Raw genomic sequence first — 72089 nt, 5'->3', positions numbered from 1 at the left:
TTAATTTTGGCTTTACAATTTATTTTGGAATTTTTGGTAATTAGAAATTAAAAAGAAAATATAAGGAAAAAAAGAAACAAGAGAAGAAGGGTAAAAATCGGACTGGGCCAGTTTTAAAAAGGAAAAGTTCAGGCCCAATGTCACACCCCATGTCCAGGCCCAACCGACCGGTCCAAAAGACCATACCAAACGACGCCGTTTCATCGCCAAATCAATCTCGACCGTTCAATCATCCAATCCAACGGTCCAAGATTCCCCTCCCATAACCCGTCTCCAGCCCGACCCGCTCACTCCAATACCTGGACCGCCCCAGTACTACTCCAAACGACACCGTTCCTCCTTAGTGAAGTGATCAAGGCCGTTGATAGTGAATGATCCAACGGCCAAGATCAAATCCCCACCCCACTATATATTCCTAAACTATACCCCGACCCCTAAGCCATACCCCCTTTCACCTTCGTCTCTAACCTAGAGACAGGCCCCAACACCCGCCGCCTTCAACCACCGCCCTCCGCCCACCGGAAATCGCCTCACGGCGGTTCCTGTGGTCCAAACAACCCCAAAATTACACCATAGAACCCCCTCACCATCCTCTTTCCGAATCCCCACTCCATCGCCTTTGAATCATCCCCGAGTTCTTCGAATCTTAGATCGAAGAACTGACCCCTAACCCTAGTTCACCCAAACGCCTCCAGCTTCACACCACAGCTCCGCCCTGATCTCTTCTCTCCAAATCCACCCTCCCCTTCCTTCGAATCTAGTCCCAGTCACTCGAATATCGATTTTGAGCCAAGAACCCTAGCGCCGCCACAAGATCCCCTAGTGGAGGCGCCAAACCTAAGTTGTCCCAAACCTACACCCATTGGCCACTAGACCCCCTCGTCCCAAATCCCATGTTAGTCTTGCTCAAATTAAGCCGGAACTGGACGAATCCTAAATTCGACTGAACGAGCCCTAGAAGAACAAAATCTAGGAATCGATCCAAAAGAAAATTGAGGTCATAGCCGATCTTAGTCGTGTGTTCTCAGTCGAGAACACTCGATTAAGGTCCGTTTCGGCTTCAAACCTCAAGTCAAAGTTTTGATTGGAACGGATTGGATTTTAGCCTGTAGTTTCTGAGGTATTTTCCCTTTTTACTTTTTCCTTTTTGATTGTTGTTTGTGTTTGCCTAATTTCATTGCTGTGATTGTCAATTACTTCTTCCCCCTCTTTCGGACTTTTTTCCAGTCCAAATTTTCATCACTGTATTAATTGGATTTTATAGTTAATTGGATTTGGTTGGAACCGCTCGAACCCCTGTCTGTTTGTTTTCCCTCTGGATTAGTTTTCTTCTTTACATTGTTGAGTATCTCGGTTTAGGCAAGTTCAGTGAGTGATTGTACGATCGTTTGATATTACTGTTGGTTCAAATTGTCTTATTATGTTATGTTTGATTCTTTCCTCTCCGTTGTCAATCAGTTTGTTGCATATGAATTTGTGATATTACAATATTTCATTCATTTTTGTCTAAGTTTGGTTTGGAATTGTGAATGCAGTCAGTTGTTCCCATATACCTGTGCATCTTAGTAGTTTTACATCAGTCTGCTAATTGATCTAATCTGAGTTCTAAGTTCGAACTGCTAGGTGAATTTGAATTAAATTAGTTATAGCTGCTGTAGTTTGATGATCAATTAGGAATCAACTTAGTTATTTGATTAAGGAGATTAGTTATATATGAGGTACAAGGGATTGGACTAGGACAGTAAATCACAGTAATTTCAGGGGTAGTTTTGGGAATTAAAAGTTTGGCAAAATGGTCTTGCTAAGTGGGCTGTTAGTAAAGCACTTAATTAACATTAAACTAATGCATTTGTTTAGTGCTAATGGGGAACAAAATATAATGGTAGGGGAAGGCTTAAAAAGGATTGATTATAATATGTGGCCCATGCCTGTTTAAACATTAAATAAGGAAAAGACATACTCTATTGAAATTAAAAGAAGATCATGGGCAGAATTAGTGGGAGGATTCTGCCTGAGTGCTTTTGAGAGAGGGGCAAGGTCAGTGTTTGGTATAAAATAGGGGTCTGGACAGAGTTAAGGGCTGGGGTTTTTTTGGAGAAGAGAAATCAGTTTTCTTTCAGTTATTTTTCCAGAGAGTCTAGGCTGGATTTTTAACATTTAAGAGTTCAGTGTTTGAGAGCTAAGAAACTGAAAAGTGAGGTCTTTTCTTTTACTGCTGAATAACAGAATTAGTACTATTACTGTTTCATTGGTGTTGCTGGTTGGTATTTCTGGGGTTTCAATTGGTTTTTCCTGAGTTTGCTATTGGTTATTTGCTACTGTTTCATTGGGTGTTGCTGGAATTCTGCTGTTTTTTTTTAAATCTGTTACTGGGTTGTTCTGTTACTGTGTTGCTGGTTATTGCTGTTGCTGTTTGCTACTGCTCTGCTGATCCTCCTCTTCTTCTTCTATTGTCTATTACCAGGTACACTTTCGAATCACACTGTGATGTAGCTGTGAGATGTAAAAGTGAAAAGAAAATGCTCGAGTAGTGGAGTACTTAGTGCATCTGTAATTTAGTAGATAAATGATAAGTTGTATAGTCTATCTTTATAACTCAATGAAGAATGTGGACTGTGGAGTTTGTATCTGATAAGGACTGTATTGGACCATTAATTTACCTTTCTTAGTTGTAAATTTAGTAGTTTAATACCAACTTTAGTAGCATAGAATTAAAAATCAAACTTCCAAGTTAACTGTGCTTTTCTCGAATAGTTAAGCATGCCCATTATTGTCAAACTGTTTAGTTAAATAAGTGGGATAAGATGAAGATAGCATGAGTTTGTTCTATTGAACCTGCCTGTTTAAACTTGTTAGTTTCACTAGCTATGAAGGTTTTAATATTGTCAACAGTAGGTAGATAATGATTGTTGGCAGCCCATTTGTTCAAAAAGTTGAAATATTGGGTTTGACTTCATCATGTAAAGCAATTGGCAATAGCATGTGTATGTTAAATGAGACTCGAATCCACTTCTGTGAGTCGAACGCTGAACTTGGCCCGAATAACGCATGAAATCTGGTCATAGGAAACGGGCTCGATCACAAGACCATCCTTAAAAATCATACAATAGAGTTAAGTAACAATTGGTTGGGACCTTCATTTTGTGTTTAGAGACGAACTTAATAGAAAAAATGTAGTCACTTTAGGATCGTCCTTTTAAAATAAACGAGATGAGCCTCGCCAAATAAAATGCATAGATTGCGGGGCCCTCACAAATGTATGTATTAATTACTTAGAACTCGGGATCGGCCGCTTAGAGAACTTCACGGCCATTTCCCAAAATAACCACGCGTTAGTCTCTTTAGGCTCGTACTTTAAATAACATTACCTTCTTAAACTCGGGTGCACATTTATGTGACCCAAACCCAAATCTCAACGAAGTCGAAATGTGTCAATAACCACGGGTACATTGATGTGATATGGTTGGAGATACGTTCTCACAACATTGCAATTCTCTGTTAAAATAATAATAATAATAAAAATCGGTAAAGAGTTAAAACTTGCATATAAGCTCACAATTATTAAAATCAGATAAATAAGCCGAATGTGACAGTTGAGCGACCGTGCTAGAACCACGAAACTCGGGAATGCCTAACACTTTCTCCCAGGTTAACAGAATTCCTTATCCGGATTTCTGGTTCATGGACTTTTATACAGAGTCATTCTTTTCCTCGATTTGGGATTAAACTGGTGACTTGGGACACCCTAAATCTCCCAAGTGGTGACTCTAAAATAAATAAACAAATCCCATTTTGATTGTCCTTTAATTGGAAAAACTTCCTATGCGCCCCTGCGGGCGCGGGTAAAAAGGAGGTGTGACAGGTACGGGCATTTTGAGTTCTTAGTGATGTCATTCGGGTTGACAAATGCCCCAACAACTTTTATGGATTCGATGAACCGAGTGTTCAAGCCTTACTTGGATTCATTGGTGATAGTCTTCATTGATGACATTTTGATCTATTCCTACAGCCGGGAGGAGCATGAGCAGCATCTGAGAGTTATCCTCCAGACTTTGAGAGATAGTCAGTTGTATGCTAAGTTTTCGAAGTGTGAGTTCTGGTTGAGTTCAGTTGCATTCTTAGGTCATGTTGTATCAGCAGAGGGTATCCAGGTAGATCCGAAGAAGATTGAGGCAGCCAAGAACTGGCCTAGACTAGTATCAGCTACAGAGATCCGGAGTTTCTTGGGTTTGGCAGGCTACTATCGTCGGATTGTGGAGGGCCATATACAATTTATTGTGATGCATCTCGTATTAGATTTGGTGCGGTGTTGATGTAGGATGGCAAAGTCATTGCCTATGCTTCGCGGAAGTTGAAGATTTATGAGAAGAACTATCCGGTTCATGATTTGGAGTTAGCAGCCATTGTTCATGCGTTGAAGATTTGGAGGCATTATCTATATGGCGTGTCATGTGAGGTTTATGGATCACAAGAGACTGCAGTACTTTTTCAAGCAGAAGGAGCTAAATTTGAGGCATAGAAGGTGGTTGGAGCTATTAAAAGACAATGATATCACCATTTTATATCATCCGGGATAGGCCAATGCGGTGGCCGATGCTTTGAGTAGAAAGTCAACTAGTATGGGTAGTCTTGTATATATTCCGATCGGTCAGAGGCCGCTTGCTTTGGATGTTCAAACTTTGGCCAATCAGTTCGTGAGATTGGATGTTTCGGAGCCCAGTCGTGTGTTAGCTTGCACAGTCGCTCGTTCTTCTTTATTGGAGCGTATCCTAGATCGACAGTATGATGATCCTCATTTGTGTGTCCTCAAAGACACGGTGCAGCACGGTGGTGCCAAGCAGGTTACATTAGGAGACGATGGAGTTTTGAGGATATAGGGTCGTATTTGTGTGCCTAATGTGGATGGACTTTGGGAGTTGATTTTAGAGGAGGCCCATAGTTCCCGGTACTCTATTCATCCGGACGCCGCTAAGATGTATCAGGATTTGCAGTAGCATTATTGGTGGAGAAGGATGAAAAAGGATATTGTTGCATATGTGGCTCAGTGTTTGAACTGTCAGTAGGTAAAGTATGAGCATCAGAGACCTGGTGGTTTGTTTAAGAGGATTGAGCTTCCCGAGTGGAAGTGGGAGCGTATCACTATGGACTTTGTTGTTGGACTCCCACGGACTCAGAGGAAGTTCGATGCAGTGTGGGTCATTGTTGATAGTTTGACCAAGTCAGCGCATTTCCTTCCTGTGGCAGTCTCCTATTCTTCTGAGAGGTTAGCCGAGATCTATATCCGGAAGATTGTTCGTCTTCATGGTGTGCCTGTGTCTATCATTTTTGATCAAGGCACACAGTTTACCTCGCATTTCTGGAGAGCAATTCAACGTGAGTTTGGCACACAGGTCAAGTTGAGCACAACATTCCATCCTCAGACGGACGGGCAGTCCGAGCGTACTATTCAGATTTTGGAGGATATGCTTCGAGCGTGTGTCATTAACTTTGGAGGCTCGTGGGATCAGTTTTTGCCTTTAGTAGAGTTTGCCTACAATAACAGCTACCAGTCGAGTATCTAGATGGCTCCTTATTAGGCTTTGTATGGTAGGCGGTGTCGGTCACCGGTTGGATGGTTTGAGCCGGGAGAGGCTCAGTTGTTGGGTATGGATCTAGTGCAGGATGCATTGGACAAGGTTAGGATTATTCAGGATATGCTCTATACAGCTCAGTCCAGGCAAAAGAGTTATGCCGACCGTAAGGTTCGTGATTTAGCATTCATGGTCGATGAGCGAGTATTACTTCGAGTGTCGCCTATGAAGGGCATGATGAGATTTGGAAAGAAGGGCAAGCTTAGCCCTAGGTTTATTGGCCCGTTTGAGATTCTTGATCGAGTAGGAGAGGTGGCTTACAGACTTGCGTTGCCGTCGAGCTTATCAGCCGTGCATCTAGTGTTTCATGTGTCCATGCTTCGAAAGTATCACGACGATCCATCCCACATGTTAGATTTTAGCACTATCCAGTTGGACAAGGACTTGTCCTATGAGGAGGAGCCGATACCTATTCTAGACCAGCAGGTTCGTCAGTTGAGATCGAAGAGTTTTCCTTTTCCTTCTATTCATGTTCAGTGGAGAGGTCAGCCTGCTGAGGCATCGACCTGGGAGTCCATGTCCGATATGCGGAGCCGTTATCCCCATGTTTTCCCCGACTCAGGTACTTCCTTCTTATGTCCGTTCGAGAACGAACAATTATTTTAGAGGTGGAGGATGTGATGACCCGAAAGGTCATCACTTGTTTTAGAAACGAATCCTATGTTTTGAGGCCTTTAAACCTTCTTTTTACCTCACCTTGATTTGCGTGCGTAGTCCGGGCGCATATCCGGAAAGCCATTATGTGAAAATCTGTGAAAAATAATAATATTTGCCTTTAAAATGAATTTAGGTTGACTTTGGTCAACATTTGGGGTAAACGAGACCGGACCCATGATTTGACGCTCTCAGAGGGTTCATAGGAAAATATGGGACTTGGGCATATGCGCGGAATCGAATTTCGAGGTCCCAAGCCCGAGAAATGAATTTTTAAAGAAATTTTTTTTTGGAATATTTATAAGTTTTTGGAAATGAACTGTGTTTGAAATTTGATGGTATCGGACCCGTATTCTGGTTTCGGAGCCCGGTACAAGTCTTATATGTGATTTAAGTTGAGTCTGTGAAATCTGGTAAGAAACGGACTTGAAATGACGTGAATCATACCTTATTTGAGAAAATTAGAAAATTTGATGTTCTTAAGTGATTTCATGATTTTGATGCTAAATTCATAGTTGTTGATGTTATTTTGGTGATTTGAATGCACGAGCTAGTTCGTATGATATTTTTAGGTTGGTGTGCATGTTTGGTTTGGAGCCCCAAGGGCTCGGGTGAGTTTTGGATAGGCCACGGAGTGAAATTTGGACTTAGGAAGTTGCAGGTTTTTAACTAGTATATTGCAGGCCTGCAGGCTTCGCATTTGCGAAGCCTGGCTCGCAAATGCGAAAAAGCCCAGGGCCAGCATTACCTCGTAAATGCGAGGTACACATCGCAAATGCGATGCCTTCAGTAGTAGCCAGTAGTCGCAAATGCGAGTTCGCAATTGCGAACATATGATTGCAAATGCGAAGGTAGCAGGTTCCTTAAGGGTTCACAATTATAACTTAGCTGAAAATCTCCCATTTTTCAAACCCTTTCAAAACCAAAACACACTTAGGCGATTTTTCAAAGACAACTTCTCTTCCAAATCGATTGTAAGTCATTTCTAACTCGTTTTCTTTAATATTAAACATCTTTTCACATGATTTCAACTCAAAATTAATGATTTCCATGGGAAAAATTGGGTATTTTGGGTAGAACCTAGGTTTTTCAAATTTTGGGGATTTAAACCTCGATTTGAGATCCGATTTCAAAACAAATTATATATTTGGGTTCGTGGGAGAATGGATAATCAGGTTTTGGTTCGAACCTCGGGTTTTGACCATGTGGGCCTAGGGGCGATTTTTGACTTTTTGAAAAAAAAACTTTAGAAAACCTATTTTCATGCATTAGAATTGATTCATTTAGCATTTATTGATATAGTTAAGTAACTTGTGGCTAGATACGAGCGGATTGGTGGTAGAATCAAGAGGCAAAGTGATAGTTGAGGCTTGTGTTCGTGGCATTGAGGTAAGTGTTTGGTCTAACCTTAGCTTGAAGGATTAGGAGTTGTGTCCTATTTGCTTTGTGTTATTTGTTGAGTACGACGTATAGGCGTGATAACGAGTATCTATACGTTGGTGTCAAGCATACCCGTGTGTCTTAAATTGAAATCGTTGTGTTCTTAATAGGTACTACAAATGCCTAATTTGTTGATTCTCTGTGTTGGAAAAGAATTTTGATTATTCTCGTGGAAATTGCCTATGATGGAGTATTGGTGCTAGTTGAGGTTTCTTTGTGAAGATAAATGTTGGAACAAGTTTGGTTATAACTGATTCCCTTGCCAAGACGTATTTACTTATACTGTGGATTCCCTTGCCGGAAAGTTGTTGTTCCCTTATTGTTCCCTTATCGGGACTCTTTTGTGATTGGTGTTGAATTGTATATTGGGACTGGGTTGTACGCTGTAACAATATTATATTTGGATCGGGTTGCACGCCACAACAATACTATATTTGGATCAGGTTGCACGCCGCAACAATACTATGGATCGGATTGCACGCCGTAACAATATTATATTTAGATCGGGTTGCACGCCGCAACATTGTTTATTTATGATTTAGATTAGGTTGCGCACCGCAACAATAAAGGATAAAAGTGGTTATTGATTTGGCACGGTTTCCTTATTCTTTCTGCTGCAATTTTAAATTGTTCTTTTTGCTATTCTCCTGAGTTACTATTGGTAAATGATATTCCCCTGCAGCCTGTTCCCTCTTCCCATTCTTAACTGTACATTTCTGCTTTATTTTCCGCTGAATATGATATAATTGCACAGGTTTATTTGGTAATCTGGTCCTAGCCTCGTCACTACTTCGCCGGGGTTAGGCTAGGCACTTACCAGCGCATGGGGTCGGTTGTGTTGATACTACACTCTACACTGTGTGCAGATCCCGGCGCAACAGCTTTTGGACCTTAGCTTGGGTGGCTACCTTCAGTGCATATAGAGATCCAAAGTAGTCCTGCAGGCGTCCGTAGGCCCTGACGTCTCCCTCTATCTTTTCTTCCTGTTTCACTTATGTAATTCAGAAACAGTGTTGCATTTATTTTTCGGATCTTGTTTGTAGGATTCTTAGACCGTTTGTGGAGTTGTGACACCAGTCTTGGGTAGTTTTTGATTAAGAAATCATGTTGGAATTATTTAAATGGTTTAATTGTTTCTTCCGTTTGTTTTAAATTTCCGCTGTTTATAAACTGTTGATTCACATTTGTTAAAGAATTAAAATGGGAAAAAGGTAATTTGTTCAAATGGTCGGCTGCCTAGCTTTCACTAGTAGGCGCCATCACGACTCCCGAGAGTAAAAAATCCGGATCGTGACAATTTTCTCGTGGCCTTCATGTACAATAAAGTAAAAGAACCACCAATGTAAGTAATTTTTTACACCTCTTTTTATTTTTTATTTTTCGTTTTTTTCAAACACTACGTCTTATAACTTTAATCTGGTATAATACATGAATGTGTATCCGATTTTCTGTCTTGCTCTTCGATGTTCTCCAGCTATTTGTTTGTTTTTTATTTATTATTGTTTGCTTTAATTTTTGATTTTATACACAACAATACTTTCAAAAGGTTAAGAAAAATTAATGATGATAGATAAAATTCCGTTTCTTCGATATTCTCTAGCTATTTGTTTGTTTTAATTTTTGATTTTATACATAACAATACTTTCAAAATGTTAAGGAAAATTAATGATGATAGATAAAATTCCGTTTGAGTTCACTTAATTGACATATTAATATCCGTGAATTGAGACGAAAAGGTAGGTAATCTTTATACAAGAAAGCTTAGTTGATTATCAACTTTTAATTGATTATCTTATTTGGTGATTGTAGTTTGCCCGAGGAAGTTGGGAGCTATAAATCGTGAATGTTTGGATATTTTAGCTATGTGTTTTTTGTGGAAGCATTGATGGGTATAGGGTAGCTTTTTGGGAGCGTTTTATCCCTCAATGTGAAATTTTTGGTTACTAATTCAAATTTCATCGAACCTTAATACAATCTGAGCGAATTTTTTTAAAAAAAAATTAATATTACTATTGTGAAAATATTTCAATCATGTTTTCTTTGCTAGTATATTTTAACTATGTGTTTGTGCAGTCGTAATATGTACCCGACTTTAGTTTCCTCTCAATTTTCGATTTACTCGCATTTGGACAATAGTGTTGGAAAATGTAATATGATTTATTATTTGTACTTTTATGTTTTATTCAAATAACTCTTTAATGAATTATAATAAAAATATTTTTGTATTCTTTATTTAGTATTAGATCACAAAATAAGTTCCATAAAATATTCCCTCATAACTCATCCGAAATCACAATAAGGCATATGAGGATTCAATACGACAAGATTTCTTTCTTTATTGAGCTAGCTATATTGGATCAAATTATAATTTTCATAAATTTTGATAATGTTATATAGTGATTCTTATTTCTTTACGATTTACAGATAATTTCCATTAGCCCTTGTTTTGGGAACATGTCCCGCAGGGATGATTTTTCACCGATTAGATTTTTTTACTATTTGAAAAAAAATTCTTAGTGAATAAAAATATAATTTACGATTAAATAGTTAAATATTTTTTAGGAATTTACACTCTATTTTATAATTCAAACATAAAATTTATATATTATTTTAAATTTTTTTACTCATTTAGAGGTTACACGCATAACGCGCGTATTATAAGACTAGTAATATCAAAAACCACAAGCCCAAATCCTTCGTACCTCTTTGATTATACCATAGATTAATGAATTCCTAATCTGAATTCATAGGCTGGCTCAATGGCACGAAGAGCTGAAATTATTTCCTCTACTTAAGGTCTGGCCTAGTTTAGAGGAAAAAATCCATCACTAACATTTGGTTTTGTCATCTGAAAGACGGCGAAAGTGTTATGTTTCTTTGCAGAGTTGAAAAAAATGTCAAACTGCTAAATTCAGTTTTAAATTGAACCAATTCAATTCAACTGTTTTAAAAGTTTTTTTCGACTGTGAATTTTGAATAAGCCTAATGCTCAACGCGCGAGGCTTGCCCCATAGTTCTTACACAAATCATGTATTGAATTCCTAGTTAGCTTTGTTGGCCCTCATAATTCTACAATAAATAAATGATAAAAGATTTATTCATCTGTAGGAATATAAAATTAAGAGTAACTCCAACAACTAGCTATTATATTGCAATTTAATTGAATATCGTGAGAGTGAATTTTATTTGAACATTCTCTTAGAAACATATAGCCAAAATTTGTATCTTTACTTGTCATTGGCCTTCATTTCTTAGTTCTATGTCTCTTAAATTTGAAAGTAATTTTCTATTTAATTGTGAAGGAATAATATTTAAGTTGCAGTACTGATGAAGTTTATTCATTATTTTTGTTTTTTTGAAGGAAAAGTGTGTTGTTTGATAATAGGTTTTTAAGAAATTATAATTTTTTAATTATTTGAAAGTTAAGTATGGTTGATTTGTATCTCATAACTTTAATACTATTATTTTATTTATATTTGTAAGAAAATGCTAGATACTTTATTTTCTATGAGGTTTTTTTATTCTTCTTAATTTTATAATTTTAATATACTTGTAGACACTGAAATTTTAACAGATCAAGACAACTCTTGAAATATTAGGAGTCTATTAAGGTTACTTGGTGGCTACTCCACCAAAGCCCTAATTCATGCCTATAAATAAGGCTACATATATCCTTCAAATATCATCTCAACAATTCCATAAACTCTCGACATATGCACAAAGAGATCAAATATGAGATCTCCGAAATTCCATGAAACTCTTGGAATATCATTAAGATATCAAAGACATGACAAATATATATTGAGAGAAGAATCAAGGAATAAACAAAATTGTAACCTCCAATGTTTATCAATAAAATTCTGTTTTCTTTATAGTTGTTTGTGATTGCAATTTTACTTTTCTCTGCATAAATTTATTGCAAACAAATTGGCACCCCCCGTGGGACTAGTTCTGCCCTTCATCTCTTCCTCCTGCAAATCAAAAATTTCAAGTTTCAAGATTATTTGTTATGATGGTCGGGTACTTCAAGTCTCGATTTCAAATTTCATCAAGCCTACACCTCGACAAACCTTGAAGTAGGGAGCATTTGTAGACACTGAAATTTTAACAGATCAAGATAAATCCTAAATTCAAGACAACTCTTGAAATATTAGGAGTCTATTAGGGTTACTTGGTAGCTACTCCACCCAAACCCTAATTCATGCCTATAAATAAGGCTACATATGTCATTCAAAGATCATCTCGGCAATTCCATAAACTCTCGGAATATGCACAAAGAGATCAAATATGAGATCTCCGAAATTCCATGAAACTCTTGGAATATTCATAAGATATCAAAGACATGTCAAATATGTCTTGAGGGAAGAACCAAGGGATAAATAGAGTTGTAACCTACAATGTTTATCAATAAAATCCTTTTTTCTTTATAGTTGTTTGTGATTGCAGTTTTACATTTCTCTGCATAAATTTATTGCAAACAATACTTTTTATATTTTTTGTGCTATTATGCTAATTTATTAATTTATAAATTAAAAAATTTAAAGATTCATGGGGCTTACGCCCTGTGTCTCGGGGCTTTCGCCTTGTCCCATATTAAGTAAAGCGCCTTACATCGCGGCCCCGCTATATAAAAATACAGTTCAATTCAAATCGATGAGCGATTGTTCTAATTTGCATGGTTTAACATCAATGAAATAATTAAAAATTCTAAACCTCCATGAAATACAGTCAAACCTCTCTATAACAGCGTCCCTATATAACAATCATTCACTATAAAGCCAAGTTTTCCTCAGAACTAATTTTTTAAATTATATCTTACCTCTCTATAACAACTTTCACCTATAACCGCAACATCCATATTTATAGCAGAACACTCTTTATAAAATTACCCCTCTATAACAGCCGTAGAGAATCTTTAAGAGTACTAATAATAATTCTAAAAATATGCACACAATCTTTTTCATTAAACAAAATCTCTATCTTGTATAAGATATAAGATTTGAAGATTTGCACATGATATCTTTTCCATTGGACAAATTCCAAAAAAACAATTAGATAGAAAATTTAATTATTAAGCTCTTCGATTGTCTTTATGAAAAAACTATTGAATACCTTTTTGCTTAAAATTTGGACACAAACCTTCGCCAATTCAAGCGTTATATCACCACTTAGAGAATGAAATCTACGAAACAAGTTATAATTATAAAGTTGTTGAAATAGTTTATTTTTCTAGGTAGCTTTAAAATGTCTGCCTTAGAATTTGAATCTTTATACATTTAGTTATCAATTTATTAATAATGTATTAGCTTTCTTCAATATTTAACTAGTGAAATATGCATATTTTTTTAGATTTTAAATTTGAATAATTTTCTTATCTTTTATATGTAACATTAAAAAAGGAAAAATAATCGATTTTTGAACAATTTTTATTTATATTAGACAAACAATATTTAAATGTCAAATGTTGTCCGTTCACTATAAAAGGCAAAAAATATCAGAACAAACGAGGTTGTTATAGATATGGTTGACTGTAGCTCGAATGGTATTTAAATAAATAAATAAAAGAGTTCACAATCGAAATTGTATAGTCACAACTAAAAAATCAAACAAAACTATTCATTTTCTTAAATATACTGTCACGACCCGAATTTCCTACCGTCGGGATCGTGATGGCGCCTAACATTTACCCGCTAGGCAAGCCAACATTACAGAATATTTCACCCTTTTTCCTTTAACTTCTAACAATTTAAAACTTAACAAAAGTAAATCAGCGGAATAAATGCGAAAGCATATATTTTAACAGATTATCTTCGTACTAGTAACGAAACCATAATAAATTCCATCCAGAACTGGTGTCACAACTCACGAACAATCTACGAGTACTAAAAATAATGGTCTGAATGAAAAAAAATATACATCTATCTCGAAAGTAGATAAAACATAAATGAAATAGGATAGAAGGGGACGCTAGTGCCTGCGGACGCCTGCAGGACTACCTTGGGTCTCCGGTGGACTAAAGGCAGCAACCTCGAACTATGATCAGTATGGTCCAGTACCAGGATCTGCATAGAAAGTGCAGAGTGCAGTATCAATACAACCGATCTCATGTACTGGTAAATGCCGAGCCTAACCTCGGTGAAATAGTGACGAGGCTAGAACACGACAAACAATGTAAACATGTGCAGTTAAACAATATACTAACAAAATAACAATAATAGAAACTAAACATAAATTAACGGGAAGGGGCAACATGCTAAGGGGGTACCAGAGTAAGAAATCACAATAGTAACAGAGATTAAACAGTTAATGCACTTGAACCGATGACAACAAAAAATCACAGCAAACATAAAATGCACGACATCACCCTTCGTGCTTTTACTCTCAATCCTCACCATGCAATCAATAATAGAAATGTGCACAACATCACCCTTCGTGCTTTATCACTCTTCCTCACCATATGAATAATAGGAATGTGCACGGCATCACCCTTCGTGCTTTATCTCTCTTCCTCACCATATGCATCAATATAAATGTAAATGTTCACGACATCACCCTTCATGCTTTATCACTCTTCCTCATCATATGAATAAGTATGAATGTGCACGACATCACCCTTTGTGCTTTATCACTCTTCCTCACCACAACAACAACAACAGAAACAACAACAACCCGGCAAGGGCATCACAATCAAACAACTCTGTTTCATCATTTTATTTCACAATAGAAATATCAACTTGAGTCAATACTCACCCAATATCCAAATCAGGAACAACATAATAAAACTTGTTAACATGATCAATAACTAGCTTAAGCAGGAAATATACGTATAAAGAAACACAACTGTCACAAGTATAGAACTCACTTGCATGCTATGACCCGACAACGACGTATAGATACTCGTAACCACACCTATACGTCGTACTAAACAACTAACAAGTAGAAAATAGGGCAAACAATACCTAATCCCTCAAACTAAGATTAGCCACAACACATACCTCGATTCCGCGGCCAAAATCAAGCCTCAGTTACCGCTTTACCTCTCGGTTCCACTTTCAATCCGCTTGTATCTAGTCATAACTGACTTAGTAATATCAATAAATGCCAAAGAACTCAATTCCAATGCTTAATTTTAGGTTTCCCAACCTTTTCCCCAAAAAGTTAAAATCCGACTCTGGGCCCGCTTGGTAAAAACTTGAAGTTTGGACAAAAACCCGATTACCCATTCACCCCGAGCCCGGATATGCAATTGGTTTTGGAATCCGACCTCAATTTGAGGTCTAAATCCCCAATTTATAAAAATCCCTAATTCTACCCAAACCCCCAATTTTTACTATAGAAATCTTAGATTTTTGTTTGGAAATTCATGAAATGTGATGGAAAAGTGAAAAAAGTGGGTTAGGATCACTTACCAAAGTTTGGGGAAGATTTGGTCTTGGGAGAATCGCCTCTAGGGTTTTAGGATTTGAGAAATGTGAAAAATGGGTGAAAATCTCGTCTAAGTTGGGTTTTGTACGAGTCCACAATGACTACACGAGATGAACCTTGGTTTGGTGAATTGAAGTTGGCCGCAAGTATCGCATTTGCTATTAAATGTTCGCAATTGCGAACTCGCAAATATGACCAATGCTTCGCAAATGCGAAGCTTGGCCTGGCCTGCTGCCTTCGCAAATGCGAACAAATGTTCACAATTGCAGCTACGGTGCATGTCGCATTTGTGAGGATGAACTTCGCAAATGCAAAGGTCCCCTGCCCAATTTGCGATGATTCTTCGCAATTGTGGTACTCGCATTTGCGAGCCTAACTTCGCAATTGCGAAGTCTGCAGATCTGCAACACCAACAATTTTCTTAAGGTTCCAAAACACTCCGTGGCCTATCCAAAACTTACCCGAGCCCTCAGGCTCCAAACCAAACTTGCACTCAAGTCCAAAAATATCATACGGACTTGTTCGTGCGATCAAAAAACCAAAATAACATCTTAAACAACGAATTTTACACTAAAACTCATGAAATTTTCAAGATGGTTCAAACTTCCTATTTTTTCAACCAAAGGTCCAAATCACGTCAAATTACTTCCGTTTATCACCAAAGTTTATAGATAAGGTTTAAATATTTTAACGGACCTGTACCGGGCTCCAGAATCAAAATACGAGCCCGATACCATCAAGTTCAAAAATTATTCAATTACTCTAAATCGTTATATTTTCTAGCAAATAATTTACTTCAAAAATTCATTTCTCGGGGTAGGGACCTCGGAATTCGATTTCGGGCGTACGCCCAAGTCCCATATTTTACTACGGACCCTCCGGGACCATTGGAACACGGGTCCGGGTCTTTTTACCTACAACGTTGACCGAAGTCAATAAAAATCATCTTTTAAGCTAAAATTCATTATTTCTTAAAAAAATTCACATAAGGGCTTTCCGGATATACGCCCGGTCTGCGCATGCAAATCGAGGAGAGACAAAAGGAGGTTTTAAGGCCTCGAAACACATATTTGACTTCTAAAACAAGAAATGACCTTTTGGGTCATCACATTCTCCACCTCTAAAATAACCGTTCATCATCGAACATATATAGCAAAATACCTGAGTTGGTGAAAAGATGGGGATATCGGATCCGCATATCGGACTCGGACTCCCAAGTAGCTGCCTCAACAGGCTGACCTCTCCACTGCACACGAACTGACGGATAACTCTTCGATGTCAACTGTCGAACCTACCGGTCTAGAATAGCCACCGGCTCCTCCTCGTAGGTCAAATCCTTGTCCAACTGGACAGTGCTGAAGTCTAATACGTGGGATAGATTGCCGTGATACTTCTAAAGCATGGATACATGAAATACTGGATGCACAACTGATAAACCTGGGGCAACACAAGTCTATAAGCCACCTCTCCCACTCAATCAAGGATCTCAAAAGGCTCGATGAACCTAGGGCTTAGCTTGCTCTTCTTCTCAAATCTCATCACGCCCTTCACGAGCGACACCCAAAGCAACACTCACTCTTCGACCATGAATGCCACATCACGAACCTTATAGTCAGCATAACTCTTCTGCCTGGACTAAGCAATGATCTTAACCTTATCTAAGGCATCATGTACTAAATCTGTACCTAACAACAGAGCCACTCCCGGCTCAAACCACCCAACCGATGACCGACACCGTCTACCATATAATGCCTCATAGGGGGCCATCTGGATGCTCGACTGATAACTGTTGTTGTAGGCAAAATCCGCTAACGACAAGAACTGGTCCCAAGAACCTCCAAAGTCAATAACACATGCTCGGAGCATATCCTCTAAAATCTGAATAGTACGCTTGGACTGCCCATCCGTCTAAGGATAAAACGTTGTGCTCAACTCGATTCGTGTACCCAACTCACATTGTACTGCCCTCCAGAAATGCAAGGTAAACTACATACCATAGTCATAAATGATAGACACGGGCATACCATGAAGACGAACGATCTCCCGGATATAGATCTCACCCAACCACTCCGAAGAATAGGAAACTGCCATAGGAATGAAATGCGCTGACTTAGTCAGCCTATCCACAATAACCCACACTGCATCGAACTTCCTTTAAGTCCGTGGAAGTCCAACAACAAAGTCCATAGTGATGCGCTCCCACTTCCACTCAGAAATCTCAATCTTCTGAAGCAAACCACCACGTCTCTGATGCTCGTACTTTACCTACTGACAATTCAAACATCGAGCTACGTATGCAACAATATCCTTCTTCATCCTCCTCCACCAATAATGCTGTCGCAAGTCCTAGCACCCGGATGAATAGAATGCTAGGAACTATGGGCCTCTTCTAGAATCAACTCATGAAGTCCATCCACATTAGGCACACAAACTCTACCCTGCATCCTCAAAACTCTGTCATCTCCAACTGTAACCTGCTTGGCACCTCCGTGCTGCACTATGTCCCTAAGGACAAACAAATGAGGGTCATCATACTGCCGATCTCTGATACGCTCAAATAATGAAAAACGGGTGACTGTGCAAGCTAGAACACGACTGGGGTCAGAAATATCCAACCTCACGAACTGATTGGCCAAAGCCTGAACATCCAAAGCAAGCAGTCTCTCACCAACTGGGATATATGCAAGGCTACCCATATTAGCCAACTTCCTACTCAAATCATCGGCCACCATGTTGGCCTTCCCGGGATGATACAAGATGGTGATATCATAGTCTTTCAATAGCTCCAACCACCTCCTCTGCCTCAAATTTAGCTCCTTCTGCTTGAACAAGTATTTCAAACTCTTGTGATCCGTGAACACCTCACACGACACGCCATATAAATAATGCCTCCAAATCTTCAGCGCGTGGACAATGGCTTCTAGCTCCAAATCATGAACTGGATAATTCTTCTCGTGAATCTTCAAATGCCACGAAACATATGCAATAACCATGTCATTCTACATCAACACCTCACCAAGTCCAATACGAGATGCATCACAATATACTGTATATGGCCCTGAACCTGTGGGCAATACCAATATCGATGCCATAGTCAAAGCTGACTTGAGCTTTTGAAAGCTCGCCTCACACTCGTTTGACCACCTAAACTGGGTACCCTTCTGGGTTAACCTGGTCATCGGGGCTGCTATAGATGAAAACCCCTCCACAAACCGACGATAATAACCTGCCAAACCTAAGAAACTCCGGATCTCTATAGCTGATTCACCTCAAACTGGGTCCTTGACTGCCTCAATCTTCTTAGGATCCACCTGAATACCCTCTGCTGATACGCCGTGACCCAGGAATGCTATTGAACTCAACTAAAACTCACATTTCGAAAACTTAGCATACAATTGGCTGTCTCTCAGAGTTTGAAGAATGACTCGAAGGTGCTACTCATGTTGCTCTCGGTTGCGGGAGTAGATCAAGATATCATCAATTAAAACAATCACAAAGGAATCCAGATAGGGCTTGAACACTCGGTTTATCAAATCCATAAATGTTGTTGGGGCATTTGTCAACCCAAATGACATCACTAGAATATCATAATGCCCGTACCGAGTGCAAAAAGTTGTCTTAGGGACATCAGATACCCTAATCCTTAACTGATGGTAGCCAGATCTCAAATCAATCTTCAAAAACACTTTCGCACCCTGAAGCTGATCAAATAAATTATCAATCATCAGCAATGGATACTTGTTCTTGATGATGACTTTGTTCAACTGCCGATAATCTATACACATCCTCATCGATCCATCCTTCTTCTTAACAAACAACACTGGCGAACCCCAGGGCAAGACATTGGGTCTGATAAAGCCCTTATCAAGCAAGTCTTGCAAATGTTCCTTCAATTCCTTCAACTCTGACGGGGCCATTCGGTACGACAGAATAGAAATGGGTTGAGTGCCCTGAGCCAAATCAATGCAAAAGTCAATATCCCTGTCGGGTGGCATCCCCGGAAGGTCTGAAGGAAATACCTCGGGAAACTCCCGAACAACTAGCACAGAATTCATAGAAGAAACCTCAACACTAGAATCGCGGACATAAGCCAAATAAGCCAAACATCCCTTCTCGACCATACGGCGAGCCTTCATAAAAGAGATAACCCTACTGGTAGAATGACCAAGAGTCCCTCTCCACTCTAATCGAGGCAACCCCGACAATGTTAAGGTCACAGTCTTGGCATAACAGTCCAATATAGCATGATAAGGTGACAACCAATCCATCCCCAAAATAATATCGAAGTCAACCATATCGAGGAGTAGGAGGTCTACACTAGTCTCAAGACTCCCAATAGCAACCACACACGAACGATATACACGGTCTACAATAATAGAATCACCTACCGATGTAGACACATATACAAGAGCACTCAAAGAATTACGAGGCATAACCAAATATGAAGCAAAATAAGATGACACATACGAGTATGTAGACCCTAGATCAAATAGAACTAAAGCATCTCTACTACAAACCAGAATAGTACTTGTGATAACTACATCGGAGGACTCAACCTCAGGCCTAGCTGAGAAAGCATAACATCGGGGCTGGGCCCCACCACTCTAAACAACATCCCTAGGACGGCCTCCACCTCTAGCGGCCTGACCTCCACCTCTAGCGTCCTGATCTCCACCTCTAACATCTCGACCTCCATATTTAGCTGCCTGAATCCTACTTCTAGCTGGTTGAGCGGGCGGTGGAACACCCGGTGCCGGAAACATGGCACGAGAACCTTGATGTTGAGAACTGCTCGAGGCTCAAGGGAAAAATTTAGTAATGTGCCTCATATCGCCACAAGTATAACAAGACTTCGGCTACTGAGACTGCTGACCCTGAAACTGACCCTGACTGCCTGAGTAACCACCCTGAAAACTCTAGAGTGGAGGTGCACTGATAAGAGCCGGTGGTGCACTATAGGTGGTAGGTTACAAGTACCTTGAGCACAAGTACTTTACTTTATTTTTGATGATCTAACAAACTTACCATCCAAAATCAGATAAGGAACCCGTTACAAGACCCTGAGATCACAAAGTTCCAGATTGGGATCCAGCCCTTAGGAAAGCAAGGTGACTGCTATCACTGAATCAAAAGACTTATAGAAGCTGACCATAGAAGAGCTAGTTGGAAATCTGAAGACCTGCGAGATGAAGAGGAAGATAGACAGTGAAAGAAGACAACCAAAGAAAGAAAAGAATCTGGTACTCAAAGCTAATAGCAATGACTCAAGTGAGGAAGAGTGGAAGGAACAACTGAGAGAACATGTCCCTACCAGTTCCCGAGGAGACTGTATGAAGTCAACTCTCTAGCAGGAAAGTTACTGCCTGCACACGATACTGTACAAGAATAGTGCAATAGTTAACTTTTTATGGAAGGTTTTTTTATCTACCTTGCTTACATCATTATAAGTGATGTCACATACGTATAAATACTATCAAGGAAGGTAAAATAACTTGCTTCATGAGAGAACCAGATGAAGGACCTGAAGCATGCCTGGTACAATCATTCAAGTTAATCGACTCAAGATAATCTGGGCAGTGTGTTTTAGATTCACAGGAACCAGATTTAGAAGTATAAGTCAACAGTACAGTTGGAAAGCAACTGCAGAAAGTGACTACTACAACTGTACATGCAATAGTTCAGCAGACAGTGCAATAGTCACTTCCCATTGGGAAAAGGCATGTACTAACCAAGATTTGACATCACCATTGTGATGTCTTTTAGAGTATAAACCTGGTGCAAGACACAAGAAATACCTTCTCCAAGACATGCAAAATTAGAAACGAAAATTCTCTCAAGTGCAAGAACAACCTCTCTCAAGAACAAAGCTTCTGCAACCTCAAGGACCAGATCCAAGATTGAAGATATCTTAAGTCCTTAGGTTTGTTGAGTCTTTGTTATTTGTTCTTCAATTGTAAATCCTATCTTGCTTTTTAGAAGTTGTTTTAGGAAACCCAAAATCACAAACCCTCCAAGTTTATGTCTTGGCTAGAGTTTGTCGAGTTGTAAAGCCTTTGTAATAGAGTTATTACAAAGTGGCTTGTAATAGGGTTATTACAAGTTAGAGTGATTAAAGTCTTTGTCACTAAAGAGTCACAAAGTGGCTTGTGGTGAGAGTACCACAAGTTAGTCGAGTTGAATTCTTTGTAATAGGCGTTTGCAAGTTAGTGAAGTTGAAAGCCTACAAGTGTAGGTTGTGGTTTTTGTCCCCTTGAGTTGGGATTTTTCCACGTAAAAATCCTCTGTGTTCTTTACATACTGCCGAGCTACTGTGGTAACAATTAGAGAACTTGATTCCCTGTACTGGTTGGTTTTACAGCCTGTTGCTTATAGTAGGAACTGCTAGAGAATCTGGTTCTCTATACAGTGGGAACTTATCTTGTGTCTCATATATATATTGGTTTCGCGGTTAGCACTGTACCAAACTGATATAAGACCTGATCGCTATACAATTTGGTTCATCAGTATCTTCAGTGTAAACTCATAGAGAAACCGATTTTCTATACAGCCTGGTGGATGCTTAGTTTTTAACAATTGGTATCAGAGCGGGTTCTTTTTAAAAGGTTAACACCTAAAAAGGATCTACATGGCTGATCCGCCAAACTTCGAGGAAAGTCAATCAACTAATAGACCACAAAGATTTTAGAAGATGGGTCACAAAAATGGTAAGATCCCAAAGAAAGGAAGTTCCAGCAGGAATTCCAAAGGAAATGATTGTTGTCATAAGTGTGGAAAGCCTGGACACTTCATCGAAGACTGCCCATTTCTGAAACAAGAGCATCACAAACATAACTCTAACAAAGTAGCAAAAAGGAACCTAGTTCCTGACAAAAGATTCAGCCGAAAAAGTGCAGCTGACAATATTGTGAAGCAAGCTCTTGCTGCATGGGAAGACTCCTCCAGTGAATCAGAAGACGAACCAGATACAGGAAGCAACTCCATGATGGCAATGCAAAATGAAGATGATTAATTGTTTACATTGATGGCTCAGTCTGATGAGGATGAAGAGGATGACAATGATGAGGTAAATTTCAGGGATGTTCAGAGAAATCTGAAGTCCCACTCTTCGAAGAAATTGATGTCATTAGCAAATGTTCTAATTGATACATATTGTAGTTTTGTTAATGATAATGATGCCCTAATCATAGAGTTAGGAAATACCGAACAATCTAGAGATGATTTGATGGTAGTGGTTGTTGACTTGAAGAAAACCATAGAGAACCTTAGCAAAGAGAAGAATACTCTAGTAGAGAAAATTGCAGCTACGGAGCAAGAAGGGGATGATATGGTATTTTCTTTTGAAGATTTAAGGGAACAAATGGAAGAAGTAACTAGAGAACACAACTTGTTGAAAAAAAAATAAAAAAATGGATGGACAACACCGAGGGAGAGGAAGTGGTTAGAAAGGCTCAACTTGAGCTTGAGAGTGAGCTTAAGAAAATTAAAAAAAGTTTTGTTGCTGAGCTTGAAAAGAATAGACAACTTCAGGAAGATTTAAAAAGGGTTAAAAATGATCTTGATAAGTCACTAAAATGGACCCGGTTCTCTGATGTGATAACGTCTATATACAGGAGTAATGGTGGAAACATGCAAGGCATCGGGTTCCCAAAGGCTAAAACCTCCTATAATCCCCATATGAAGTATGCAATTGTGGCTGATAATAGGTTGTGCACTCACTATGGTCAAACTGTCATTGCAAGGACTTTTGTAAAGTTAAAACTTAGTCTTTGCAGAAAAACAAAGTTTTTGTTGAAAAGAGGCGTACTAATAAGGAACCTAGTTCCCTGAAAAGAAAATATGTGCTGCTTGCATGGGCAAAAATAACCCTAAGTCTAATCATTGACTTAAGTGTGCAGGGAACAGAGAAAGGGAGCAGTTAACAGTGGTACATGGATAGCAACTTCTCGAAGATCATGACTGGAAGAACAAATGATTTCCTTTCACTGAAGGTCGTGCAAGGAGGGATGTATCCTGTGAAAATGGCAAGAAGGGATACATTCTGGGAGTTTGAAGGATCGGGAACAGTATGATTCCATTGAATAGTAGAGTACCTGATCCTCTATGAGATTCTGCTGGGTATTTCCCAAATCTGTGACAAAGGGATCTTGGCTGTCTGAGTGCTATTAATGATAATGATGAGCTATGGCACAGAAGGCTGGGTCATGCAAGTTTCACGCTGCTAAAAAAATTAGTCAAGAAGGACCTAGTTCATGGTCTGCTCAAATCAATCTTCAAGGATCACAAGATATGTGATGCATGTGTAAAAAGAATGCAAGTCAGATCCCCTTTCAAGCCCAAAATGGAAGTAGTATCTCAAGGCCACTTGATCTCCTTCATATGGATCTATGTGGACCTATGAGGATGCCAAGTAGAGGAGGAAAGAGGTACATATTATCGTCAGTATGGATGATTACTCCAGATTTACATTGACATTATTCCTCAGAACTGAAGATGAGATGCCAGCCTACATAGAGAAACCTGGTCCCTCAATCACAATATATGAAGCAGAAAACAAAGTTGTGAAGGCTGTACATGGAACTCCAGCTGCTGAGAAACTCAAACCAGATCAAAGACAAGAAACTCACTTGCCTTCTCAACCTTTCTCTCTCAAATAAAGCATAGAAATATCAAGGAAGCATTGGAAGATGCTGACTGGATTATAGCTATGCAAGAAGAGCTTCGTCAACTTTAGAGGAACAGTATGTGGAACCTGGTTCCACGACCTGCTGACAGAACTGTTATGGAAGCCAGGCTCCCTGTGCTTAGTGTGAAAGAAATCAGGATGGAACCTACTCATTGTTCAGATCTATGTTGATGGAATCATCTTTGAAGCAACAGTTGACTCCCAATGTGAAGAATGTGCATAACTCATGGGAAGTGAGTTAGAAATGAGTACGATGGGGGAACTGAATTTCTTCTTAGATGTACAAGTGAAGCAAGAAGATGCTGAAGAGATTTGACATGGAGACATTAAAATCATTGACACTCCATCGCCACAGCTACTTGTCTAGACTAGATGAACCTGGTTCCCCTATAAATCAGACCATGCATAGAGATATCATAGGGTCACTTCTGTAGCAGACCAAATATTGTTTTAGTGTGGGTCTGTGTGCGGGTTTCAATCCAACCTAAAGGAATATCATCTGAAAGTTGCCAAGAGAATCCTAAGATATCTCAAAGGGATGCAGGACCTAGTTCTCTACTATCCCTCGGTTGATAACTCTAACTTGATTGGTTATGCTAATGCTGATTATGCAGGCTATCTGGTGAACAGGAAAAGCACATCTGGAATGGCTCATTTCCTCGGATCATGTTTTATCTCATGGGGTACAAGGAAAAAAACTCAGTAGCTCTCTCAACAACTTAAGCAGAATATATTGCAGCTGCCTTTCTCAGGGTCAATGTTGAAAAGGTTCTGATTTGTATGAAGTTTTGGAAGACGAAGGATCAGGTAGCAGACATCTTCACCAAGGCGCTAAGCCGGGAAATTTTTGAAGGAAATCGTCTGGAGTTGGGGTTGACCAAGCTCAACTGAGGACCTGGTCCCTCGATGATTGGCTATGTTAAGAAGGAAAGGTAAAATGCTAAAAAGTATTTTTCGGCGACATCTAACTCAAATCTATACTGTTATAGGCATACACATATGGCAGTTTCAGGACAAAAACAAGTAAGAGTGACATTTCACTTCTAGGAGTCTTTGCTCAAAATTTTCAAAAACCGTCACGGAACCTGGTTCCTGTGACTCAGGTTAGTAGTCTCTTCAATACTTATATGCCCTTTTAAGCTGCTGAAGTGTCATGTCATCAATTTGTTTCTGCATTTCTCCTGCCTCTCCTCCTAACTTTTGAAGTCCAAAATTATTAAACCTTTTTGAACTGACATGTTGCCCCAAAGAGGCATTTCTCTATCTTACACCCAAATAAAACCGATTCCTTTTCTTCAAAACCAAAATCAACCTTGTCTCAAAATAATCCTTCTTTACAAATATGCCAAAAGTGAACCCAACTCTCTCACATTCTAAAAACCTAACTCCATCAGAATCAAAACCCCAAGAATTCTTTGGTAGTTTTTTATGGAAGTTTAACTGAAAGGGAATAGGGTAGCGTGAGGCTGAAATTGTTGCTGGGCTTGTAGAAGCCTTGAAGGATGGAGGAATTGGTGAATGTGTTGAAAAATAGGGGAACTGAATGAGAGACCCGGTCCCTAAAAGCAGGTTGATTGATGATAAAGTGGTGTAACCTGCTGAAGTGGTGATTGTGGAAGAGAGGATGAAGTGGAAAAATCTCCATTTGCGAAAAAAATAGTAAAAAAATGGAGAAACGAAGGTTGGCTGAGAAAGATGAAGCAGATGATAAGGGTAAACAGATTGAGAATAAGAAGAGGGAGGCATGGCTGCTCAGGGATAGAAAGGGTAATGTAAGCAAAGAATCTACTTCCTTACAGAAGCAAAGGCTTGAGCCATTAGGTTTGGAGGGAGAAGACGTTGAAGTCTCAAAAAGTGCTGTAAGGCAGAGTGTTGACTCTGATATTGCCGAAAAATGGAGGAACTTCTTAACATTGTTGAGCTCCAAAAATTAGAATCACCTCTTTGTTTCTCCAAGTCCCAATGTTTCTGAAGAAGAAGTAAATATTTTTATGTTTTACGTGATATTATGATGCTATATGTTCATGGGACTGAGTCTATTCTTGATGAGACGAAGCTTGGGGAGCCTCTTGGTGATCTGATTGATAGTTCAACCTACTCAGACAGGTTGAGCACCAGGTCCTCCTAGACCCTCGGCAGAATAGAATGCTAAGTTGAAAGGTGAGAATGAAATATTGAGGAAACAGGTGGAGGAACTGAGAGAGCAGATGATCATTGATCAGAGGAGAGTAAATGAACGAATGGACAAGCTCATCAAAGCCTTAGCCCCTTACTTTTCTTCCTGCCCAGTGATCCATGTCCTTCACTCCTTCCATATTCCCTTGAATTCTTACCTTCTTTTGACCCCTATATTTGATGACATTGGTACTTCAGTTATTTAAATTGTCATATTATGTATTGTTGAAACTATTGTGCTTTTGTTATAATTAATCCACTATGGGCAATCACCCTATTTTGTGCCATAACATTCACTTGTTGTTCTTGTTACTTTTTATGTTGTGTTGCCCAAGTGGCCTGAGTTAATGTTGCTGAACTTCTTTTTGATTGTGCTTCTTCTGTTATTCTTTTTGATAATGCCAAAAAGGGGAAGTTATATAGGTGTCAACAAGGGGGAGGAACATAATCGAATTGATATGTTGTGTTTTGCATGAAAGATAGCTCTGCTTTGTAGGGGAACGTTGCTGATAATGCAGACATGTGAGAAATCTGGTTCTCAAGAGATAACTCTGCTTCACAGGGGGGACAATGCTGATAATATGTTGATTATAGGTCTGATCCGCAGGAAACATGTGAGGAATCTGGTTCTCAAGAGGAATATCAATTTTGGGTTTGTCATCATCAAAAAAGGGGAAATTGATAAGTTATGGTACTTTGAGTTTTGATAATTTGCCAAACAGTCTTGAGAAACCAGTTGTGATCAGCTCCTTAGGTTTGGTTCTCATGGGGAATATGGCTAATTCGTAGGGGGAACAATATGGAGATCTGGTTCTCAGGGGGAATATCAATTCTAAGTTTGTCTTCATCAAAAAGGAGAAAATTGATAGGTTACAAGTACCTTAGGCACAAGTACTTTACTTTATATTTTGATGATCTAACAAACTTACCATCCAGAATCAGATAAGGAACCTATTACAAGACCCTGAGATCACAAAGTTTCAGGTTGGGATCCAGCCCTTGGGAAAGCAAGGTGACTACTATCACTGAATCAAAGGACATATAGGAGCTGACCATAGAAGAGATGGTTGGAAATCTGAAGACCTACGAGATAAAGAGGAAGATAGACACTGAAAGAAGAGAACCAAAGAAAGAAAAGAATATAGTACTCAAAGCTAATAGCAATGACTCAAGTGAGGAAGAGTGGAAGGAACAACTGAGAGAACAGGTCCCTACCAGTTCCCGATGAGACTGTATGAAGTCAACTCTCCAACAAGAAAGTTACTGCCTACACACGCTACTGTATAGGAATAGTGCAATAGTTAACTTATTATGGAAGGCTTTTTATCTACCTTGCTTACATCATTGTAAGTGATGTCACATATGTAAAAATACCATCAAGGAAGGTAAAACAACTTGCTTCATGAGAGAACCAGATGAAGGACCTGAAGCATGCCTGGTACAATCATTCAAGTTAATCGATCCAAGATAATCTGGGCAGTGTGCTTTAGATTCACAGGAACCAGATTAGGGACCTGATACCTTGGTGTTCCCCTGACAGAAGTATAAGTCAACAATACAGTTGGAAAGCAACTACAGAAAGTGACTGCCTGCAACTGTACACACAACAATTCAGCAGACAGTGCAGCAGTCACTTCCCATTGGGAAAAAACATGTACTAACCAAGATTTGACATCACCATTGTGATGTATTTTGGAGTATAAACCTGGTGCAAGACACAAGACATCCCTTCTCCAAGACTTGCAAAATCAGAAATGAAAATTCTCTCAAGTGCAAGAACAACCTCTCTCAAGAACAAAGCTGCTGCAACCTCAAGGACCAGATCCAAGATTGAAGATATCTTAATTCCTTAGGTTTGTTGAGTATTTGTTATTTGTTCTTCAATTGTAAATCCTATCTTACTTTTTAGAAGCTGTTTTAGGAAACCCAAAATCACAAACCCTCCAAGTTTGTGTCTTGGCTAGAGTTAGTCGAGTTGTAAAGCCTTTGTAATAGAGTTATTACAAAGTGGCTTGTAATAGGATTATTACAAGTTAGAGTGATTAACTTTATCACTAGAGAGTGACAAAGTGGCTTGTGGTGAGAGTATCACAAGTTAGTCAAAGTCTTTGTAACTAGAGAGTCACAAAGTGGATTGTGGTGAGAGTGCCACAAGTTAGTCGAGTTGAATTCTTTGTAATAGAGGTATTACAAAGTGGCTTGTAATAGGCGTTTACAAGTTAATGAAGTTGAAAGCCTACAATTGTAGGTCGTGATTTTTGTCCCCTTGAGTTGGGATTTTTCCACGTAAAAATCCTCTGTGTTCTTTACTTACTACCGAGCTACTGTGGTAACAATTAGAGAACCTGATTCCCTGTACTGGTTGGTTTTACAGCCTGTTGCTTACAGTAGGAATTGCTAGAGAATCTGGTTCTCTATATAGTGCGAACTTATCCTGTGTCTCATCTACATACTGGTTCCGCAGTTAGCACTATAACAAACTGATATAGGACCTGATCGCTATACAATTTGGTTCATCAGTATCTTCAATGGAAACTCATAGAGAACCCGGTTCTCTATACAGTCTGGTGGATGCTTAGTTTTTAACAGTAGGGTAGCTGATTAGAATACTGCATATGAGAACCACGACCACCTGGAGCACCGTGAGAAACCTGAAGTGCTGAATGAAATGGCCTGGGTGGATGGCCCCTACCAAAAGAATCCATGCCTCCAGGCGAGGCACCACTAAATCTTCCAGAATTATGAGGCCTCTTGTCAGACCCCTGACTGCTCCTCTGAGCTAGAACCATCTCAACCCGTTTGGCCACATTGGCCGCATCCTGAAAAGAAATCTCGCTCCCCGTCTCCTTAGCCATCTGCAATCTAATAGGCTGAGCGAGTCCCTCAATAAACCTCCTCACCCTCTCTCTCTCTCTCTCTCTCTCTCTCTCTCTCTCTCTCTCTCGGTAGAGAGTATCAGAAGAGCATGACGAGCCAAATCAATAAACCTCGTCTTGTACTAGGTGACAATCATAGAACCCTGCTGAAGACGCTCGAACCACCTGCGGTACTCCTCTTTATGAGTGACGAGAAGGAATTTCTCGAGAAATAGCTACAAAAACTGGTCCCAAGTAAGAGCTGGTGACCCATCTGGCTTGGCCAAACAATAATCTCTCCACCATTTCTTAGCAAAACCTAACAGACGAAAAGCAGCAAAGTCGACCCCATTGGTCTCCACTATCCCCATGTTTCGTAGAACATCATGACAACTGTCCAAATAGTCTTGGGGATCCTCTACAAAGCATCAGAAGACATAGTTGATCCATCACCGGCCTGAGCTACAACACACGGTGGAACTACCCCAACTGGCTGAGCTGCTAGAGTTTGAAACTGGGGAGCCATCTGCTCCGGAGTGCGAGTAGAGGGAGTCTATGCTCCCCCCAGCCAGAGAGACGGTTGGTTCTACAATAAGTATGCCTGCCTGAGTGACACTCTCCATAAGTCCCACTAGACGTACCAAAGCATCCTGGAGTACGGGGGTAGCGATGAACCTTTTTGGAACCTGAGCTGGGCCCACTGGAACAGTTTGGGCCGAAACCTCATCATCAAACTCTACCTGAGGCTCTGCCGCTGGTGCTGCTGCTCTGGGCTGAGCCCTGCCCCTGCCTCAGCCTCTAGCACGGCCTCGGCCTCTGCCCCTCGCAGAAGCTACCACTGGGGGCTCGAGCTACTGATCAGTTGATGAGGCGGTACGCGTTCTCGCCATCTGTGAAAGAACAGAGTAGAAATTCAATTAGCATTCAGAAAGCAAATCGCACGATGAAGAAGAATATATGTGAAGTTATTCCTAAACTCTGTAGCTTCTAGGGGATAAGTACAGATGTCTCCGTACCGATCCCTCAGACTCTACTAAGCTTGTCCGTGAATTGTAAGACCTAAGCAACCTAGAGCTCTAATACCAACTTGTCATGACCCGAACTTTTCACCATCGGGACCGTGATGACGCCTAACATTGTACTCGCTAGACAAGCCAACGTTACAAAATATTTCACCTTTTTTCCTTTATCTGCTAACAATTTAAAACTTAACAAAAGTAAATCAGCGGAATAAATGCGGAAGAACATATTTTAACAGATTATTTTTATACTAATAACGAAATCGTAATAAATTCCACCCAGAACTGGTGTCACAACTCACAAACAGTCTACGAGTACTACAACTAATGGTCTAAATGAAAAAAAATATACATTTATCTCAAAAGTAGATAAAACAGAAATGAAATAGGATAGAAGGGGACGCCAGGGCCTGCGGACGCCTGTAGGACTACCTTGGGTCTCCGGTGGACTGAAGCCAGCAACCTCGAACTATGATCAGTATGGTCCAGTATCGGGATCTACACAGAAAGTGCATAGTGCAGTATTAGTACAACTGACCCCATGTACTAGTAAGTGTCGAGCCTAACCTCGACGAATAGTGACAAGGCTAGGACACGACAAACAACGTAAACCTGTGTAGTTAAATAATATACTAACAGAATAACAATAATAGAAATTAAACAGAAATTAACGGGAAGGGGCAACATGCTAAAGGGGTACTAGAGTAAGAAATCACAGTAGTAACGGAGATTAAACAATTAATGCACTTGAATCGATGATAGCAAATAATCACAACAAACAGAAAATGCACGGCATCCTCAATCCTCACCATGCAATCAATAACAGAAATGTGCACGGCATCACCCTTCATGCTTTATCACTCTTCCTCACCATATGAATAATAGGAATGTGCACAACATCAACTTTCGTGCTTTATCTCTCTTCCTCACCATATGCATCAATATAAATGTAAATGTGCACGACATTACCCTTCATGCTTTATCACTCTTCCTCACCATAACAACAACAAAAATAACAACAACCCGGCAAGGGCATCACAATCAAACAACTTTGTTTCATCATTTCATTTCACAATAGAAATCTCAACTTGAGTCAATACTCACCCAATATCCAAATCAGGAACAACATAGTAAAACTTGTTAACATGATCAATAACTAGCTTAAGCAGGAAATATACGTATAAAGAAACACAACTGTCACAAGTATAGAACTCACTTGCATGCTATGACCCGACAACGACGTATAGATACTCGTCACCACACCTATACGTCGTACTAAACAACTAACAAGTAGCAAATAAGGCAAACAATACCTAATCCCTCAAGCTAAGGTTATCCACAATACTTACCTCGATTCCACGACCATCAAGCCTCAATTACCGCTTTACCTCTTGGTTTCACTTCCAATCCACTTGTATCTAGTCATAATTAATTTAATAATATCAATAAATGCCAAAGAACTCAATTCCAATGCTTAATTTTAGGTTTCCAACCTTTTCCCCAAAAGGTCAAAACCCGACCCCGGGCCCGCTTGGTAAAAACTCAAAGTTCGGACCAAAACCCGATTACCCATTCACCCCCGAGCCTGGATATGCAATTGATTTTGGAATCCGACCTTAATATGAGGTCTAAATTCCCAATTTATAAAAATCCCTAATTCTACCCAAACCCCCAACTTTTACCATAAAAATCTTAGATTTTTGGTTGGAAATTCATGAAATGTGATGGGAAAGTGAAAGAAAGTGGATTAGGATCACTTACCAAAGTTTTGGGGAGGATTTGGTCTTGGGAGAATCACCTCTAGGGTTTTAGGATTTGAGAAATGTGAAGAATGGGTGAAAATCCCGTCTAAGTTGGGTTTTACACAGTTGCAGGTATCGCATTTGCGATGAAATATTCGCAATTTGCAATCTCGCAAATGCGACCAATGCTTCGCAAATGCGAAGCTTGGCCTGGCTTGCTGCCTTCGCAAATGCGAACAAATGTTCGCAATTGCGGCTACTGTGCATGTCACATTTGCGACGATGAACTTCGCAAATGCGAAGGTCCCCTACCCGGCCCAATCATCGCAAATGCGATGATTCTTCGCAATTGTGGTACTCGCATTTGCGATCCAGACTTCGCAATTGCGAAGTCTTCTGATCTGCAACACCAGCAATTTCCGTAAGGTTCCAAAACAATCTGTGGCCTATCCAAAACTCACCGGAGCCCTCGGGGATCCAAACCAAACATGTACACAAGTCTAAAAATATCATACAGAATTGTTCGTGCGATCAAATTTCCAAAATAACATCTTAAACAACGAATTTAACACCAAAACTCATGAAATTTTCAAGATGGTTCAAACTTCCTATTTTCTCAACCAAAGGTATGAATCACTACTTCCGTTTCTCACCAAATTTTACAGATAAAGTTTAAATATTTTAACGGACCTGTACTGGGCTCCAGAATCAAAATACGAGCCCGATACATCAAGTTCAAACATTATTCAATTTCTAAAAATCCTTATATTTTCTAGCAAATAATTTTCTTCAAAAATTCATTTCTCGGGCTAGGGACCTCGGAATTCGATTCCGGGCATATGCCCAAGTCCCATATTTTACAACGGACCCTCCGGGACCATCGAAACATGGGTCCGAGTCCATTTACCTACAACGTTGACCGAAGTCAACAAAAATTATATTTTAATCCAAAATTCATTATTTCTTAAAACATTTCACATAATGGCTTTCCGGATATACGTCTGCGTTGCGCATGCAAATCGAGGAGAGATAAAAGGAGGTTTTTAAGGCCTCAGAACACAAATTTGACTTCTAAAACAAGAGATGACCTTTTGGGTCATCATAGTTACAAAATTGTACAGTAATATATATCCTTTTGTATTGTTTCCAGGGAAAAGGTCTAAATTTACCCATCTACTTTCAGATATTATATGTATTTAACCTCCATTATACTATTCGGCCAAATGTACCCTTACCGTTATACTATACGACAAAATTTATCCCTTTTATTTAAATCACTTGTTCTTCTTCTTGATCTACTATTTTTAAAATAATTAGCATTTACTTGCTTTCTTGATTGGAAAAAAGAAAGAGAAAGTAATATTAAAATAATGCAGCGCTTAGTAAACAAAGTATAGTAAATTGAAGAATCTAAATTAGGTAGCTTGTCTAAATTCTGAAAGTATTTACAATACACCAGCTTTGAAAAATTCGTTCCACAAAAGGTATGAAGACCTTGCAAGTATTAGTGATAGAAACTGAAGCTCCTAGGAGATTTTGTATTGTCGAATTCAACTTTGCTTAATCAAATGCCTACGCATTGTGCACTCTTAAGTTAGTCAACTGAACTCTATACTAACTAGACACGTACAAAATATATTCGAGGCAGAATACATCGGTAGCCCCTTCAACTTATTTTCACTTTTCACTTTAACACTTATTCTTAAGGTCGTCTCATTTAAACACTCCAACCAGCCATTCAGTGTGTCATCTAGACACAAAAGGCTGACATGGCAAGACGAATATTTTTCAAGCGCGTGAAATGGTCCAAAAAACAAATTACTCATACTTATTGCCAGAAAATAAATAGTTTTTGCCAGAAAAGTTTCCACTAAACTTCTCTTTTAAATTTTCAGTGTAGGATTTAATACTATTCCATTTCAAGATCGAAGCTTCTGCTTTAATACATAGAATTTTATGACTATCTCGTTTTTAAGATCCAAGCTTCCATTTCAATTCTTACTCAAAAATAGCCATGACTAAGAGCAGCGTTCTAGTCGAAAAAATTTAGAGCTCATATATGAACAATAACTACTCAAATCGATTTAACTGTTTTTTATCAAAAAATATATGGGGGGATTGTATTTGATGAAAAGAAACATGTTCAATGTCTGAGCCCTGTTAATTGGCGTAAAATTGGAATTGACATTTTGTCAAACACCTTGTATACTCAACTTGCTAAATTCTCCATTTTTCAAATTCGTCGCAGCTGAGTGGATCAAATCTGAAGAAGAGGGGTGAGAAATACTCCCCCGAGGTGCAGAAACTGTTTGGCATTAGTTTTGCTGTATTTGATTGGCTTGAACACCATTTCCGGCCAAATAGAGCTCGTTGGAGCTTGGAGCTTCATCGGAGTTGCCATTTTTGAAGTTGGAATGCTTCAAATTTTAGTGGGGAGATAGATTACAACCTGGGGAAGAACCTCCGGCGCTTTATGTCCAGCCAGGTAATGATCGTGCAATTCACTCACTTCTAAATTTATTTATGTCCAAATTAATAATTTTTTATCTTGTTATATTTCAGATCTACCAATGTTGAATAGCTGGATGTATCACTAGGAGGTTTGTGGAAGAATTTATTGGATTATTAAAAGGAAAGATGAAAGAATGGTGAAGAAGAGGCCCACATTTTTACTGTATTGGCAGAAGAAATTTGGGTTGGGGGTCGGGAAGATGACGGAGGGTTCTTTTCCTTTTAACTTTTTTCTTTTTTTAAAAGTTTCCTTAAATCCACGTGTCTCTTTCTTATTGGTTATTCTGGCGTGTGAATTACACGCATCTATCATGTTTGGCTGCCTCAAATTTTAGTGTCTGGATGATACATTAAAGGAGTGGTTGGAGTGTTTAAATGGAATGACCTTGAGAATAAGTGTTAAAGTGAAAAGTGAAAACAAGTTAAAGGGGTTGTCGATGTATTCTGCCTGTATTTGAATATACATGGACATATGTAATGAACATCTGCATATAATACATAACAAATAAACACAAAATTTTGCGGTGTGCATATGGTTAAAAAATTTAAATCAATTCGAAAACCATTATCACAAGAAGAGAAGTGGGTGCAATGACAATTAAAAATATCTATAAATAATTTGTATAGTTCAATACCTTTAGCATTCACATTAATAGTAATTTCTAAAAATAGCGGATCAAGAAGAAGAACAAGTGATTTAAAAATGTACTGATGGTAGGGATAAATTTGGCCGGAAAGACGGAAAGTATAACGGTAGGTATAAATTTGACTGAATAATATAATAGAGGTTAAACATAGACAATATGCTAGATAATTTGACCGGAAAGTATAATGGCGGGTATAAATTTGTCCGAATAATATAATAGAGGTTAAATATAGACAATATGCGAGAGTAGAGGCATATATTTAACCTTTTTCCTTTTAAAATAGGGAAAATTTCACATAAGAACAACTGAGCTCCCTACTTTTCAACTTTATAGCTCATATTTCAATTTACAACCAACTAGCCCACAAATAATAGGCTAATACCCAACATTCAACTCCAATAAATTTTCGAAATTGCTATTTAATTTTTAAAAAAGATTGCTCAAGCTTTTAAGTTAATTTTTGAATCAGTAACTGCGACTCAAATATTAGTTTAACAAACCAAATCCATTTGAGTGGTGAAAATTAGATTTTTAACAAGCTAAAATATGTGGGTTTAAATTTTGAATTTGATTTTGTGAGAAATTTAGAGTGGGTGTTATTTAGACTTGTTAGAAATAGTATAAGGAGGTTGTATATAAAATTTGAAGTCATTTAATGGAGATTTAGATTGGTTTTGAACAAGAATTGTAACTGAAAATCGTGGAAGAAGTTCGTCTACAGATGCTTGTATAAAGGTGTATAAAAGTGTATAATAGTGTATATGATGTGTTTATACACTCATATATACTATTATACAAGATTATACAAAATTATACAAAAAACTGACTTCGTCTTCTACCTTGCGTTTTTTCTGAACTTTAACTTAAATCTTGCTCAAATCTACTCCAAATCACTTCAAATTTAAATTTTGAACTCCTTTAGATATTTTCAATCAATTGGAACAACACCCAATCCAAATAACTAACAAACTCAAAAAATCCTATTTTCGAAAGCAAAGCTTTGAATGACCTTCAATAGTGGACTTCTACTCTTCAATTTTCTAACATTGCAAATAGGGGGAGAAGCAAAAAATACACGACCTCTTGAAACATATGTACAAGATGTAAGAAGAAGAGAGAGCGAAAACAATAGTTGTGAGATTTAACTCCATAACTTTTAGAAGCAATGGTTATAAGAACACAAATTTTAAATTTGCTAATGCTTTCAAAATATGTACAATATGGGCTAGGTAGGCTAAAACTTAAAATATGGACCATTTTTTGTTATGGTGTAAATTCATGTGTATTTTCTTATAATTCTTTCTTTAAAATATACTATTAATTGTTTATATTCTTACCGTATTACTCTTATCTTTGAAATTTACAATCTTCGAATCGTTGAGAAGGAAAACCGAAAAATCTTCGAATCGAGTGATTTTAAAATTTAAAGCGATTGACGAAGAGCTCGCGGCCATGGAAGCTCCACGAGGTCACGTACTTCTCTCTTTTTCTGCCATAGTTACACATACATAACCTCTGAAACCTCCATTTCCACTTCCTCCAAATTGACAGAAAAATTAGCTGAAAACAACAAACAATGGATCACTACAAAATATTAGGGTTAACACGAAGCGCGAGCAAGGAAGATATTAAACAAGCGTTTCGAAAATTGGCAATGGAATTTCACCCGGACAAGCACGCACATTCGCCGCAGCAGTTAAAGGAAAACGCTACTCTCAAATTCAAGCAAGTTTCCGAAGCCTACGAGACTCTGATCGACGATCGCAAACGCGTCGATTACAATATTCGTCAAAATAGTTACCGGAATTCTGCGAATAATTATTATAGCGGTGGTAATAGTGACAATTATTACCGTAATAGTTATCAGAAAAGTTATAGGAATAATCACGGTTATGGATATGGGTATAGTCGGCCTGCAGAAGGGGGTTCTGCTAGCGTTTTTACCAAATTGGAGATGGTTATGCGGTTCATGACCACGCGGGCGTTTCTCCTCAACGCTGCCTTAGCTGGGTAATTCTTCTTTCCCTTTAATTTTTTGCGGGGCTTTGTATTGTGTTTTCATTTTATATAATACTATTTGATTGATACCCAAAAAAAAGTCATATTAGTGTTACATAACATGAATGAATGTCATTCAAATCTCAGACTAGTTTGAGTTTGGCTATATGAATTTTCAATATCCATCATGCTCCAGTTGGTCCTGTGTCATGTCATGCCAATATTGAATGATTTGTCTTTAAGCTCTAGAGGAAGTTGTTGTAATGATTTGTCCTTCGATTATTTTATCACCATGTCACTTTATCACCTTATCTTGTTATTGTTACTACTTATTGTGTCTATTTCTTTTACTTTTACCTTGAGCTGGGGGTCTATTGAAAACGGCTTCTCTACCTTCTCAAGGTAGGGGTAAAGTCTGCGTACACTCTACCCCTCCTAGACCCCCATTTTGTGGGATTACAGTAGGTTTGTCGTTTTTGTTGTACTGTACAAGCTTTAGATCCTAAACTTTCTGATTCATGTGAACAACTCGACTCTCTAAGGCATCGCCTTGCTCTTCTGTTTTATCTCAATGTTTTTCGTGTGGATAAGTTATTTACCTCAATGTTGACCCAGTTAAGATCTTCTCAGGACATCACTGATAAATATTCTCTACAGTGTATTGTTAGGTGCAACATATGCAGTTGATGCAGGTGGGGAGGCACTATGGAAGATGCAAAACTCTGGAGTATGACTTCTCTTCCTTTTATCCATCACCATCCATACACTTTCCGTTAATTGAAACAGCATACAGATTAGATTAACAAGCACGCTATTTCATATTGAACCAAACAAGTGTAGCCCAAGCAAGGTTTTACTATTGCATACACTTTAATATATTTGATCCTCCTTTTTTCTAGTATCAATGGTAGGATTAGATATCGGTCTTTAGTTTAACAATGTTACTTGGTTTAGGATATTGTTTCTCTAACTTTTGCGGCTTATTTTTTCAATCCCATGCGTCTTATCTTCTTGCTTTTGTAGTTTTAATGTTTCTGTGTAGATTTATATGACTTTAATTTCATCATTCAGTCCTAGAAGTATTTGTTATAGTAAGCAGTAACATGTCAAATAATTTTCCATAATAATCTTCTTTGTGATCTTTGAGTGTAGAAATCGTTTGAAGAAGCAATGGAATCTGTAGAAAAAGCTAAAGCATTTGATGACAAAAGATGAAGAGTTGTGCTGTATAGTTGTTTGCTTTTGTCGAGCAGGTTTGAAATGCTCATGGAAACCCGCATCATACCTTCTGAAGCGGGAATAAACTATTGCAATTTGCAAATGGCTGAGCTGAGATCTTCAATTGCTGTCGAAATTGCTCAAACATTTGGCAGAAATAGAGGGGAAGAGAGAGAGAGAGAGTTTGGTAAGGGAGTTGAGCAGTGTTGTACCTTTGTATAGAAGAAACAAATCATGGTGGGTTGCAGTGCTCTTCTTGTATCGTGTAATATTATAATACTAACCAAATAAAAATATGTACAGAATTCTTTTGATCGGTAAAATGTGTGGATAGATGTCAAATAGATACAAGTCGACTTGCCTAAAGTATAATGTATAACATGTTAAGTTTAGACTTTAGAGTGCAATAAGAGACTTCAAAGCCTCCAAAACAATGTAGTACAGTAAGTATAGATGTCAAACTTATTGGGTGAGGTGAGGGAAAACAAAAGGTGAAGACATATTAAAATAGAAAATATCAACCATAGAAATTTGGGTACTCAGCATTCAAAATCCATGTAGTGGTAAAAAACTCGATCAGTCGATTACTTCCTTTTGACATGATAGTGGGCAGAACTACTTGCGATTTGCTGCAGTTAGCTTGGCAATCAAACTGAGCAGACAACAATTCCTTCATTTATAAAAGTGATGTTCGAACTAACTATTCCACGGGATATTTGTTACCTCTACTGAGTAGAAAATCATTTCTGGAGCTCTGTCAACAATGGCATATTATAGTTTGTAAAATAGAACCAAAGCCTATGTTTTTTTCCGGGAACAATTGTTTACGGATTCAATTTCCTTAGAATTTCGTAAGATTCCAAGGTTGATGCCACCCAATAGAGTACTACAACTGGATTTCAAGTCAAGTTTATCAACATCCAAGGGCACTTCTAATTTGACCCATGAAAGCAAAATGACAGCTAATTTTGGATGAAATGAAAGAAGTACTTTTCGCCGTTTGTAAATCAATACAACAACTTATCCTTTTAAAAAAATAAAAAAAAAATCTTAGTTAATCTCATTCCAACAACCAGGCAAAAGTAGCCCCAACAAGCTAAATCAAACTAACAATTTCACAAATATGTTATTAACATTTGGCTGATCAAAGTTTGTGACGATAAACTCAATAACCTAAACTCTTAAGTCTAGCTGAACTCGCCAGCCATGTTATAGAAGGCAGTGCAGTTTGCTGGAGACTCAAGTGGGGAAACCGATTAAGGAAATGGAGCAAGCCAATGCTCACTATTATATCAGATAAAGGTCAATAGCATTACATCAAAATGGGCCAGTGCAACAATTAAGAAAGAAATTAGAAATCTGAACGAATGCAAATCAGTAGTTGAGCCATTTGAGATAGACGTGATAGTGCGAGCATTTAGCAGGCAGGGGATGCCTGTGTGTTACACTTGAACATTAGCAGTAAGGTAGGCTGGCATCTGGGTAGAATATTAGCCTGAATAGAGAAGCCAAACTCAAGTTATAAGAATCATCCCGAGTGATCAAATCATTTGGGAAGACCAAACCATAGCTAACTAGTTACCGATAAAAGCCATGCCATTTGTATCTCTTTTTCTTTTATTAAGGTAGCATAAAGTCAACGGAGACACAGAACTGGGGCATCTAACACCAAACACAAGGTTGGATGTAACTGTTCTAAAATTTTCTAAGCCACTTGACTTCAATCAAGAAAAACCAATACTAAGAAAGATCTCAGCTGGCTAAACAACGAAAGAAGAAGGAAGAGAAATGAAAAGCATGCATTAAGTGCAGAGGATTGTTCACAGAACTGGATTTTCAGTGGAAGGTACCAAAGCTTCAAAGACTATTTTCAATGTGCACGGGGTTTTAACTCCATCCACTGAGTCTAGGTCTCTAGGAAACAGATAAAGTTGAAAGAAATACAAGAGAAGGGAATAATCTTTAGCACCTCAACCATAATACCTCAGAGAGGCAGCAAATTTGTAACCTTGCTCTACTATTTGTTTCATTTGCCCTTGATTTCTCTTCCTTGGCTACCAAAAAAGCATCTGTAGAGAATGCCTTTACTAACTGCTTAGCGCAAGGGTATGATCTTCAAAAAGGATATGACCCATCCAAATGAGATATTGTCAAGGTCCAAAAACAAACAAATTCTTTAACACGCTGCTTGCCGTAAACAGATGCACCAACTTCAGTTTGAGAGACAATAAAGTTCAGTCTCAAGTCAGCTGGTGCTGCTTAGGGGACATGAAGCACGAGATGCTGGACTCAGACAATCCTCCTGCATCTTTATTTACACTGACATAGTCTGACGGTCAGGGTGTGAGAGAAAGAGAGCAGTGTCACCTCTTAACAAACACCAAACTAAACTTGGAGAAGAATTCTCTAATTCACTGCAAAAACTAATCAGAATATTAAGTGACTGCATATATACTTAAAACTATAAATCCATTAAATATTATGTTGAATCATTGTTATTCTGAATCGTCGAATCCAGATATAGTACAACTGGTCTTTAGTTTTATGTGGCAGTCGATTCCATTTCTATTCGGATGTATGCTTAAAATCCAAGTAGAATCTTACGCATTCAAGAGGTTTGGGTCAAACCTAAAATATCAGTAAGTGGCTTGTTACCAGTAGAACTGCAAACTCATAAGCAATAGAACTACTTACAGCAATAGTCGATACATAGCTAGTTACATAAGTTTGTCGAATCATAAAGTATGCTACACGTCAAGTGTATGGAATACGGAATACCCCTTTTGGCTCATGGCCAAATGAGATGAATATAACATTCTTAACATCATTAGGTGAAACAAAATCGGTTAGAATCAATAGAGGGACAAACCTCAATATCCTTGCAATTTACAGATAGATCAGAACAAAATATAGCTGGAGTTGTCCCTTCCTATTCAGAATCTTGAAACAAGGGCATGGGTACCCTAAGCAATTAGCTTTCTTGTAAATCAAAATGTATATCTCATAACATATCCTGTACTTTTCTAATCTCCTCCATAAATCAGGGGTCAAAACATCAAAAGATTCGTCGCAGTCCCGACAACAAATGGTTCCATCAACAACCTTGTCAAGAAGTAAAAGATAACCCCCAAGGCAATGGATATGGGAAGCGCTGGCAACGCGTGCCTACACACAGCTAACAGTATAAGTGTGCAACCTAATCCACTTATAATAGCAAGATAACAAGCATAAACAGTCATCAAATCATACATTGCAGCTCTACCCACCAACACACTATAGAAAACAAAGTCTCCTAAACCAAGCTTTATCCCCCTCCCTCTCTCCTCCTCTTCCTCCAATTCCCTCTCCCTCTCCATAACCCGACTCCCATTACTCTCATTACTACTTTCCCTTATCTCTTGATTCACCACGTGCCCGTCGCTTATCAATGGTGATGTCTCCCCCTCAAATTCACCCCCTCTAACACCACCAATCTCCTCATTTTCCCTCCCATTCCGAACCACATTTTCGCCACTCGACATAACCCCAAGCTCAATTGAATCCCCATCTGAAAACCCAGCTAACAAAAGCCCTAAATTAGGCCCTCTATTCCCAGATCTTGAACTCACATTGGGCCGGGCTTCATACACCAAAGCCGGCAACTCTTCATCCCTACTAGAAGCTAACTCCACCAATATCTTCAACGGCCCACCGGGGGCTAAAACCGCAGCCAAATCATATAAAGCAAGTGCAACAAGCACAACCCAAGTAGTCCATTCAGGTAATTTAGTAAACCAAGCTGCAACAATAATCCCCAAAGCCACCATATACATTTGATTAAGCAAAATCGGAACCCCTTGTGAAAATACCGAAATAACCCCAACAATGGTGAAATTAAAAAGCAGAAGAACAAAAGTAAACGAATCAATCGGGATATTGAAATGTTGAATTAGTGAAAGACAAATTGACCCACCCATTGAACCCAAAACGAAGAAGGCCGAAAAACGGATGTAATATTTGAGGAAATTAGTGAAACGGTAGTAATAGAGGATTACGAGGAGAAATGTAACGAGAGTTATGAGGAGTACGAAGACGAGTGCATTAAGGAGAGCGCCTTCGAGTTTAGTGGAAGTGGTGTCGGTGGGTGATTCGAGGTATACGAGGTTAGCAGCTGTACGGAGGACTTGTTGATCGGAAGAGGAAGTTGAGGAAAGAGAGTAGACGATGAGAACTACGAGGAACATGCAGATGGAGACCGGTGACATTACTCCGATGATTTCAGTTCCGATCGTTTCTAATATGCTGCCGCCGTCCATTTTTGGGGTCGCCGGCCGGTAGAGGGTGAATGGCAGAAAAAGGAGTGGTGAAGTAGTTGTGGAGGAAAATGGTAATGGGTAAAAAGGGAACGAGGTTTTTGAGAAAAAAACTGTGCACTTCTTTTTTAGTGAATATGCTTGGACCCGCCTAAACTATACAATGTTTTTGTAAGTTTCAAACTTAATTTATTCTATTGAGTGTCCTTGGAAACCCCCTAAACTATATCCCCTTTGTAACTAAACACCCCCCAACGCATTAGCCCTAGTGCGTATGATAATTAAACTAATTAATCATAAAATCGAGTTAATTGGGTAAAATAACTTTATTACGCTCAGTCAAAAAATTAGGTTTTTTTACTCGTTCCTTCAGTAAAGACTTCTCGGTCAAAATAGGTTCCTTTTACTCCCATCAGAGAAAACTCTTATCGGACCGTCAAAGTCTCTTCTCCGATCATCTTCCTCCAATTTCTCTTCAAAACCAGTCGCTGCTACCATCGATTCCTCTTCAAAACTAGTCGCTGCTATTTCGAATTTGGAATAAAGGTGAAGGTTTGCTGGTGAATCCGAACAAAATTAGGGCTTAGGGTTTTGCTGGTGAAATATCTTCCTCCGATTCTTCGAAGAATCTGAAGATTATTAAAGAAGATTGCTTCAATACAGGTTTATTCTTTTTTTTCCTATTAATTTTGTTGCGAAATTATGATATGTAGTGCTGTGATTTAGTTCGTAGTACCAAAATTTGGGTTTTTTTTTGAGCTGTTACATCTTCCTGCTTGTCGATGTTTGTTTGTCGAATATATAGTTGCATGCATGCTGCTTGTTGTTAGTTTTGGATTTCATATCTTTTTATATTAGATTAATAAAATGTTCTGTGTTTTTTGCCTTATTCTTTGCTGTTTTTATTGTTATTTTAGGGTAATAGCAGACAAATATTTGAATTTGAGATTTCATATTGGTGGTATGCTTGTGAGTGAGGTAGGGCCGGTTTGTGTTGGGGGGAACATTAAATATGCCTTTAATGTGGATACAGACAAACTTTCTATTCCAGAAATTGTTGATTATGCCGAGGATTTTGGGTTTATCAATGTAGGAAAAATGTATATTGTATCTTCTAAGGGTGGCAGTTTGGTAGAATTGAAAAATGATAGGGATTTGTTGGTACTTGCTGAGCTGTTAAGTAATAAGGATACAATAGACATTTATGTATGCCATAAGGGAGATAATGTGGTCTAGAATAGCCATGTGCCTAGTGGGGTCGTTGAAGAATCTTCCAGTAGGGTTGTTGAAAGTTTCCATGCACCTTTAGGTTCCCAAATTGAAAATGTTGATTGTAGTGGTCAAATAGAACTCCCTGAACAGTCACATGTTGTAGAAAAACTTCCTACAAACTCCTTAGTAGATGAAGATAATTCTGACATAGGAGATGAAGACTTAGAGGAGATGACATAGGTAATGTTGCACATAGTGATAAATCTAGCAGTTCTGATGATGAAGAGCATGAGGTTGATTATGGTAGTGATGTGCATGAAGAGTTGGACATAGTTACAATAGATTTGAAGGCTTATAAAAAAAAGAGCACCAAGAAAGAAAGTAGTTGCTGAGTGTTTTCTTGGACCTGTTGGGATAGATCTAGGTTTTGAAGACATAGATAAAGGGAAGAAAAATGTTTCTGGTAAGTTAGTTGGTGATGAACCTTTTTATGACAGTTCAGATGCTGATAGTTTTGTGAGTGACAGTGACAATAAGAGTGGTAATGAATCAGGAAACATAAGTGGCAACATGAAAGCAAGAAAGGATAACAAGAGGGTAATATATAACCCAAAATGGGAAAAGGTGGTTTGACAACTTAACATGGTCTTTGAAAATGTATATAAGTTTAGGGAAGCTGTCACCAGGTATGCAATAGAAAGAGGTTGTGAGCTGGTGAAGATAATAAATGATAAAAATAGAGTTAGAGTGAAATGCAAAACTAGTGGATGCCCTTGGTTGTTATTTGCAAGCAGAGAGCCCAAATCTGTTGATTTCATTATCAAAACTTATAATCCTAGGCATAACTGCAACAAGACCAACACCAATTCAATGTGCAATACCAAGTATCTTGCAAAGTACTATAGAAGTAGGATAATTTCACAGCCATGCATAAAGGGTTGGGAGATGCAAGATTTGGCAAGGGAGGATTTGGGTTTATATGTTGGGAAAAAAATTTGTTTGAAGGCTAGGAAACAAGTATTGAAAGAAGTTATGGGTGATCATGTGAAAGGGGTTTGGCAGGATTTATAATTATAGAGATGTGCTCCTTCAATCAAATCCAGGGAATACATGTGAGGTAAAAGTGACAGATTCTGAAGATGGGAAAAAATTATTTCACTCCTTCTACATTTGCTTTGCAACAATGAAAAGGGGATTTATTGAAGGATGTAGAAAATGTATTGGGTTAGATGGTTGTTTCTTGAAGGGAATATCTAAGGGACAGCTACTTGTTACTATTGCAAAGGATGGGAACAACCAAATATTTCCAATAGCATGGGCTGTAGTTGGGACTGAAAGTAAAGACACATGGTGTTGGTTTATAAGGATATTGAAGTCTGATTTTGAGATCAATGATGAAGGAGAAGAATTGACAATCATTAGTGATATGCAAAAGGTACTATCTTATTTAAGCTAATAATATCCTTTTTACTAACAATGTCTTTTTTACAGGGTTTATATTCAGTAGTTCAAGAATATCTTCCTGAATGTGAGCATAGAATGTCTGCAAGACATATTCTAGCTAACTGGCAGCAGAAATGGAAGGGTATTGAGAGAAGAAATGGGTTTTGGAGCTGTGCAAGATTAACTTATGAAGTTGAACTTAAATCAAAGTTGGACAAACTAAGTAAGTTAGGTCACAAGATTTGTGAAGACTTGGTAAACTACAATCCTGAGAAATGGAGCAAAGCAATGGTTAGAACTTCTTCCAAGTGTGACAGTGTGGATAATAACATGGCTGAAAGCTTCAATGCTTGGGTTTTGGGTCCTAGGCACAAGACAATTATTAGCATACTTGAAGAAATTAGGATAAAGGTAATGAATAGGTTCACTAGAGTGAGGGCATTTGCAGATACTTGGAATGAAGCCATATCACCAATGGCAATGATGGTGTTGGTTACAAATGTGGAGAAGTCTATGAGGTGCACAATACACTGGAATGGTGATTTTGGGTATGAAGTTAAGGGGGCTACAGGGATTAAACACATTGTCAAGTTAACTGAGGAAGTGTGTAGTTGCAGAGCTTGGCAACTAAAAAGGATACCTTGTGCACATGGTGTGGCTGCAATTCATCACAAGAGACTTAATCCACTTGACTTCATTTCTGAGTGGTACAATAAAGAGACCTCCCTAAAAGTTTATTCTCATTTCATACAGTCAGTACCATGCATGGAGATGTGGCCTGAGTCAACAAATGCAAAGGTTGAACCATCTCCTGTTAGAACAATGCCTGGAAGGCCAACAAAAAAAAAGAAGAAAGAAGGTTGGGGAGATAAAAACAGTGGCAAGCTTACAGAGAGGGGAATATCAATGAGTTGCTCAATTTGTAAGTCAACAGCTTATAACAGAAGAAGATGTCCAAATAAACCTCAAAGCACTTCAGAGGTACTTTCTGTTTTTTTTTGCAATGTTTTTGCATCTGTCAGCTGTTACTATTTTTGATTGTTTCTACTTCATGTTTGTGACTGCCTCCTGTTAGAAACTGCTTTATGTTATAACAGAAACTGGTTGTTTGGGAATGTTTGGGACTGCTGAATGTTTTTTCTGCTGATTTTGAGACTGATGAATGTTGTTTCAGCTGAATTTTCGTTTCTGCTGAATGTTTGGGACTGTCTGCTGAATGTTTGGGACTGTTGAATGTTGTTTCTGCTGAATTTGAGACTGCTGAATTTTAGTTCTGCCTCCTGTTATTTTCTGTTGAATTTTAGTTCTGCTGAATGTTAGTTTCTGCTGAATTTTAGCTTAAGTTAGCTGTTATTTTATGTTTCTGTTATAGCATTGTATTAGTTGTTATATATAAGTTAGTTGTTAGCTTAAGTTAGCTGTTATTTTCTGTTTCTGTTATAGCATTGTATTAGCTGTTAGTTTCTGCTGAATTTTAGCTTAAGTTGGGATTGTTTCTATATGTGCAAAGGGAGTGGCTCAATCACAAAAATCAACCTCTAAAAAGAAATCAAAGGCTGACTCCCAAGCATCTACTAGTAAGAAGAATGCTAAAGCTAAGGGTGGTAAAGGAAGAAGTAATAACAACTTGGTGCAGAAGTCACAAAACTCAGATGTGCAACAATCTCAAGTTTCAGATGTCCAGCATTCTCAAGTTTCAGATGTGCAACAATCTCAAGCAAGCAAAAGAGATGCTCTTAATGCATTTAAGAGGCCAAGAATAGTGGGACATGGAGTATTTGTTAGCAAAAGTGGCTATACATGTGTTGAGGTAATTAGCAGTTTGGTTGCTAGTTTTGAGGTTGCAAGTTAAACTCTATTATCTGATATCTGATTTTTTTAACTTAATTTTCAGCAAGGGAGGCCTGTTAATAGGGTAATCGACAGTTGAAGGAACAATGGAGCAGTTGAAAGTTCAGCTATAGTGACCAGTGATCTTGATTATAAACCAAGTAAAAGGCCTGAAATGGAAAGGAAAACAAGCAATCACAACTAGACAACTTCAACATAGAAGTGCTTTACTACAGTATTTAAGGACAAAATCACCAAAAGCTAATGAAAAAACTGGAGATGTTTGAGCTTCAACACTACTTTATTGGGTATTGTTGTATGCGGATACTCTAATTGTGTTTTGAATAATATTTTTGTGGTGAAAGTTATGAAACTAGTTGTTTAAATGTTGTTTTACTTCAATGCACCTTATGGGATGTAATGTAAAATTAGTCAATTGTAGGCCTTTTGAGCTCTATGATACATGCTGGCAAGAAACTTGTTTTACTTCCCTTCTATTTAGAACAGATAGTTGGTTCCTTTTGGTATTTGCTTTTTTGTACTGCAGCAATCAAGGAATGACAGGATATAATACTTGAAGCAGTATAATTGAGTCAGTTTTAAATGAAGCGAAAAAAGCAACAATACACATTGAAACATATACTAATAATATTTCTAGCATTTCAAACAAAAGCAACAACCAAGTTTCAGATTACACTTCCTAGGATTTGAAACAAAAGCAACAACCAAGTTTCAGATTACACTTCCTAGCATTTGAAACAAAAGCAACAACCAAGTTTCAGATTACAAAACACTTCCTAGCATTTGAACAACCAAAAATACACATTGAAACATATACTAATAATAAGCAACATCTTCAAATTTTTGTTCTCCTTCAATTCAGCCTCAAGTTCCATTTTATCCTTTTGTAAGCCAAGAATTATTACTTTCGATTGGCCAGGAAATTCCGGATCATACCACTGGAAAAATCCACAAGCCACACGATCCTTAGCCTGAAAATTCTAACCAAACCATTCAAATGAAAAAGCAAAATTTAGCCATATTAAATCACATAAATATGATGATTTGCAAGATAATTACCCCATAGTACTTGCATCCAAAAAAACGTCTTCCCGGGTTAGCATTTGTCATTGATGTTCTCAAAAAAGCGGGCTGCCCACAACCACAAAACACATTAAACCTCGTGACTTTTTTACAATGGGTGTTCTTCTTTCAAATTAATTTGGGTAACAATGAAGGATGAATAAAATGAGAAAGATAAAAAATAAACTCGATAAATAGAGAGAGAAATTCAAATGGATTAAGATGAAGAAAGAGATAAAAAGGGTGAAGAAATGATGAAGAAAGGTGAAGAAATGGTGAAAAAAGGTGAAGAAATGGAGAAGATGGTGTAATATAAAGAAAAAGGGAATAAAATATAAGTTTTTTAAAAAATGGGCGAATTAGCCGTTATTGAAGCTGCCAGGTGGGCCCTGTTTCATTCTAATTTTCAATGTTCACGCGCTCTTGCTGTGATGACCCAAAATGTCATCATTAAATTAAATAATCATCTCGGTGTTTTAAAACCTTGAAAAGCGGTATCAATAATTTCTCGACTTGCGTGCGTAGTCCGTATAAATTTCCGGAAGGTTTTTATGTGAAAAATGGATTAAATTGTGAACTAGAGCTTTAAAACTCAACTGAGTTGACTTCGGTCAACATTTTGAGCAAACGAATCCGGATAAAAATTTTGACCATTCCAGTAGTTCCGTATTGTGATTTGGGACTTGGTCATATGCCCGAAATCGAATTTAGAGGTCCCTAGATCAAATTATCGCAATTTAACGGAATCTAGAAATCTAACGCTAAAGATTTCTTAAGTTTGACCGGAGATTTGACTTTTGAGAAAAAGATCCCGGAATGGAATTTTGATGATTCCAATAGTTTCGTATGGCGATTTTGGACTTAGGAGCATGTTCGAATTTGGATTTGGAAGTCCGTAGGACAATTCAACGCATTTTGGCGAAAGTTGGAAAATAGAAGATTTTTGGAAATGTTTGACCGAGAGTTAACTTTTTGATATCGGGGTCGGAATCTAGTTTTGAAATTTTTTACAGCTTCGTTATGCCATTTATGACTTGTGCTCAAAATTTGAAGTCAATCGGACTTGATTTGATAGGTTTTTGCATCGAATATAGAAGTTGGACGTTCTTAGTTTCATTAGGCTTGAATTGGGGTGTGGTTCACGGTTTTAGCATTATTTGATGCGATTTGAGGTTTCGACTAAGTCTGTATCATGTTTTAAGACTTGTTTATGCATTTTGTCGAGGTCCCGAGGGCCTCGGGCGGATTTTGGAAGGTTAACGGATATAAAAAGGCTGCTGCAATTTTCTGGGCAGTTTCTACATTTTTCGCACGTGTGAACAGTGGCCGCACCTGCGTGAATAATATCCGTGTACATTACAAATAAACAGTATTCGTGTACAGTACCCATGAACAATACCCCGTAAATAGTACCTATAAACAGTGCCCCGTGAACAGTACCGTGAACAGTCGTGAACAATACCTGAAATTTTCTGGACGGAATGTTAAGTTTTGAAAATGGGACATTTTTACCAAATTGGAGCTCGAGGAGAGGCAATTTTTGGGAGATTTTCAATACAAAGGGGTAAGTGTTCTTAACTTAATTTTGGTTAGATTACCCGAACCTATTACTAGTTTTGACATTAAATCTGTGAATTTAGTTGGAAGAGTTTGAAAACCCTCTCGGATAGATTTGAGAATTTGAGGGTCGAAATATTATCGAAATTTAGTAATTTTGGTATGATTAGACTCGGGGTTGGATAAGGTTTCATATTTCACAACTTCCGTCGAATTCCGAGACGTGGGCCCTACAGGCGAATTTTTAGTGCAATTTCGGATTTTTAATGAAAAATGTAGAATTCCATATGGAATTAATTCCTATAATTTTTATTGACTGAATCGAATTATTGTGGCTAGATTCGAGGCATTCGGAGGTCGATTTGAGAGGAAAATGCATTGCGGAGTAGGATTTTGCTCGGATTGAGGTAAGTAACGGTTTATAAATCCGGTCCTGAGGGATGAAACCCCAGACATCGTGTCGTATGGCTATTTTGGAGGTGACGCACATGCTAGGTGACGAGCGTGTGGCCGTGCACCGTCGGGATTGTTACTTGGTCCATCCCGTGAGACTGTGGAATCAATTGGCCTACTGTTTAATATATGTTTCCTCTGTTTTTCATGGAAATTGACTGTACTTCATGTTAGAAATCATGTTTAGGCTTTATGTGATCATTGTTGAGACATGCGAAGTCGTGTACTTGCTGAATTAGCTGCTAAATTGTTGTTTTGTACTCAGTCATAGCTTTTCTTGCTTTTTATACCTCCGTCTCTTACTATTCATTGTTGATATATGATATTACTTATGTTTGGGCCGTTTTTATGATTTCTGAGAGCCCGAGAGACTGGAGAGATTGATGCCTGAGTAAGGCCGAGGGCCTAGTTGTGAGATATTGATACTATAGCACGTGAGTTGTCCGTGCAACATGTGAGTTGTCCGTGCGGATCCAGATAATGATACTATAGCACGTGAATTGTCCGTACAACACGTGAGTTGTTCGTGCGGATCCACATATTGATACTATAGCACGTGAGTTGTCCGTACAGCACGTGAGTTGTCCGTGCGGATCCAGATATTGATACTATAGCACGTGAGTTGTCCCTGCGGATCCAGATATTGATACTATAGCACGTGAGTTGCCCGTGCAGCACGTGAGTTGTCCGTACGGATCGAGATATTATATTATAGCACGTGAGTTGTCCGTACAACACGTGATTTGTCCGTACAGATTATAGCGCTTGGGCTGAAGGAGCCCTTCCAGGAGTTTGCACACCCCCAATGAGCGCATGTATATGATAGCACGTGAGTTGTCCGTGCAGTTTATAGCGCTTGGGCTGAAGAATCCCCTCCGGAGTCTGCACATCCTCAGTGAGCGCAGGTACTTATTGAGTATGATTATTGAGGGCTGAGAGCTGAGTGATTGAGCTGTTGAGATGAGCTGAGTGGCTGTTGCCTTGAGAGGCCATATTTGTTTTCAGTTATTTGCTACACTTAGTTGTTATTTGTCCTTGTCGTACATATTTCTAGAATATTTGATATCTGGTTTATTTGAGACGCACTGATGAGATTTAAACTGTTAAATTGAAAGTATGACTACTCTTATTTGAAAGGTATTGAGATAACTGTATTTGCATAGATCGTCACTACTTCTCAGTTCCTTATTTATTTCTATTACTTACTGAGTTGGTGTACTTACGTTACCCCTTGTACCTCGTGGACAGATCTAGACACTTCTGGTCACAGCGGTTGCTGATTGAGGAGTCAGACTCAGGAGACTATTGAGGTAGCTTCATGGCATTCGCTGACCTTGACTCTCCTTTCCTTTCATATTCTATTGTTCTATATTTTCAGACAGCGTTTTATCAGTCGGATGTTGTTATCATTTAGATGCTCATGCACTCAGTGACACCAGGTTTTGGGGATGGATTGTTTAGTACTTTTGGAGTTATATTCTGTTCTAAAAGGTTTTATTTAATATTAACTGCTTCCGCCTTTATTTAAAAATTCCACTGTGTTGAGATGTTGAGTTGAGGATTGCCTTGTACCACGATAGGCGCCATCACGATAGGTGAGATTTTGGGTCGTGACAAGTTGGTATCAGAGCACTAGGTTACATAGGTCTCACGAGTCATGAGCAGGTTTAGTAGAGTCTTGCGGATCGGTACAGAGATATCTGTACTTATCTTCGAGAGGCTGCAGAACCCTTTAGGAAATTCCACATTCTTGAATTCTTATCATGCTACATTGATTAAACTTGAAGCGTAGTTCCTTGAATTCCTTCTACGCATTCGTGTGCGCACATAAGCGCTCGGTATTTGCTGTGCATCGACAGTTTGTGATTCCTTGGATGAGGTGCAAGATGTGATTTCTGTGTGTGATGTTTGGCCAGTCTGGAGGACTTGAGGCCAGGTTTTGTCTGTGGCTTGAGTACTGAGATTTTGATTGTGTGAGCACGTGCATTTGGGACTTATATGTCTTTTTGTGTCCTTATTGGTGGGATTGTGACTGGATGAATAGGGGTGAGTATGATTTGATTGCGAGATGTGTTCAAATTGTTCAAATGTGACGGGAAGAGTTTGTTGAGGATGTAGCAAGGATTATTAAGTGTTTGACTTTTGTCTTGAGTTGGCATATGGCCTCAAGCTATGGGTGTGTTAAAGGACCTCTCATGTAGTTTAGTAGTGAAGCGGAGTAAATCTTTGTGTGGTGTTATGAGTTCAGACTCAGAGGGGGGTTTAGTGATTGTATAATAGTTATGATTATGGAAGAGTATAGAGAGATACCCGTTTGAGGTTAAACAAGTGGATTATCTACTGCATGATGTTCTGAAGTTTGTGTGATCCTTATGTTGTTGGTTGGCAGTCCTCTCTTACCAGTGAAATATACATGTTGCAATTTGAGTTTGGATCGCTTATAAGAGTGGGATTGACTGTTACAAGGGTGAATGCGAGATTTGCAAATGGTTTGAGGAATTAGATGTGTTGTGTTGCATTAGCTTATGAAGGATTTAGCTTAATCTCATCCATTTGGGGCAGCTCAACCAGTTATTATGGCACGGGCCGATGACAGACCTGCCTTGTCTTTTGAGGCTTTGCTGAGATTGGACAAGTTTACCAAGCTATTTCTAGTCCATTTCAGTGGTACACCTTTTGAAGACCCACATGATTTTCTCAACTATTGCTATGAAGTATTGTAGAACATGGGAATAGTTGAAAGCAATGGGGGTTGAATTTACTGTGTTTCGGATGACGGGTTCCGCCAAGAGGTGGTGGAAAGATTACGTATTTACTAGACCTGTTATGGTTCTATTTGAAGATGCGAACGCATTGAGAATATCACCCAGTGAATCATGTAGGGGTACAATGGACCTTGGCGTCTGGTTGATTTATATGAGTTACAAAGGTCAACATTGTGGATTATTGGACGTTGTGACCCATGACTTCGCGCCAAATGGGGATGTCTACTAACAATGAATGGATCGAATGGTCATATGTTATATCAGTCTTGACCTGATTTGTATATATACATATATGGTACTGAAAGGCTCCCCAATAATTTACACATATTTAAGGCTTGAGACATGCAGGGGATAAGATTAGGACTTGAGGTATGTCTGCCTCCTTAATAATCCAATACTTTAGTTTCAAAGGTGTTAGGAAAAAAACAACTTTACATTTACAGAAGGTTTGCTCAGTGTGGAAGTCAAGGTTGCAGATTTTGGGGTGCTTCAGAGAAAGTACAGTGGTTGACGATCTTCTGGACTATGTAGTTCGTGCCAAGATTTATCTTGATGGAGCTATACTTTTGTAATTATTGTGCATAATTAGGGGAAAAAGTTACCCCAAAGAAGAATCGAATAGTATATGAATAAGTAGGTTAGCTCAGCAGTGTTGAGTCAACATAGTAAAAGAAGAAATTAGTCGCCGGTGTTTGTGGCAAGCCTATGAATAGGGCAGACTAGCTAATGCAACATCACCTACTCGGCTCAGTTCTAAGAAATGTTTTTGAAGGCGTTTGTCTCCCGGATTCACTGTAATATGTGGTATATGTGGTCTAAATGGTTGTGTCAGGTCACCATAACAGTGTCAGAATATGTCATCAGGTTCAATAAGTTAGCCATCATACTCCTACTTTGGTTCCTAATCTAGAGAGAGTCCACAGACTCATTAAAGGACTCAATTATGATCTTGAAATTTAGTAAAACCCGGGAAACTACAGGTTGATGCTTCATTTTGGCTAGTGGTAGAAATTGCCAAAATGTTAGAATGTGTTCTGGATGAGGAAAAGAGGAAGATAAGAAGACCAAGAGGTCTCAAGGTTTTAAAGGATTCAACGAATTCTACTCTACAACTACAAATCATTATGATAGGGGCTCGGCCAGCCGGCCAGCCCAGTCAATATATCTGATTACTCGGGGTGCTCCACAAAGTTCTTTTAATGCACCACTGCCACGAGGTTCGTATAATGGTTATTCCAGTTATCTAGCATAGACTCAGTATGAGCAGCCGAACCCTCAAAGGGATTGTTATGAATGTGGTAGTACTAGGCACATCATGGGAAAATTGTCCTAGACTTGGGAGAAACATATTTTGTAAAAGCACTCAGGCTACGTGCCCCATTACAGTTACTACTCCACTTACATGACCAAAAAGAGATAGGGTCAGGATGTTAGAGGTGGAGGTGAGACTCCTAGAGGTGGAGACCAAGTCATTGATATATTTTCTATGGTATGGCTGAGGTCACAACACCATATGGTGTTGTTACAAGTACAGTCTCGAATTATTATAAAGTAACAATTTTGTTAACTTGATTCGGTTCTGAGTATCGAGGCAAGTCCTTCTATTGTGCTCCACTTATGAGTGAAATTCGTAATTCTGAAATCTACTTATGTGAATACTCCTATTGGGAGATTCGATGGAGATAACTATGTCTATCATTATGTGTTGTGATTTTGTTAAACAAAAAATTATTCCAAAAAAGAAAATGGAATGTTCCAATTTGGCACAATGTGCATATTACCTCTGGTACAGAGTTGAGGACGAGATCCTCGTATTTTATATAATGTGAAATATCTAACTCGGGCTACAAGCTGCGGTAGATATTATATAAGGACGAGGTCCTTGTGGTGAAAAAATATTATGTGTTTAAATGCTCCCTTTGTGAAATCAAAATTTGTACTATAGTACTTATAGGGAGTCATGCCTATTGGACTTATCTGCAAAAAAATCTTGTATGAATATCTTTGTGCATAGTTTGCCAGGTTTGTATTGTAATTATTGAGTTTCAGACTGCGAGCTGAGTGCCCGAGGATGTAAATTGTTACTCGTTAATTCGGGTAAGTAATTATGAGATCTTCATGCCTTATTGTTAGTAAACTGGAGGTTTAAAACGAGATTTTGTTAACATAAGGTTAATTGGCGATGTTGTAATCTATCATGAACAAATATTAAGACCAGAGATGTGGTTATGGTCATACATATGATGCGTTTTATGTCAAGATATCATTGTGATAATATCATGCTTGTAATGCGGAGGTTAGTGTTATTGATATATACCTTGTGGTTCTTTGCTGGGTTGTGGACATATTGTTAGGAGTTGTTGTGGTGTTACTCTGACAGGTGGATAGTACCAATTACAGGGGAGACTCTGCCGAAATTTCTGAAAAATTTGGGAGTTAGAAAAATTTGGGATATTGAGATGTGCAAAGAAAGAGATAAGTTACATTATGTGTTTGAAGACGGACTCTACTTCTCATTTAAGGACGAATAACACTAAGTGGGGGAGAATGTAACACCCCGTATTTGATGGGTGCATAGGCACGAGTTGCTATATCCAGTCGAGACTAATATCGTGTGTTGATGTGAAAATCGGACCTTTCGGGAAATGATTGGAGTGTAAGAAATTTGGTCGTAAAGTTTACAAATATGGATAAAGGAAATAATCTTGATTGAAATAGTATTGTCAAACTTATATTGAATGCGGTAATGTGGGATCAACCGTGAATATTTGTGTAAAAGTAAAATCATCAATTTGGTAACTTGAGAATAATTCTTAGTACGTTCGAGTACGAACGTTTGTTTTAGAGGTGGAGAATGTGATGACCCAAAATGTCATCTTTAAATTAAATAATTATCTCGGTATTTTAAAACCTTGAAAAGCGGTATCAATAACTCCTTGACTTGAGTGCGCAGTCCGTATAAATTTCGGAAGGGTTTTATGTGAAAAATGGATTAAATTGTGAACTAGAGCTTTAAAACTCAACTGAGTTGACTTCGGTCAATATTTTGAGCAAACGAACCCGGATAAAAGTATTGACCATTCCTGTAGTTCCGTATTGTGATTTGGGACTTGGTCATATGCCCGAAATCGAATTTGGAGGTCTCTATATCAAATTATCGCAATTTAACGGAATCTAGAAATCTAACGCTAAAGATTTCTTAAGTTTGACTGGAGCTTTGACTTTTGAGAAAAAGATCACGGAATGGAATTTTGATGATTCCAATAGTTTTGTATGGTGATTTTGAACTTAGGAGCATGTTCGGATTTGGATTTGGAAGTCCGTAGGACAATTCAGCGCATTTTGGCGAAAGTTGGAAAATAGAAGATTTTTAGAAAAGTTTGACTGAGAGTTGACTTTTTGATATCGGGGTCGGAATTCAGTTTTGAAATTTTTTACAGCTTTGTTATGTCATTTATGACTTGTGTTCAAAATTTGAAGTCAATCGGACTTGATTTGATAGGTTTTTGCATCGAATATAGAAGTTGGACGTTCTTAGTTTCATTAGGCTGGAATTGGGGTGTGGTTCACGGTTTTAGCATTATTTGATGCGATTTGAGGTTTCGACTAAGTCCGTATCATGTTTTAGGACTTGTTGATGCACTTTGTCGAGGTCCTGAGGGCCTCGGGGGGATTTCGGAAGGTTAACGGATATAAAAAGGCTACTGAAATTTTCTGGGCAGTTTTTGCATTTTTCGCACGTGTGAATAGTGACCGCACCTGCGTGAACAGTATCCGTGTACAGTGCACATAAATAGTATCCGTGTACAGTACCCTTGAAGAGTACCCCCGTAAGCAGTACCGTGAACAATACCCGAAATTTTCTGGACAGAATGTTAAGTTTTGAAAATGGGACATTTTTACCAAATTGGAGCTCGGAGAGAGGCAATTTTCGGGAGATTTTCAGTGTAAACAAAGGGGTAAGTGTTCTTAACTTAATTTTGGTTAGATTACCCGAATCTATTAGTAGTTTTGGCATTAAATCTGTGAATTTAGTTGGAAGAGTTTGAAAACCCTCTCAGATAGATTTGAGGATTTGAGGGTCGAAATATTATCGAAATTTAGTAATTTTGGTATGGTTAGACTCGAGGTTGGATGAGGTTTCATATTTTGCAACTTTTATCGAATTCCGAGATGTGGGCCTTACAGGCGAATTTTTAGTGCAATTTCTGATTTTTAATGAAAAATGTAGAATTCCATATGGAATTAATTCCTATAATTTTTATTGACTGAATCGAATTATTGTGGCTATATTCGAGTCATTCGGAGGTCGATTTGTGAGGAAAAGGCATTGCGCAGTAGGATTTTGCTCGAATTGAGGTAAGTAACGGTTATAAATCTGGTCCTGAGGGTATGAAACCCCGGACATTGTGTCGTATGACTATTTTGGAGGCGACGCACATGCTAGGTGACAGGCTTGTGGGCGTGCACCGTAGGGATTGTGACTTGGTCCATCCCGTGAGACTGTGGAATCAATTGGCCTACTGTTTAATATATGTTTCCTCTGTTTTTCATGGAAATTGATTGTACTTCATGTTTAGGCCTTATGTGATCATTGTTGAGACCTGCGAGGTCGTGTACTTGTTGAATTAGCTGCTAAATTGTTGTTTTGTACTCAGTCATAGCTTTTCTTGCTTTTTATACCTCCGTCTCTTACTATTCATTGTTGATATATGATATTACTTATGTTTGGGCCGTTTTTATGATTTCTGAGAGCCCGAGAGACTGGAGAGATTGATGCCTGAGTAAGGCCAAGGGCCTAGTTGTGAGATATTGATACTATAGCACGTGAGTTGTCTGTGCAGCACGTGAGTTTTCCGTGCAGCACGTGAGTTGTCTGTGCGGATCCAGATATTGATACTATAGCATGTGAGTTGTCCGTGCAGCACGTGAGTTGTCTGTGCGGATCCAGATATTGATACTATAGCACGTGAATTGTCCGTGCAACACTTGAGTTGTTCGTGCGGATCCAGATATTGATACTATAGCACATGAGTTGTCCGTGCGGATCCAAATATTGATAATATAGCACGTGAGTTGTCCGTACAACACGTGAGTTGTCCGTGCGGATTCAGATATTGATACTATAGCACGTGAGTTGTCCGTGCAGCACGTGAGTTGTCCGTGTGGATCCAGATATTATATTATAGCACGTGAGTTGTCCGTGCAACACGTGAGTTGTCCGTGCAGATTATAGCGCTTGGGCTGAAGGAGCCCCTCTAGGAGTCTGCACACCCCCCAGTGAGCGCAGGTATATGATAGCACGTGAGTTATCCGTGCAGTTTATAGCGCTTGGGTTGAAGGAGCCCTTCCAGAGTCTGCATACCCCCAGTGAGCGCAGGTACCTATTGAGTATGATTATTGAGGACTGAGAGCCGAGTGATTGAGTTGTTGAGATGAGCTGAGTGACTGTTGCCTTGAGAGGCCATATTTGTTTTCAGTTATTTGTTACACTTAGTTGCTATTTGTCCCTGTTGTACATATTTCTGGAATATTTGATATCTGGTTTATTTGAGGCACAGATGAGATTTAAACTGTTAAATTGAAAGTATGACTACTCTAATTTGAAAGTTATTGAGATAACTGTATTTGCATAGCTCGTCACTACTTCTCAGTTCCTTATTTATTTCTGTTACTTACTGAGTTGGTGTACTCACATTACCCCCCGTACCTCGTGGATAGATCTAGACACTTCTGGTCACGGCGGTTGCTGATTGAGGAGTCAGACTCAGGAGACTATTGAGGTAGCTGCATAGCGTTCGCTGACCTTGACTCTCCTTTCCTTTCATATTCTATAGTTCTATATTTTCAGACAGTGTTTTATCAGTCGGGCGTTGTTATCATTTAGATGCTTATGCACTCAGTGACACCGGGTTTTGGGGATGGATTGTTTAGTACTTTTGGAGTTATATTCTGTTTTAAATTTTTTTATTTAATATTAACTGCTTCCGCCTTTATTTAAAAGTTCCACTGTGTTGAGATGTTGAGTTGAGGATTGTCTTGTACCACAATAGGCGCCATCACGACAGGTGAGATTTTGGGTTGTGACACTTGCGCAACTGATTTCACACAATATGCCACATAAGTGACGAGGGGGTTTAATTACAAAGAGAGATATAGTTCAAGGGGTTTCCAGGGATACTCAATAGTTTAGGTATGAAACTTACAAAAATCGTATAGTTTAGGCGGGTCTAAGGGTATTAACTCCTTTTTTTTTTCTAAGTTCGGAAATTTGGTCTCTTTGGATCGGAAAAGATTTTAAGGAAAAAAGAGAGAATTTTCTTTTATTTTCTTTCTTTAAGCATGTACCTAGTTAAATTTAATTTAGTTAAACATGAAATTTGAAAATTTCTTTAATTTTGGCCTTTTTTTCCTATTGCACAATCTAAAGGTCTCTAATTGTATTCATTTTATGGAGATACAGGTTTTAGACACACTTGGTGAAATGTTTGGTGTATAGAAGTTTTTTAATAAAATAATCACAAGTTACGAGTAATAATCACAACTTACGGTATAAGATAATATATTGTCGGTGTATTAAATTAGATAAAACAATACCGAAATTTATACCATAACTATTTAATCCAATCCTCCGACCAAACGAGTTCTTAAATTTTTGCTATACATGAACAAAATATCATCAATAGGTCCCAAAAATAATCGTTTATAAAATGAACTTTAAACATACCTATTATAAAACATGAAACAAAGCGAATTAAGTTTGAGTGCTATCAAGAGATGTAAGAAATATCAATTATCCCTTAATTTTTAATAATAATTTTCATTTCTTAGTCCTGAAAATGAAATTACCTTTGATACAAGTACTAATTATTTTCTTTGTTACATATACTCGAATAATAGCCTGTTTGGCCAAACTTCTAAAATCAACTTATTTTAAGAAGTGTTATTCTCAAAAGTACTTTTAAAAAAATGTGCTTTTGATGAGAAGCAGTTTGTGTTTGGCTAATAAATTTGAAAATCACTTTTGAGCAGTAATTAGTGTTTGGCCAAGCTTTTGAAAACAGCTTCTAAGAGTCTGTTTGGCCAAGCTGTCAAAAACTACTTATTTTGAAAAGCGCTTTTATTCAAAAGTTCTTTATGAAACAGTATTTTTGCAAAATAAGTAGTTTGTGCTTGGCTGATGCGTTTGAGTAGTGCTTTTTCAAGCTCATTGTATTTGGCCAATCTTTTAAAAAAGTACTTTTAATTATCAAATTACAAAAAAGAACAGTAATGGTTCAATTTGCGATTAGTATTATTTAGAAAAGAAAAATAAATTTAAACATTTTTAGAAAAGAATTCCATTAAAATATAAAATGTAAATAAAAATATAAATTAAAACTCTCATTAATATAATATAGTTATTCCAAAACAATAATATTGAGTGTTTAGTATTACTTATTATTTACATGATAATTTAAATATGTCAAAATACATTATTTATATAAATTTAAAATCTACTCTTAGGAATAGGAGAAAGAGAATAAAAATGTAATTAAAATAAAAAAAAGAATAATTGTATTGCAGAAATAAAATAAAAGGAAAAGGAAAAGAAAAATTAAATTAATGAGGGATAATTTGAAAATATAAATTTATTGTAAGGTTATTTTTGTCTTGAATAAATTAACTTTCTTCTTCTGCTGCTGCTCAAAAGTACTTTTTCATTTTGGCCAAACACCTTAAATTTTTCAAAAAGTGTTTTTTTTTACCAAAAAAGTACTTTTGGCATCCTATAAGCTTGGCCAAACAGGCTCTAAGTATATTTTTCTCAAAAGTGCTTCTCAAAAATATGTTTTTGGAGAGAAGCTACTTTTTTCTGCTTCTCAAAAACTGCTTCTGCTTCTCCTCTAAAGCACTTTTTGTCCTTTCAAAAATTTGGCCAAATACCTCAATTTTTGGCCAAAAGTGCTTCTGGCTAAAAAAAACACTTTGGCCCAAAAAAAGCTTGGCCAAACGGGCTATAAGTAAACATGAATGACAAGAAAAAGGAAATACTCCAACAATGTTTAAATTGTTATAAAACAATAAAAGTAGAAGAACAATATTGCAGAGAAAGAGAGAGAGAGAGAGAATCTTATTGAATATTGGGATAAATTACAATGGAATAGAACCCTCTATTTATAGGAAAATAATGACTTAGTCATCAAGTAATAATCCCTAGAATCTCTCTAAATATAGACATTCACCATAAATAGAATTCTATTTATAACACTCCCCCTTGAATTTCTATACAGATAATGTGCCTCGTTAAAACCTTAACTAGAATAAAACCCAGTGGAAAAAAATTATAAAGAAGGTAAAAGAGTACACATATTTAACAATATGCCTTTTTGTTGCCCCATTAAAAACTTGCAAGAAAAATCCAGTGGGACAAAACCTTATAACGGAAAAAGAGTGCAACGCGCATTAGCTCCCCCTGATGAGAGCATCAATTCACATCCTTGAGCTTTCGCGTTTCAATCTTATGCACCATATTCAAAAGATCGTTGGTAGATATTTGATAAACAAACCAACCATATTAACTTCAACGAATTTGTTTCACCTTGAAATCATCATCCTTGATAGATGTATTGTCTTCATATGATCTTGTTGGAATCATCATTTCAATATATTCACATAGGAGTGAAAACTCTTGCTATCATATTATCATGCTTAGAGTTATAGCAAGATACATATGTGCACAAATTGCATTTAGGATATGGTATTTCAGGATCAAGAATTGTATATGCTTTAAGCGATTTAAATCCTTCAAAGATTGTCATATAAGTTAAGTCATATAATAGACATTAATTAGATGCATATCAAGTTTTCATGTCATGCTAGGCAAATAAGATTTCGAAAAGTGATTGCACATACCTTTGACTTTATACTTTCAAGTATTTGAACTACGTGTTCAAAACTACATGTCTTTCGTATGAAACCAATTCTATTCGAAATTGTTTCTCTATACTTAAGATCCTCATATATATTTAGCGTTATTATAGATGTCGTCGATAAACATTTTATATAGGTTCCAACCTCCTTATTTTTCATAAAGACATAACATAGAGATCTCTTCATTCTCATATTCAGGTACCTGAATATCTCATGAGATTTTATGAAGTTTTATGTCATATGATCTTCTAGATCACTTGTCTCATTTATTATCATCATTTGCTCATCTTCTTTATCAAGAAGTTTATTTGAAACTGATCTGTCTATACGCTTTAAGCGTACCACAAACTTTGTCCTTCTAGGACTTATTCTAATAGGAGCATTTGCAGTGAGAATATAATTACTTTCTTTGGGTCAGCAAATGCATCCGACATGCTTTGCAATATATCGCAGATGAATTATCTTTTATGAACTTCAAGTTCATATTATCTTATTTGAGGATCTAGATGTACACATGAAAATTTATTACACGTAACTTTTTCTCAGCTGTTTATCTTGTCTCCCCCTCATGTTAGAAAAACTAACTTGCTTCCTCAATTTTAAAAATCCATCTTTGTGTGTTATGGTGTTAATCAAAATATACACCGCACATCAATAATAATAATATGAAAATATTTGGTTCCTAACCCCGAACCACTTGTGAGGGGAGAAAATAATATACTTTCGTATATAACGTATATCAAACCGATATACAAGATTTTGTTCTCATAATCAATTGTGTAACTATTAAGTGGAGGCATTCAATAAATCACTTTTCTAAACCAATTGTGATGTAAACCAACTTATCAAGATGAACTATCTTGAATAAAAAATCTGAAAATTATGCTCTAAATTAAATTATTGAGCAAGTTACCTCGAAAACACCAGGTTGCGAGTTAATACTAATTGCACATGTAACCATCTCATATATGCATCTTATGTGGTATACATGGCAGGTGAATGAGCCCATATTCACTTTTAATATTTCCAGCATTCATGGGATTCAATCCCAATTTTAGTTGGTCTATTAATTAAATAAGAACAAACAATATAAGAGAATTTGTAAAGAACTTTCTAGTTCTTTAATATTTACCCATGTGAATTCTCTTTTATTTTTGCACATCATGGCTAAATTAATTATGCTAACGGGATAAATTACCAAAATTGATAAACTTCAGGTTTACACCATGACGTGTGCAATTATCAATAAACTTCAAGTTTATTATGATATGGGTTTGTATATCAATAAACTTCTACTTTATTGTTGCATTCTTTTATTTATGTAGTACAAATTGGAGAATAAAGCGGGTAGCTCTTCACATACATATTACCCCGCTACAAGTTGTAAAGATATTAGACCTTTCATTTATTTATAGTCTCAATATAATCAACCGCTTTCGCGTATACTTTGAAAAGTGAATAAGTTTCTTTGAGACTTACTACAACACAATACTTTATTGGTAATCAATTGTGTTTCTCAAAAATAGTATAATTGGCTCTTGCAGAGTTCTCAATTAATTTTATAATACCACATATTCATCAACATCCATATGGTAAATATCTCTTTGAAGAAGGAAGTTATACCATTATGGTTATGGTCAAAATAATATGCAAGATCTGTTTCTTGCATTATCGTTGTCTTTAATAATCACAATGCCAAAATATTTTGGCGTATAATAAGTACGTGACCAATGCCCATTTATGCCATAATAATGACATTATTTTCTTATTCCCCCTCAAACCTCATTCTTGAGGTGAGTGTGGTATATTCACTACCACTAGCACGTTTATATTCTTCCAAGAATGAATATGTATTCATAAATCACATGTTGTCACTTCACATCATGAATGAGCAATAGTCATGTATATGTGCTTTACCAAATCTCATGTCAAATCGATGACAAACATTAATTTCACAAAGTGAAGGAGAATTTTGAGAATCCTTATTCTTCTCATTACCATAATGATGACGATTATAATTTCGTCTATTACCATGTCCACATCTATTGATACATTCATAGTAATAATTTTGTCTTATTTCAGACTTATCACATATTGCTATCATATTCTCTTAAGGGAATAAGAATGAAGCAAATTCAATGGGACGGGTTTTCAATTCTTTGCCCACAATTATACATGAATTTGATCATGGCAAGACATAGAAATTTTACCATTTTGGATGGTTATAATTTCTTTCAAACTCCATTAGAGTTACAATCAAAATTTATCATCTTTGATTGTATTTAAAATCAAATTATAAAATGTCAAGAATTTGAAAGAGAAAAGTAAAATACTTACCTTAAATCCATAATTTAATCATGAAGGAAGTTCATGGAACAATTGATAATCATTATGCTCAATACCAAAGCCTCTACTCAATTGGTTCGAGTCTAGTGCTGATAACGTGTTATAAAACAATAAAAGTAAAAGAACAATATTGCAGAGAAAGAGAGAGGGAATTCTTATTGAATTTTGGGATGAATTACAATGGAATAGAACCCTCTATTTATATGGAAATAATGACTTAGTAACCAAGTAATAATCCCTAAAATTCTATTTATAACATAAATTATATTATACGGAAAAATGCCTAAAATACTATATGAAATAGGACGGGCTAACCCTCCGTTAAAAGTTAGTCTCTATTCTACCCTTGCCGTCAACAAATGGGCTCGTATATGCCCTCCATCACTAACGGAAGACCCATAAAGCCACGTGGAATATATGTGAGGGCAAGTTAGACCTAGTTCGAATTGTACAGGGGCATATATGAGTCAGTTATAATAGTCATTTATCAAACACTTCACAACTCCATATTAGTTTACTTAGACACCTATTTGACAACACCAAACTAATAATCACAGCAAATAAACTAAGTCATAGACACAAATATTCAAATGAACGTTAATGACTTCACTAAATCCTAATAGCTCAAAGGGGTCGAATCTGTAACGACCCGACCGATCGTTTTGAACTTTTGCACTTTGATCACCAGTTCCCGGGCATGACTTGCCCCGTGTAACGTATTATGACTGATATAGATCGTTGGTTTTGGTTTTCAGGAAAAATCGAAATGAATTTGTGACCCATAGGAACAAGAATCATCGAATTCTGAGTTCGTATGATGGAGTTAGAGCCTTTTTAGTGAAAAGAAAAGCTGTTGCAATTTTCTAGGCAGTTTCTGCATTTTTCGCACGTGTGAACAGTGACCGCACCTGCGTGAACAATATCCGTGTACAGTACCACGTACAGTAAACATGAACAGTATCCGTGTACAGTACCCGTGTACAGTACATATGAACAGTACCCCATGAATAGTGTAGTGAACAGTACCACATGAACAGTACCCAAACGCGTGGACAGTGCCCCCGACATTTTCTAGGCAGATTCTAAAGTTCTGAAAATGGGACTCGTCCCATTTTCCATTTTTATCAAATTGGAGCTCGGGGAGAGGCAATTTTCGGGAGATTTTCAGAGAAAACAACGGGGTAAGTGTTCTTAACTTAATTTTGGTTAGATTACCCGAATCTATTACTAGTTTTGGCATTTAATTGGTGATTTTAGTTGGGAAAATCTTGAAAACCCTCTTGGTTTAATTTGAAGATTTGAGGGTCGAGTTGATATCAGATTTTAGTAAAATTGGTATGGTTGGAACCGTGGTTGGATGAGGTTTCATATTCCGTAATTTTTGTCAAGTTCTGAGACGTGGGCCCCACAGGCGAATTTTGAGTGCAATTTCGGATTTTTAATGGAAAATGTAGAATTTCATATGGAATTAATTCCTATAATTTTTATTAACTGAATCGAATTATTGTGGCTAGATTCGAGGCATTCGGAGGTCGATTTGAGAGACAAAGGCATCGCGAGCTAGAAGATTAGCCGGTTCGAGGTAAGTAATGATTGTAAATACTGTCCCGAGGGTTTGAAACCCCGGATTATACGTCGTTGTGTTACTTTGAGGTGACTTGCACACTGGATGACAAGCGTGGGGTAGAGCACCGCTGGGGCTTGTGACCTAGTCCATCCCAAACGAATATTTTAATACGTATTTGATAGTTAATTGTTTGACATTATTATATTTTTGGGTTGTATGCCATGTTTGGGGCCTTGTGCCGACTTGTTGAGACCCTTAGGGGTATTTTTACTATCTTTCCTCACTCTATTTTTTTGAAAGCATATTCTCAGTCATGTTTTACCTGTTTATTGCTCAAATTTGGCTTTATCACTATATTCTTAACATGTGGAAATTGTTTTGGGCTTAGTTCCCTGTTTTACTAAGATAGACCGAGGGTCTGATTGTGAGATTGATGACTGAGATACACTGACAGTCTGATGGTGAGGTTAATGACTGAGAGAGGCCGAGGGCCTAGTTGTGAGGATTATATATCTATGGATCGGGCTGCACGCCGCATCAATGTATATATATATGTATATATATATGTATATGGATCGGGCTGCATGCCGCAGCGATACTTATATGGATCGGGCTGCGCGCCGTAGCAATATAGTGCTTGGGCTGTAGGAGCCCCTCCGGAGTCTACACATCCCCAGTAAGCGCAATCGACTATTTATATGGATCGGGCTGTGCGCCATAGCGATGCATGGATCGGGCTGCACGCCGCAGCGGTTACTTTGATTTCAGTTATTGTGAGAGATATACGGATCGAGCTACACGCTGCAACGGTTACTATATAGTACCAATTGAGCGTGAATGCTGAGTGCGAGTACTGATTGATAAGAGTTGAGTCACGAGTGACAGAGAGGCTATCCCGAGGGGCGATAGATATATACATGCATAAGAGTGGTGTTTTGCCTGAGAGGCCTGTTTATGTACTTATTGATTTCACTCCTCTTAAAATTAGTTTCTATCGAATATGTTGATTTATTGACTGTTTTCACTCATCTTTATATTGAGCCGCTGTCGGAAAGTTGCACAAATGTTTTAAAACAACTTTTATTTAAACTTGGGTTTATGAGATGTTCAGAAATTAATCACTGATTTGACATTGGTTATTTCCATTGAGATTTTCAAGTTATGAAGTGGTTGTGATTACTGTTTTGCTCGAGGGGCTGTTTTACGAACTATGCTTTGCCCGAGGGGCTGAATATGACTTTAATCTCTATTATTATTTTAAATGGTATTGAACCCCTACTGAAACTGTTGGAAGGTATTTCAAAGATGATTTTTACTAAAAGCTGGATTTTAAAAGGGAAGATTGACTCGTATTATGATTTGAAGGCCTGTTGTGTTTATTGAGCCTAATGTGAATGTGGATTCATTGTTTCCTACTGCTCAGCCTTTATTTACTCTTATTACTTACTGGGTTGGAGTACTCACATTACTCCCTGCACCTCGTGTGCAGATTCAGGTATATCGGAATCCGGTAGCGGGTGTTGATAGCTCAGCCGCGGAGTCATCAGAGTTAGCAAGGTGGATGCATGACGTTCACAGCACTGCTTCCTTCCCCTCATTGTTGTTACTGTATTGAGTACATTTTTAGACTTTTGTTGTATTCAGACCTTGATAGTTGCTCATGACTAGTGACACCCCGATGTCGGGCTTATATTTTTATTCCGCACTGTTATTCCAGGATTTTATTATGAAACATTGTTTAATTTAAAGACTTAAAAATGAATCTTAATGCTTAAAGGGTTAAGGTGAGTGTTGTGTCGGCTGGCCTTGTCTCCACGAGAGGCGCCATCATGACCGGGTCGGTTTGGGGTCGTGACAAGTTGGTATCAGAGCCTAGGTTACATAGGTCTCACAAGTCATGAGCAGGTTTAGTAGAGTCTCGCGGATCGGTACGGAGACGTCTGTATTTATCCTCGAGAGGCTGCAGAACCTTTAGGAAAACTTCACATTCTTGAATTCTTATCGTGCGTCCTTTGATTCAGCTTGAAATGTAACTCTTTGAATTCCTTCCACACGTTCATATGCGTGCATGAGCGCTTATCAGATGTGCCTTGATGGCTTGTGATTCCCTGATCGAGGGGTGAGATGTGATCTCTGTGAGTTTGATGTTGGGCCAGTATGGAGGACTTGAGGCCGAATATTTGCCTATGGCTTGAGCACCGAGGTGCTGATTGTGTGAGCAAGTATTTTTGAACTTATATGTTCGGTAATGTCCCTATTAGTGGGAGTGATGGCTGGATAACTATATGATGAGTATGTTAGTACTGCGGGATGTATCCATCTTGATTTGAGGTATAGCCCCGAGTTATAGGTGTGCAAAGAGTCTTTTCATGTGTCCTAGTTGGGAGTGAAGCAAATTTCATGTTGTGGTATGAGTTCAGACTCAGGAAGACTAAGTGACTGCGTAATGGTTATGACGGTGGAAGGTATACATAAATGTTAGTTTAAGGCGAAGAAGGTGGGTGATCTCATGCGAAGTGTTCTGAGGATGTACGATCCTTATGTGTCTAATAGATTTGCGAGTGAAGGATATGTGTTGCAATTTAAATTGGGTCGCTTAGTGAGTGGGTGTAACTGTTGCGAGAGTGGAATGCGAGATTTGCAGAAGAGTTAAAATTCTAGATGATCTGTGTTTTCACAAGCTTATAAAAGATTTGAGTTTAATCTCATTATGTTATCATGGAATCAATAAAGTATAATCGTTATGAGTTATTGAGCGTGTGTTGATCTATGGCTTCAAGCCAAGTGGGGGAGTCCGCTATTGAATAGTTGATTGCACGGTTATGTGCTCTAATGGTTCCAGTTTAAGGCGTATTTGTGAATTAGTTATGGCTCGAGTAAAGGAAATTTCAATAAAGGTTATGTTATGCTTTATGGGTGTACGAGAATCGGGGAATGACTTGAGTTGTGGTTGGTAAGGAATGCTCGGTGCATAGGGCAGGAAGTCGCTTGGTTATATTGAAATGAGGTCACATTCTGCAGTGTCGGAGTGCAAATGAAGCACATGTTGTTCGGTTCGTTTAATCAATCTAACTACGATTTGAGTAGAGTGGATACCTCTAGAGAATGGTCCTATTGTGTTCCAAATTTTACATGCAATAATTGGAGGCTTTCAAGTTATACTTATGGATAGAAACTGAGTTTTCCTTGGAAGACGTCAAGACTTGTGGTGTTTTCTATATTAATTGTGGGATTCTATGTATTAGTATTAGGAGGTAACAGATTTAGATCCGCAGGAAGTTCTTCAGAGTGAAATATTTCGAATGTGGTGCTTTTGGGAATATTTAAGAGAGTATTCAACGGCTTATGAGTCTTAGACAGTGTGGTTTTATGCTTGGGTCTCGTGTGGTAATCATGGGTTGAGAAATTCGAGGTAATGATTTCTTTCAGGTATTTTGCGGCGATGCTCTTAGGTTTTGATGACTTCTTAGCTTGATCGAGTTAGAAGGATTCAATCCTGACATGTCTGATTTGTGTAAAGGGAACTCGGAGAGTTCTTGATGGTTTTACCGCGGTTTGGGAATGTATATTTTCTGTGAACATGGGATGTATAGTGATTTTCCTTCTAGATGGGACCAATGGAAGGTTCGTGACTAGTGAATATGTAGTTGATTGTGGCACGGAAAGAGATTTTAAATTTCTCATATTTATCATAGGATGACATGTTATATGTGGTATGTTGTGTAGGGCGGGGATTGGCATATGTAAGGTCGCAATTCAGCTTTGAAAGGAAGGTCATAAATTCTTAGACAGCACAGGCAGTTTCAGATAACTAGGTAAATGATATTACTAAATGGTGTGTCTTGATAACGGTATGCACTTCAGAAAGAGGGAAATGTGGTTGAGTTAATAATACATCATAGGTATTGCGGTTGTGGACTGTGAGAAAATAGCTAAGGTTGGTCAGAGGGTAGTATGTGCTATGATTCAGTCGTTGTGAACCTTCGGAGGATTATTTATTTGTTGTGTGTGACTAGACTTGATGTATAGTCCATCGGTAGACCTATGTGGATGTGTGTTCTAGCTCGAGTTGGCTTGGTTGGCCCCTAATTGTATTGTTGAGGGATAGGTTGATTCGACCGTTATTGAGCTTATTAGTGATCTGGGGAGATCTATGGGTTGCCTTTCTGTATTGCGATACATTATGATTTATTGGTTATGGGCACATATGGTGCGGTTCTAATGGGGTTCATAGTGGAAGTCGAGCGGGAAGAGTAATCGGGTGTTGCTGGTGAATGGTGTATCGGTTACATCATATCAGGTTTGCGTGGTATATGTTACTTGTTTCACCGTTGGTGTAATGATTTGCTTTGGTTCCAAACGTCAAATTGTGCGTGATTGTCAATTTCGAGCATAGTGACTTGAGGTGTCCCATGTGGAGAAGTATTTGGATATGACCGCTCATTGTAGCGAAGCTATGTGGAGATATAACCTTGCGGGTTAGATTTGTGTGTCCTATTCTATGATGTGAGACGGGTTCTCAGCCCTGCGTTATGGTGGTACTAGTGAGCTTGAGGTACAACCCTTTCATTTGAGTCATTTTCATGATTTGAGTATGTTCGGACCGTTGCTTATTGGTGCGCGTATTATGCTAGATGTGGCTTAGGACTCTATTGGTGTGACATGTCACCAGGGTAGTGTGTTGGGTCAGAGGAGATCGTTGGGATCATTAATGAAAATAAACGGATTCGATTTCAGCATGTTTGATGGGTAAACATCGAGGTTCGGTTCAAAAAAATTTGCTATGGTAATTGCCAGAGGAGAAATGGCTTCATGAATGGTTGATCTGAGAAATGGTTATGGTTTATTGCGTGTTTCATTTATCGTTGGCAGTATATGAAAGTGTTGGAATGAGACTTTAGCTGATAAGAGGTTTTCTATCGGTATTTGGTTGTTATGGGCAGCTGCTGTGAATAGAAGTTTTTGCTGCGAGCGTTAGAGTTATATGGTATATCATGGGATTGCTCTCGAGGTTGCAGGCATGGGTTACTATAGCTAGTTCAGGTCTATTCAAAGTATAGGGGTGAGGTTTTGATCGTATTGATGGTTTCAGAAGTGAAAATATGGTTCTATGGTTTATGGGCTAGATTGGATTGTGTAATTTTAGTTAAACGGTATTATCGAACCTATATGAGATAGGGTGACGTGGTATCACCCCCGGGTATATGCATGGTAAAGTTATTCAGCAATTGGTTGGCTTCTGCAACAACTCTGGGCACGTTCGAGGACGAACGTGTATTTAAGCGGGGGAGGATGTAACGACCCGACCCGTCGTTTTGAACTTTTGCACTTTGATCGCCAGTTCCCGGGCATGACTTGCCCCGTGTAACGTATTATGACTGATGTAGATCGTTGGTTTTGGTTTTCAGGAAAAATCGGAATGAATTTGAAGGATCAGTCTCATTTAAAAGCTTTGAATTTGAAAGGTTTGACTAAGAGTTGACTATTTGTATATGAGCTCGGATCGGAAATTTTATGATTTGTATAGCTTCGTTGGGTGATTTATGACTTAGGAGCGCGATCGAAATGCATTTTGGAAGTCCGTGGAAGGATTTGGCTTGAATTGGCAAAGTTAATATTTTGGCGAATTCCGGTTGATAGGTGAGATTTTTATCCGAGGATCGGAATGGAATTTCGAGAGTTGTTGTAGCTTCGTTATTTCATTTTTGATGTGTGTGCAAAATTTCAGGTCATTTGGACGTCGTTTGGTCGACTTTTTGATCGAATTCGGATTTCAGAAGTTTTGGAATTCTTTGGCTTGAATCCGAGGGTGATTTGATGTTTTGATATTGTTTTGAGCGTTCTGAAGGTTGGAACAAGTTTGAATTATGTTATGGGGTGTTTTGGCATGTTTGGTCGGTGTCCCATGAGTCTCGGATAAGTTTTGGAAGAGTTTTTGGAAGATTTTGCCGTTTTGAGCATAGGCATGTAATGATCCAAAGATCCATTTTTAGTTCCAGAGATCGAAATTTGATTTCGAGACTTCCAGAATTTTGATAATGAATTATCGGACTGATCTGGAAAGTTTGGTCTAATTTCATCAAGTCACGATTGGGTTTTTGACAAGAAACATGAGTTAATTGTTTAACGAGCGAAATGGGTATTAAACTGAGCAAATGAGCTCCGAATTGAGTTTCGACTAAAGGGCTATGTTCGTATTATTATTTGTGACTAATAGGAACAAGAATCATCGAATTCCGAGTTCATATGATGGAGTTAGAGCCTTTTTAGTAAAAAGAAAAGCTGCTGCAATTTTCTGGGCAGTTTCTGCATTTTTCACACGTGTGAACAGTGCCGCACCTCTGTCAACAGTATCCGTGTACAGTACCATGTACAGTAAACATGAACAGTACCCGTGTATAGTACATATGAACAGTACCCCATGAATAGTGTAGTGAACAGTACCGCATGAACAATACCCAAACGCGTGAACAGTGCCCCCGACATTTTCTAGGCAGATTCTAAAGTTCTGAAAATGGGACTCGTCCCATTTTCCATTTTTATCAAATTGGAGCTCGGGGAGAGGCAATTTTCGGGAGATTTTCAGAGAAAACAACGGGGTAAGTGTTCTTAACTTAATTTTGGTTAGATT

General features: G+C 38.1%; 3 protein-coding genes across 3 annotated transcripts; 2 read left to right on the top strand and 1 right to left on the bottom strand.

Annotated features, from left to right (window-relative positions):
* Positions 1–36180: 36180 nt before the first annotated feature.
* Positions 36181–38320, top strand: LOC107765977 (chaperone protein dnaJ 72). The gene is made up of 3 exons (XM_016584682.2): positions 36181–36791; positions 37437–37506; positions 37932–38320. Exons 1-3 carry the CDS (start codon positions 36358–36360, stop codon positions 37992–37994), a joined length of 567 nt encoding a protein of 188 aa, XP_016440168.1. The 5' UTR covers positions 36181–36357; the 3' UTR covers positions 37995–38320.
* Positions 38321–40449: 2129 nt separating this feature from the next.
* On the bottom strand, positions 40450–42442 carry LOC107765978 (presenilin-like protein At1g08700). The gene has a single exon (XM_016584683.2). The coding sequence runs from the start codon at positions 42290–42292 to the stop codon at positions 41045–41047; it is 1248 nt and encodes a 415-aa protein (XP_016440169.1). The 5' UTR covers positions 42293–42442; the 3' UTR covers positions 40450–41044.
* Positions 42443–44684: 2242 nt separating this feature from the next.
* On the top strand, positions 44685–46177 carry LOC107765979 (uncharacterized). Its single transcript, XM_016584684.2, has 4 exons — positions 44685–44936; positions 44993–45925; positions 46020–46077; positions 46119–46177. Exons 1-4 carry the CDS (start codon positions 44685–44687, stop codon positions 46175–46177), a joined length of 1302 nt encoding a protein of 433 aa, XP_016440170.2.
* Positions 46178–72089: the final 25912 nt, after the last annotated feature.

Source organism: Nicotiana tabacum, chromosome 5 (genome assembly GCF_000715075.1).
Source record: "Nicotiana tabacum cultivar K326 chromosome 5, ASM71507v2, whole genome shotgun sequence".
NCBI classification, from domain to species: Eukaryota; Viridiplantae; Streptophyta; class Magnoliopsida; order Solanales; family Solanaceae; genus Nicotiana; species Nicotiana tabacum.
This window is presented reverse-complemented; position numbering and strand designations above follow the sequence as displayed.

Bases quoted from the DNA above. Each gene is read 5' to 3' on its own strand.
- LOC107765977 (XM_016584682.2), top strand. From the start codon at position 36,358: ATGGATCACTACAAAATATTAGGGTTAACACGAAGCGCGAGCAAGGAA. The intron at 36,792-37,436 runs GTAATTCTTCTT...TATTCTCTACAG, and splicing joins CTCAACGCTGCCTTAGCTGG to TGTATTGTTAGGTGCAACAT. The intron at 37,507-37,931 runs GTATGACTTCTC...CTTTGAGTGTAG, and splicing joins GGAAGATGCAAAACTCTGGA to AAATCGTTTGAAGAAGCAAT.
- LOC107765979 (XM_016584684.2), top strand. From the start codon at position 44,685: ATGAAAAGGGGATTTATTGAAGGATGTAGAAAATGTATTGGGTTAGAT. The intron at 45,926-46,019 runs GTACTTTCTGTT...GCCTCCTGTTAG, and splicing joins AACCTCAAAGCACTTCAGAG to AAACTGCTTTATGTTATAAC. The intron at 46,078-46,118 runs GTTTTTTCTGCT...ATGTTGTTTCAG, and splicing joins AATGTTTGGGACTGCTGAAT to CTGAATTTTCGTTTCTGCTG.
- LOC107765978 (XM_016584683.2), bottom strand. From the start codon at position 42,292: ATGGACGGCGGCAGCATATTAGAAACGATCGGAACTGAAATCATCGGA.